At 50.6% G+C, this 70,994-nt stretch overlaps 2 protein-coding genes across 2 annotated transcripts in view; one reads left to right on the top strand and one right to left on the bottom strand.

Annotated features, from left to right (window-relative positions):
- Positions 1–8,223: 8,223 nt before the first annotated feature.
- TMPRSS13 (transmembrane serine protease 13) lies at positions 8,224–35,443 on the bottom strand. The gene is made up of 13 exons (XM_026505949.4): positions 35,359–35,443; positions 24,574–24,808; positions 23,465–23,569; positions 20,969–21,091; positions 19,905–20,034; positions 18,033–18,125; positions 16,985–17,028; positions 15,645–15,807; positions 14,587–14,759; positions 11,817–11,915; positions 10,654–10,796; positions 10,348–10,500; positions 8,224–9,667 (listed from the first exon to the last, which is right to left on the bottom strand). The coding sequence occupies exons 1-13, from the start codon at positions 35,377–35,379 to the stop codon at positions 9,641–9,643; spliced, it is 1,509 nt and encodes a 502-aa protein (XP_026361734.3). The 5' UTR covers positions 35,380–35,443; the 3' UTR covers positions 8,224–9,640.
- A 35,434-nt stretch (positions 35,444–70,877) lies between these two features.
- IL10RA (interleukin 10 receptor subunit alpha) overlaps positions 70,878–70,994 on the top strand; it is a 12,391-nt gene continuing 12,274 nt past the window's right edge. Inside the window, exon 1 of the mRNA XM_057316830.1 lies at positions 70,878–70,994. This exon is cut by the window's right edge and continues 37 nt beyond it. Coding sequence (XP_057172813.1) covers positions 70,965–70,994 — 30 coding nt within the window. The 5' untranslated portion in view covers positions 70,878–70,964.

The following is a 70,994-nucleotide window of genomic DNA, read 5'->3' on the forward strand; positions in this document are numbered from 1 at the left end:
AGCTCATATTGTGGAGAAAATGAAATCAAGATACAAAATAATCTGTAAAATGATTCCATTTACATAAACTTGTAGCCTTCTCTCTATGAATGCATAGAGTTGTAGAAAGATGTTACCAAAATGCTAAGAGTATTTACCTTCAGGTGGTGGGATTTATTTTTTTAAGATTTTATTTATTTGAGAGAGAGAGAGCGAGCACAATAGAGCATGAGTGGGTACAGAGGGAGAGGGAGAAGCAGACTCCCCACTGAGCCAGGAGCCCGACGTGGGCTCGATCCCAGGACCCCGAGACCATGACCTGAGCTGAAGGCAGACGCTTCACTGACCGAGCCACCCAGACGCGCTGGACGGTGGGGTTTCAAGTGACTTTTACTTTCTTCTTTGCAATAGGACCTGCTTCATATTGTTGTCGGAGATTAAATGAGATAAAGTGTGTGACGATGTGGAGTTTATAGCATGAGGCTCGGCGTACATGGTTCTCTTTATATCATTTGTATAGCGTCCAGAATTGCTTTGATTTTTAAAAATTCTCCTGCAGTGAGAGCCAAGTTACAAAATCGCAAAAACAATGAAGCTTTAAAACAGATCCAGCTGGAAAGGGCCAAGGAGGGGACACCAAGATAAATAGTAGGTATGTGTCCTCTACCTCAGACCCCATTCCCAGCATTTAACACCGTCCTCAGTACTAGAAAGTACTTGCAACAATTTGTTGAATTAACTGGATTTGGAGCAGCCATTAGTCCCATGAGAAGGTTTATCAGAGAAGAGCCTGATGGAGTACTTATCCCTAGTCTCACCACGAGGCAGACCCCACCCAGGCCTCATTGCTGATATTGAGGGCATCAGCTATGCTTCCCCAACGAGGTGGAGTGATTGGAGTGTGTATCTCTCTCTCTCTCTCTCTCCCTCCCTCTCTTTTAAAGATTTTATTTATTTATTTATTTATTTATTTATTTATTTATTTATTTATTTGAGAGACAGAGCAGAGCTTGAGAGCATGAGTCAGGGGGGTGCAGGGGTAAGGGGCAGAGGGAGAAGCAGACTCCCCGCTGAACAGGGAGTCCAACTCAGAGCTGGATCCCAGGACCCCAGGATTATGTCCTGAGCCAAAGGCAGATGCTTCACCAACTGAGCCACCCAGGCGCCCCGACTGGAGTGTTTCTAACTAAAATTAGAGCCCTCGCCCGGGACGCGTCACGCCCAGGAAGTTAAGGAAATATAAATCCCCACTCTTCTTTCTCCCACCCACTGAGCTCTTCACTACACTTCAGTTAAATTAACATCTCTCTTCTTCAACAGGACACAGCATCACCGCAGAAAGGTGACTAGCCTTCGGCTTCTTTAGATGAGAGATTGTTCACTTTTTCCTGAAAGTGGGCAGTAGGGGTAAGATAAAGACATGGTTCCAATAGAATTTCCAGGAAGCAACTCTCCAAAGTCGACACCTGCCGATTTCCAGTTTTTGTCTTGTTGTGTGGCCTAATGCAGCAGTCCTCAAAGTGTGGGGGTGCCTGAGACATTGTCAGGGGATCAGAGGGTCGAAACTATTTTCATAATAATAGTGTGATGTCGTTTGCCTCCTTCATGGTGTTGATGTTTGCACCAACAGTACAAAACAATGGTGGGCAAAACCGTTCGCTCCTTCACACGCATCAAGGCGATAGGGCCAAACTGTGCTTCTCATCACTTCACCACCACACGCTTGCCAGCTTCACTTAGGAACATCCTTGGTGAAGCAGTAGAAATTATTAATTATTAAAAGTTATTAATTTATTTAAATCTCAATCCCAAAGACATGTCTTTTTAATATTTAGTGTGAAAAAAAATGGAAGCACTTCTGCTGCATACCAAAATTCTAAGGTTGTTTCGAGAAAAAGCACTTGCATGTTTCAGCTGCTGGCTGAACTAGCCACTTTTTTCATAAACATCATTTTCACTCGAAAGAAGATTGACAAACAATGATTACTCTGACTTAATAGTTGGCAACCATTTTCTCAAAAATGAACAAAATGAGATTGTCACCTCAAAGAAAACATCTGACAGTGTTTGTTACAAGTGACATAATTTAAACTCTCAATTGAAAATTAGAATTTTGGAAAATTTGGATCCTTCACAGGAGCTTCCCAATCCTTAAAGGCTTTTCTGATGAGATCAGTGGTGATGTGAATAGATATAGTTTTTTATATTGCATGATGAAACGTGTCAACATCAGGAAGACGTTCGTAACTCAGAACCAATATTTTCCAAATGATCAATGCATGATGTCACAAAATTAGACATGGGTAAAAACCCATTGAGAGTGCAACATAGACCAAGATTTTAAGACAACCAAGTACAAAAAGTTCATTGACAGAGATCAGATTCCACGTTGCAACTAAAATTTATGAAACAGCCACTTGTCAAGTTTGCGTGCAGTATCAAAGTATCCACAATTACTTGAAAAGTGAAAATACTCTTTCACTTTCCAACTCTGTATCTGTGTGAGATCAGATTTTCTTCATATATTTCAACCCAAACAACATATCACAACAGACTGAAAACTGAAAAAGTATGAGAATCCAGCTGTCTTTTGTTAAGCCAGATATTAAAGAGATTTGCAAAAATGTAAAACAATGCCACCATTCTTATTTTGTTTTGAAAAATATAGTATTTTAATAAAATTATTATTTATGTTAACATGTGATTAAATACTTAGCTATCAAGCTAATGAAATAGGTGCAATATCTGTATGCTGAAAACTATAAAGCTTAAATGAAAGAAATCAAGGAAAATCTAAATAAATGGATAACATGGGGCATCTGGGTGGCTCAGTCATTAAGCATCTGCCTTCAGCTCAGGTCATAATCCCAGGGTCCTGGGATCGAGCCCCACATCGGGTTCCCTGTTCAGTGGAGACTCTGTTTCTCCCTCTCCCTCTGCCCCTCCACCGTGCTCATGCTTTCTCTCTCGCTCTCTTTCCCTCAAATAAATAAATACACGGATAACATACCATGTTCATGGTTTGGAAGACTTAATAGTTAACATGTTAATTCTCTCCAAATGGATTATAGATTTACCACAACCCCAATAAAAATTTCAACAGGATTCTTTGTAGATAAAGACAAGATGGTTCTAAAACTTGAATGGAAAAATAAGGAACCAGAATACTCAAAATAATTTTGAAAAAAAATTTGGAGAACTCACCCTACCCAACTTTAAGACATACTATAAAGCTAGAGTAATTAAGACAGGTGGCACTGGTGAAAGGATAGACACACAGATCAATGGAATATTACAGAGGCGAGAAACATACCCACACAGATATGCTCCACTGACTTTCAACAAAATGAAAGGGCAATTGGATGGGAAACGTGCGGTCTTCAATAAATGGTGCTGGAACAACTGGACATCCATTAACAAACAAATGAACCCCAACCTAGATCGCAACGGTATCCAAAAGTTAACTCTAAACGGATCCTGGTCCAAATGAAAAGCATAAAACAACAAAATTCTTAAGGGAAAACATCAAAAAAGAGTCTTCATGAGCTTAGATTTGGCCAAGAGTTCTTAGCACAATCCAAAAAGGAAAAAATAAATAAATAAAAAGATAAATTGGAATTCAGCAACTCACAACTTTTGCTTTATAAGGGCACAATTAAGAGGATGAAAAGACAAGCCACATAGGGAGAAAATATTTATAAATCACATATCCAACAAAGCCTAGTTTCCAGAATATATAAAGAACTCTCAAAATTCAACAATAAGAAGACTAGTACCTCAGAATTCAACAATAAGAAACAAACAACCCAACAAAGAAACAAGAACTGAACACTTAGCCAAAGAGGATCTACAGACGGCAAAATAACACATAAAAAGATGCTCAACATCATTAGTCGTTAGAGAAATGCAAATTAAAACCATAATGAGATACCACTGCACACCTATTAAAATGGCTGCCTTAAAAAATCCGAGCAATACCAATTACTGGGAGAATGAGGAGCAAGTGAAACTCCTGTATCGCAGGTGGGAATGCAGAATGGTACAGATCCCCTGAAAACAGCCTGGCAGTTTCTTGTAAAGTTAAACATATGATCACTATATGACCCAGCAACCCCACCTGTAGTAATTTATCCTAGAGGAATGAAAACTTCAGTTACATGAAAATCTGTACTCTACCACTGAAATCTACGCTCATCTTAATTTCTGCCATGATCTTATCAAGAAGGAATGGCTTTGACTCAAAAGAAAATTTATAGGCCTTTGTGCGATGTTTATGACAGAGACAGGGCTGAACTGTCTCCAAGGAGAAGGGCTTTGGGGGCTGAGAAGGAGGAAGCTGCTAGAACCTGACCCAGGGAGAGGGGGATTCTTGAAATTAGGGGTACAGAGAGCAGCAGATTCTCAAGCTATTGCCTATACCTGTAAAATCCTCTGAGGGGTGCCTGTGAAGGCTGCAGATGGAGCACCCAGCCTGGAGAGCAGGGTACAGGCTCCCTCAGAGCCTACCATCCTGGGGAAGAACAGGATGAGGAATGCTTTCCAGCCAGGCTGGAACGTTCAGAGTCAGATTTTCATCCACTTTTAAAAAGAAAGGTGACATTTCTTGTACCTTCATGGCATGGAGCAAATTCCTGCTGACTCCACTGGGTGTTCGTTGGAACCCCAGAGAGCTGAAGGTGGCCTCCCGGGGAACACCACTTACGGAGCTTGTGGGAGACAGAGGGAGCAGCCGGAAGGCCGGCAGGGAGAGCTTGATGCCACAGAAGCTATGGCAGGTTCACCAAGTAGGGAGTCCTCAACCTTTCAGTGCTGCAGGGAGTTCCCATAGGATGAAGACTGAAAAGTTTCCGTTGGATTTGACAACATGGTGGCTCATTGATGTGATGGGGCAGGAGCCAGATGGCTCTGGCTTGAGGAGTCCTTGGGGCACGAGGATGTGTGTCCCCTCACAGCCCTGAGCCATCAGTTCCATTGGCTGAGTGGTCAGGTGCTTCCAGGGCAGGGCCAGTGCCAGATACCCATCCTGGTCCCATCAGTGGCAAGACAGAGCAGAGTGAGCTCAACCAAGTGGATCTCCATGACTTAGAGAAACCCCCAGCAGAAGACATCCACCTGCCCCAGGTGGTAGTGTCACCTTAAGGGGCGATCACCCCATTGCTATAAAACTAAGAGGCAGGTTTATACAGAGAAATGGCAAATCTCCTAAGAAACTTGAACCCTTTGAAGATGTATTCAAATTCCCCTCTCCTATCTCATTTGTTTGCTGAAGGGATAGAGACAGAGGGGAAGGATCTGGCCCTTTTGCTGCAAATTCAACATTTGTTTAGAGGGCTCAGTATGCCAATCACTTCGTCCCACGTGTTTACACATAGCCTCCCACTTAATCCCGCAGCAGCACATGGGAGAGCTACGCTTATGCTGCATGAGGGAACAGGGAGGTTGGCTGGCCCAACGTCACATAACTCAGTTAAGTGCTGGAGTCGAATTTGTGCCTCCAGGTACCTCGAGTCCAACTTCACTGCTCTCTCCACTAAAATGTAGTGTAGTTAGGATGAATTCAAAGAAGACTCCCAGCTCTCTCCTTGTATGAAAAGTGAAGAACTTATTCTGACTCAGGCATTGGTCAGAGGAGATATCCTGTTATGTCCACATCCCACATCCCGCCGGCAGGAGCTGAGCCAGGCAGGACCAAAGCCCAGGCCGTGCCCTCCTCTTCTCTGAGGACTCCTCTGAGACAATCTGAGCTGCTTATCTCCGGAGCATGTCCTCCATATTTTGAGAGGACTCATCGCGAGACTAGTATGAGCTTGCTGCCTGGGCTGGGCAGCAGAATTCCAAGAAACAGGAAGCCTGGGTCAGTGCAGAGGAGGTAGAGAACGAGTGGCATGAGCCTCTCAGGGCCACCCACCCACACTGAGGGGACATGGAGGTGTCCTGGGGTGACAGCTTATTATGGCATTGGAGGGCCTCCCAGAAAGCATCCACTTGGGACGTGGGTGCAAGAGGAGTCAGGGGGGCCACCTCCCATTCATAATGCATTTGTCTCAGGTTCTGGAAACTGTATGAGCTAAGCCTCCAGTCGTGTGACACTCTGAGGGGTGTGCCCAGCCCTCTCTGGGGAGCTGTCCCGCCCTGCCCCTCCCACGGCAGAGGCCTGGTGGAGAGTGGAAAGATACACGGAGCCAAGGCAGATCCTATGAGGTCACAGCTAGGAGAGACCTACCTGACTCAAGAAAGCAGCGTTTAAAATCAGACAGCCTGGATTCCAAGCCCAGCTCTACCACTTTAGCAGTCGTGTCTTTCGGGGAAGCTCATTTCGCTTCCCTTGGCCTCTGTGTCCTCATCCGTGAAACAGGGATAATAGTGCCTACTCCGAGCTCTCGGGAGATAAGACACATCAGGTGGTTAGCACAGCCTCTGCTATATAGCACACATTCCGCAGATGCTAGCCCTTATCATCATTATCCTCATCATTATCATTACAGGGAGCGCTCCACGTGCATCTCCCAAGGCCCCCCCCAAGTGCATCAGCACACTGGCTAAGCAATTATGGGAAACAATAGCACTTGGGAAGCTAACCAAACTCCAGAGGCAGCTGGAAGGGCAGCGAGGCTATAACCGGCTCTGCCTCCAAAGAACTAGCCTCTGCCACACACCCAGCACACTCACGTGGCCCTCCCCTCCTTCCCTGGGGTAAATTCAGCTGTCGGTGGAGCTGACAAAGCCAGAGAGTCTGAGTGGTACCTGGAGAGGCCTGGGACCCAGGGACCAGAGGACGGGGTCACCAGTGACCCCCCCATCCCCCGCCAATACATACATGCACATCTTTCTGGAAATTCTGGACCAATTAGGGAAGTCCCATCCCCCCGTTCCATGATTCTTACGGCCTCTATAAATGTCCAGTGTCTAAGGAAAGTGTTTTTCTTTTCCTGCTGAGATACTGCTTTTTCTCTATCTTCTCTCTCCCACGCACACCCCTGCACCCCTGCAAGTCACTTCTGCCCTAGGAAGCCAGAGAGAGAGAAGAAGGGTCTGAAAAATAATGTGGAGGGGCTCCTGGGTGGCTCAGTCATTAAGCGTCTGCCTTTGGCTCAGGGCGTGATCCCAGGGTCCTGGGATCGAGCCCCGCATCAGGCTCCCTGCTCTGCTGAGAGCCTGCTTCTCCCTCCCCCACTCCCCTTGCTTGTGCTCCCTCTCTCGCTGGCTGTCTCTCTCTCTGTCAAATGAATAAATTAAATCTTTAAAAAAAAAGTAATGTGGAAGGGAGCCTCCTCACTGGATGTTCAGATGGATGAGAAATAAGCTTTGGGTTAAGCCGCTGAAGTTGTGGGAAACTGTGGGCTATTATTAGGGTTTCTGTGTTATCCCTACTTGTTAGTATGCTAAACCTGGCACCTGCCCCTCCCCCATACCTTTTTGTTGGGCTGGAGCCAGAAAAGAACTGAAGGAGGGACTTCTCCCTCCCACACTGACATGAGAGAGTTAAGAAAACAAATCTGAGGTGTCTGCAGGCCAGGCCCATGGACACAGGCCTGGAAAATTCTGTATTCATGGCCGGAGGCAGGGGTGTGGACAGTGGGGCGCTGGCCATGCATCAGTGGGAGCATAACGACAGAGGTCAACATATTCAATACAGGAAAAATAAGTGCAGAGCAAGAAGGGATAGATCTTTCAGCAGCCATGGGACCGCCTCTCCAATTCTGTTGGAAATACTTGAGGAAGCTTTGGGGCTTTCTTATAACTGTGCCTCTTGCTAAGCTTGACAAAGGCAGAAGTACAGAAAGAGGACGAAGGGAAAAGGAGAATGGACAAGCACTGGATTATCCTTCACCCACCCCCATCTGGGTTTTTTTTGTGAAGGTTTACTTACTTTTTAAGACTCCTTTCAAGCCTCACCTCCTCTGTGAAGCCCTCCCTGATCTCTCCAGGTACAACTCGTAGCTTCCAAGCTTGGTGTCCATACTCACCATAGTTTCCATCACACTGGGTCACAGTCGTGAGTTCCTGAGGACACTGTCATAGTCTTTATACCCCTGGGCCTGGCATGAGTACCTGGTACAGAGTAGGCACTGATATGGCGGGTAGGTGGCTGGCTGGCTAAATAAATATGCAGAACCCACAGCTGAGGAACCAAAACTAAGAAGCCAGACTGAGGCTGTCTGGGTACCTGGGTGGGCAGGGTATCAGTAGAATATCCAATCACCAATTTTTCAGGTCACACAACTTTTATTGCTGAAGGCCATTGCCGGGGCTGCTGTAGACATGCACGTTGCCCTCCCCCACCCCCAGTCCTGATAACATGCAACTAGCCCCCTCGGACTCTGCCCAGCCTTGCTGCGTGCCTGAGCTGGGCTGGGCTGAGCCGCGTGCACCCTGCCTCTGAGAGTCATAGCACCATGAGGCAGGCCCAAGGGAAGTGAGGAGAATGGGACTGGGCAAGGAACAGGTGGCCCAGAGGAAAGGCTGGGGAAGGCCCAGGCCTCTAGCTGGCATGGAGGCCAGGCATGCTGATAGCTTACAGGAACAGCGCAACTCAGATCCTTCGACATGGCTGTTCGAAGGGCCTGGCACAGTGTCAGCTCTCTCTCCATGGCAGTGTTCATGTCCGTGCCAGGTGTCTGAAACAACGGAGAACTTGAAAGGTGGAGAAGCGGAGAAGAAACTGCAAGGCCCAGGACAGCACTAGGAATGAGGGGGGCCTGTCCATCTGGACTCTCTCAGGCTCCGAGGCCCACGGAGAAGCAGCAGCCATTTCTTCACGTCCTGGTTGTGGCCTTCGGATGAAGCAACGCTTGTGGCTCTCTGTGATGGGTTTGCTGGCCAGCCCGCACGAGGACTCCCTACCCTGAGGACCCCAGAGGGGCTCCTTCATCCGGTCCCTTGAGGTCAGGAACATTCAGCAGGACTCTGGAATGGCACAACTCCCATAAGTCCCTTGGAGTTTTTGGGGTGATGGATGCTAGCACTTCAGGCTCCTGGAATTTTTGGAGAATCTTTAAAAATGCATCTACTTCCATTTCTTGAATATAAAAATAAAATAAAAATCTGGCCCGACTGCCTGTGACTGAACAAGAGCAGCTGTGAGCCTGGACAGCCGCAGCGCAGCCAGACCTCCACATCCGGGCACCAGCAGGAGGTCTGAGAAAGGGCAGGAAGCTCGTAATGCCCAGGGGAGCATCTTCCCGCTAGGGCCAGCCCAGGCCCTCCACCACCTGGACGTCACCTGCACTGATGGTGGCCACTCAATCTGGGCTGGTCTCCGAATCAGTGTCAGAGGAGCAAGAATTCCTGAGGTGCAATTCCAGGCCCTTCTCTGGGGCCCTGTTTGGGCTTCACCTCCTCCAACCATATGGACACCCCCGCAGGAACCTCCACAGTGCCCAAACTATTAACTCCAGGTGCTTTCCAGCCTGGGGGTTTGGGAAGAGCTGACAGCTCCCCTGGTTTCTGAAGACCTTGGGAGAGCAGCAACATATACGCGTGCACACACACACATGCACACGCGTGCACGCACACACATGCACACACGTATGCCCATTCACAGAGGCAGCAGACAGTGGAGGTGGGAGTAACGAAGGTGCCTGGTGGCCTTTAGCCCAGGTGACACTGCAGGTGGCCCAGTCACTTTGGCCAGTGCCGTGAGGTGGGACAGGCCAGCTGCTTAGGATTTCCGGAAGCGCACCTCCCTCTGAGGATGAGAACAGGGAGAACAGGGTGAGGCTGGGTCAGGAATACAGATGTCGAAGGTGGGCTTTCAGAGCCTGAAATTCAGTCCAGCTGTCACTGCCCACTGATCCTCGGAGAGAGGAACCATGGAAACAGAGAGACCCACCAGAATGGATTTCTGGAGCAGTCCCCCAGGCTCTCTGCACTGCTCTGCCCTCGCTCGGGCAGAGGAGGGAAGTTGAGCAGAGCGTCCCTGCTTTATGACTAAGATGGCAGGTGCAGGGAAGGTAGGGCTGCGCTGGGTCAGCAGAGGTGGGGGTGAAGCCTGGCACCCCAGATCTCCATGAGACTAACTTCCTGCCAAAGAGGGAGGCCTCCTGCACACGCCGCTCCAGTGGGCTGTGTGAATTCACACCTTGGCCAACCCTGGGGAGAGGACACGCTACTGGGGCCAGCACCCAGCCTGGGCCCCCTCTTTCTAACCCTTCAGAGAACGAAAACGGAAGGAGAGAAGCAGGCAGCTGGGGTTGGCCCAACATTCGATTCCTGTCCTGTCCCGTCTTCTGCACTTTCTGAACACCCCCAAACATAAGGGGGTGAGGGGACCTCTGCTAAGACCCTGGGGAAAGCCTGGGCCCTCTACCAGGCACCCCACCTTTGGGGAGCTCACCTCAGTGAGCAGTGGCCCGCGCAGCCTCTCACCTCCATCTTGCTGTAAATCCAGGGGAGGACTTCGGTCACTCTGGTGTACACGCCGGGCTTGTTTCTCTGGCCACAGCCCGTGCCCCAGCTGGTGACCCCTGCCAGGTACCAGCGGCTGTTCTGCTCACAGACCAGGGGCCCCCCGCTGTCTCCCTGTGGGGGGAGCACACATCTCAGCAAGGGGGGACAGGTGGTCCTTGAGCAGGAAATGGCAGGCACTTGCTTCTCAGTCCGAACCCACCACCCCAGCCTTCCCCCACGGCCCCTGGCTCCCAGGACCTGAGCCCCGCCCAGAAGCAGCCTCACCTGGCAGGAGTCTCTGCCTCCCCGAAGGTCCCCGGCACACATCATCCTTGGGGTAAGGTAGCTGTCGTACACCAAGAAGTCATTGCATTTCTTAAAGTCAATGAGGTTGACTTGTACCTCCCGGAGAAAGGGGGATGTCTTCTCTTCAGCGAAGCCGAGGCAAGAAAAGGGAAGATGGGAAAGGAGTGAGACCAGATCTGGACCCCTTTGCGACCTTCTAGCTGCTCACCTCATGACCCAGACTCAGAGCTTCCTGGGAGCGGAAGGTACCATGCCCATGGCTAGCCACCCAGAACATAGGGGCACACACACAACCCGTGCCACACACAACCCGCTACACATAACACAGAGACAGACATGAACACACGTGGCACTTAAGAGTTCTCAGGAAATAAATGTATAAGCCCTTATGTACAGACCTGTATATAAACACATTTGGTATATTCTTATAGGATAGCTTTTCTGAACTTATGTAGCTGTATGTGAAAGTAGCGGATATCAGTTAAGCCTGTGTCAACATTTGGTATCTTTTTCACTCGCACATTTGGTATCTTTTTCACTTGCACATTTGACACTTTTTCTTTTGATTGACTAAAGCTACATATACTTAAAAAAAAAAAGGCAAAAGCAAAAACAAAAAAAACCTTTTTTTCATTTTGTTTTCACTTTTTTAAAAAAATTCAATAATTTCAATTTAATGGGGGCTTTTTCAGTGGAAGAGTTAGTCCAAAGTGCAAGAAACAACCAAGTCTCTGAGCAAAGGGAGTATGATACGGATAGCACCAGCTTGGCAGGTTCTACATTATTCTAGACTATCTAGACTTAGTTCTGTCTATCAGAAATTACCAGGGTGACCCTGCACAAGGGACGGAGCCCCAAAGGTGTTCAGTTTCCTCATTTGTAAAATGGGGAGAATGGGTCAAGGGGGGAACTCGGGAGATTAAAAGTTTCTAACAGGTGCTATGAGATGTAATATAAACTGGTCCACTGTGTGTGGAGGCGAGGTGAACACACACATCCACACACAGGCCCATGAATCTCTATGCCCAAACCCTCATCTAGATAGGCCCTCCTCTATACACCCTGACACATCACCCACACACACTCCATACAGACGCACATGTACACACACACAGACACAGTCTAGCATCTCTGCCTCTCACCATCGGTCTCCTTGGTCTTGCCAAAACCTGTGATCCAGCAGTTCTCATTGAGGCTGAAGGTCTGTCCGTGCATAGGGAGGCAGGCAGGGTGGATGTGAGCTACAATAAGACCACAAGACATCAGAGCAGGGACAAGGCTGGAGGCCCCAGCTGGGGTGGTAGTGTGGAGGGACAGGGGTACCCATCCCCTCCTTGCCCCCAGTGTGGTTCTGAGTCTTCCAGGGCCTTGAACAGACCACGCAAGAAACTCAGTCACTCTATCTTGACCCTCCAGCCTTCGGGTTGCTGCTGGAGTTCCATCAAGCATTCTGATCTCAGTGGACGCCATGTGGGCTGAAGCATATCCCTCGGAAGCTCCCCTGTGCCACACAGATCCCCGGGAGGGTTTAAGGCTCTCCCTTCCAGGAGTGGCTTTCCTGGCTAAGCCTCCTCCACGCCCGTCCATCAAGGAAGGAGCAGCATCAGACTAAGTCCCAGGCATTAGCACCACGGTATCTCAGCGGTGTGTCCAGCCTGCTTTGGGGAGAGCACTCACGAGTGGCTCAGGGCCTGAAGCACTTCTCCAGGTCAGACAACCTCCCCAAGTGGGAAGAGTACATCCCTAGAGGCACAGACCACAAAACCACTGCTCACTTGCTCTCATGCTCAGAAACATTTAGAAGGTACTGCTGTATATCACGTCACAGTTCCCTCTGAGGACTGGGATCTTTAGACTAGGGCGTGGACCACCAAACTCCAATTTGCAAGACAAAAATATCAGTTGATAGAGTGTTTGCAGGGTTCTCCATTGTTTGTTATGCTCCCCACAGCTTCCTGCACCTAGAACAGTGCCTGACACATACAAAGTACTCAGCAAACATAGAAAGGAAGAAAGGAAGGAACGACACACAGGAAGGGAGTGTGGGAGAGGGAATGAATGCTAGATTCTTCTCCTATAAATTGGGCTCTACATATCGGGGTCTAACACATTTGTCTGTTAGAGAGTAAACAAACAAAAAAAGATATGAAGGAATGGCATCAATTATTAACCAAAAAATGCAAAACATAATTTCTTAAAATATGCTCATTTTTAAGATGTAGGGTCTTAAAAACATTGAACACGGTTCTATCCTCCACCCGTTTTTATGGGGGAATTAAACTTATCAGTGAGTTTTCACAAGTTTTCTCAGATAGTACTGTGACTTGAAAGGGCTCGGCCCACCAAAGGAGTTTAAGAAAGTCTACCCTGATTTCTAAACCAAAAATCAGGGCACATGGTCTGACCACAGGACTAGATAAATCTAAGCTGTGATTCTCAGACTCGAGGTGTGCTTCCTGCCCAGGGGCCTATCAGAGTCTGGAGAGGGACTGCCACAGTCTGAAAAGCATATGCAATGTAATAATAGCTTTTATTTGGTTTTACAGATTACTTAATTTGATTTAGAATTCCAAATAACATTAAGGGGGGGTTGGGTGGTGGGCGATCTGGATGGTTAGCCAAATGCAGTCTGGGTTTGGCAAGGTTGGAAAGATCTGTTCTGGTCCTGGAGACTGACTGCCCCCTCTTCGGTGGGCATGAGGGGTAAGCCACGCGCAGAGGACGGCTCCTCGGCTCCTCGCCTTGCAGTCCCCAGACTCCGCGAAATAGGCTGGTAGGCGAGAGCGGAGGAGGAGTGGCAGGGAGGCTGGTCTGCTGGTGGGTGTGGCTCTGGGTGGGCGTGGTCCTGGGCCAGCCCCGCCCAACCGAGCTTCCTGCAGTTTCCTCCTCCTCACCCCACTCCGATGACCTAGTGTCTGACTCACGACCGACACCGCCTGTGTAATTAATGTGCCAGGAAAGACCAGCTCACAGGCTCAGAGCACGAGAAAGGCTGGACTAACCTGAGAGCACTCCAAGGCTTCCGGAAAACCCGGTCCACCTTAGCGATCCTTCTTCAGAGAAGCCCCATGTGTGCCACCTCGGCTCCCCCAGCTGTCCCCACCATCGTGTCTTTGGCCTCTCCTGGCTGTCTGCGTGTCAAGCATTGTATTTGCGATCGCAACCGCAGCGCGCGCTGCAGAGCAGCAGACACACAGTCTTATTTGAGAAGTGCGCTTGCATGAGTGAGTGAATTAATGGATGAAACCGTCTTTGATCTCCTGACAACTCCCCTAGCATTTCCGCCCTGTCGCCAACCTCATGGCAGTTCACTGTCTGAACGCGTCCTCGTTCTGTGCTCCCAAGTGCAGTGATCGCAATTTACCAGCAGAGAGCCCCGCGCCAAGAGCTTTTTGCTCGGGAGGCAGACCCACCTGGATCCCATCCTGGAGCTGCCACTTATTACTCCGTGGCCTTGGGTAATTTTCTCTCCCTGAGGCTCCATCTCCTCCAATGTAAAACGAAGCTAATAATAGCACCTGCTCTACAGGATTGGTTGGGAAGAGTAAATGATACCACAGCTGTAAAATGCCGACCACAGCTGTAAAATGCCAACCACAGTGCCCAGCCCCTGTTAAGTGCTCAATAAATATGAGTGAAGCAATTCAATCTATTTATATTGGTTAAGACCAGTATCCAAGCCTTATCTCTGTCACCAACTTGCAACGTAAGATGTGTCATTTGGGACAACCTTATTTCCAGCCTCCGGGCCTCAGTTTCCCCAATAGTAAAGTAGAGGTGTTCCATTAAATGATCCCCAAGAGCCTTTGACTTCCACCGTGCGGAGGCTTTGGGACCCCAAGAGGGGTCTATGGACGTGGCAAGGCTGGGCCCCGAGGGCTGCCTGGAGGAGCTGGTGTGGCTATGACTCACCAGACAGCGTCAGGGGCTTGGAGAGCCGCAAGAGGGCGATGTCGTAGTCGTCTTCCTCATCCGTGTAGTTGCCATTGATGATGATCTGGGAGATGGAGGCTGCCTCAGGCAGCTGGAGCAGGTTGCTGGTGCCCGCATAGACCTTCCAGCCCTCCAGAATCTTCTCCCGGGTCCTGCAAGAGCCACAGGGAGCATGGTCCAGCTCCTCGACCAGCAGAGGCCCCTGGCAGCGTCTGCTACACACAGGGAGCCGCAGCTGCAGCACCAGCTTACAGGCAAGGGGAGGGACAAAATGACCTTGGAAGGGAGCCCTCCATCTTAGCCCAGGGCTCCAAAACCACCCCCTTTCTCCAAAAGCCCATCCTAAACTGGCCACCCAGCACCTCACAACAATAAAGAGGAACGATGGGCATGACCTCTGAGCATTTACCCCCACTGTCTCCTCTGCGCGCCACCAAGCTTCCTGCCAGGTGGACAGGACACATCTCAGAAGTGTTGTCCTCTGCAGAAATAGAGCTTTAGACAGGACAAAATGACCTGCCAAAGACTCACTCACTACTGGGGAAGCCAGTGCCCCTGAGGCCTTGTCCTCAGAGCCTGTTCCTGCCCCCCCCAGCTCAAAGGGAGAAGGCTAGCTGGGGACAGTCAGAAGCTGACAGCAGCACGCTCCCTGTCCCTCCATTCCCTGGGACAGCATTCCTGATTCCTCGGGTTCCTCTCCTGGAAGTTGCTGTTGCAGGAAGCGGTAACAAACCCTAAGCCTCTTTATTTCAGCCCTGTCTTCGGTCTTCAGGGAAAGTCTCCCAAGCCCTTTTTTTTCTGCCTGCCTCACCCTCCCTCCGGGCCATCCAGGTTCTTTTCTCATTGTGGGCGGTGCTCAGTTCAAGTAACTCCAACGCCCAGCCCCAGGACCAAACAGCAACTACTGATTATGTCCCTGACCCCGGGGGCCCGGGCTGGCCACCAAAGGTCTCCTCCGCAGAGAGACAAGTCAGTCTGCCATCCTCCCTCCCTGGTGCTCCCTGGCCCCGGGTGTCACCCGCCCCTCGGGCACTTACACAAAGAAGCAGTGGGCGGCGGTGAGCACCCACTGGGCGTCGATCAGCGTGCCCCCGCAAATGTGAGTGGTGCCGTAGTGCAGGCTGATTTGCCAAGGCCACTTGCTCTCTGGGGCCAGCGCCCCTCCCACGATCCGCCCCGTCATGGCCCTCAGTCCACAGTCTGGGGAGAAGCAAATGAGATGAACCGTGACCTCTGCTGCTCTCCGAGCCGCCCCCATGCTCCCTGGGCCCGGAGCAGGCTCAGGCAACCCCATTCTGACAGCACCCACCCGCCCGTGGGCACAGCTTTGCTCACTTAAGCTGATGTGGCCTGGCTGTTTCCTGCCAAAGCAGAGCTCCCATTTAGTGGGTTAGATTTCTGGGATTACCCAGCGAGAAGTTTTCATCCCAGGCAAGTTCTTCTTTCCTCCCACTCATTCATTCATTCCTTAACTTCGACAAACGCTCACTAAAGGGCCTGAAGTTGGAGGCCCTGTGCCAAGCATCAAGGTCATAAGGGCGAATCCCAGGGCTGCCATGATGTGCAGGTGAGTCTGTGCCCATATGGTTCCCCAGTGGGTCATTTAGTGCAACTGGGGACCCTGTGTGTACCCCCAAAGGAACATTTCCAAGCATGTCCTAGAGTTATCCCCGTAAAATTGTGGATGAGGACAGTACTTGGAGTTTGTTTAGACATGTCCTTTTTTCTTTGAAGGGGGGAGAGTGAAGAACCAGCAGTGGTTTGCGGAGTGGGCACTCTGTCCATAGCCCCATGCCCGCCCGCTCAGGGGAGCACCCCCACCTGGTCATTACTGAGAGCATAGCACTGGCAGGCTGGTAACAGCTTGGGCTTGGGGGTCAGACCCAAGTCAGATACCAGCTCCTCACCTACCAACAGTCTGACCTTAAGTTAGGCAAACATTTCAGTCTCTTATCAGGAAGTGGACAGTAATGGTACCTGCCTCATGAGAACCAAATGCGGTTGTTTATCCAGAGTCAGTAAGAGTAGAATGTACTCAGTAAATGTTGGCCCTGGACCTAGTTCCATATCTGTTGATATGGGAGCTTTAAGCTGATCCAGACCAGCCCTCCCAGCCCTCCCCACCACCCAGAATCCATGAGATTTGAATGGCTTCCCCCATATGAATGAAGTTGCTGGGCTGAGCAGAGTCAGGAGAAGGGGAACCCTGAGACTGTCCCAGGGCCTTACAGGGATCCCAGCCCGGAAGCAGACCTGCTGGTTAAGACCATCTTCCTGGATGGGACCCCCAGGGTCTCCCCCAGAGGGGTCCCACACCTCTGCTCCCTGACTCCCACCCCACACAGGCCACAGTCCAGGAGGAAGAGCATCTCCTTACGGGAACACTGGAGAGAGACATACCGCTGGGAAGGGCATTCAGACCTGCACAAAGGGACACAGAAGATGAGAAAAGGGCACATTAGATACCTCCTCCAGGTAGCCTTCCTTGATTGACTCCTTCTAACTTCCTATCCCATTTTCTTTGCATAAGATAAAGATTCTGATCTCCCTCCCGGAGAGACAGACCCTTCCAGTGCTTTCTCCAGGAATGGGGATGGTTCAGTGCAAACCATCCCCACTCTTGTCCCCACCCCCCAGTTTTCTCATGGTAGACTGCACACATTGGGTAGATCCATGTCCTTTGAACTCATGACTTCACTGTCCCAGCATCTTTCCACAGCTGAACAAGTGGCCTGACCCTCCTGGGCCAATTCCTCAATGCTCCACAAGCAATGTAGCTTGCAAAACACCTAGCACAAAGCAGGCATCCAGGCTACAGCTAATTTCCTTCTCTTCCCTCCCCTCCCTGTCCCTTTTTCTCTGGCAGCCCGCTTCTTCTTTCCCTCCCCAAGTTAAACACTGCTAGGTGGTGGAGATCCCCTCAACCTCCCCCTCAGTGGGATTGGGACAAGGGCAGGGCTGCAGTGCAGAGATGACAGGTGGCGGGGCCCAGGAGCAGGCCAGGGCCCCCCAGCCGGGCTCCCTGTCCCTGACCACATGCACCTGGCCCTCCTTCTGCTGCTGCTTCCCCTCCCCTCCTGCTGACCCCAGTGATGTTTCTCCCTCCCCACCCCAAGCCCACTCCCTGCAGCAGCTCCCTGTCCAAACACCTGGCGGACTGGTGGCCCCAAGGTTTATTCATGGTCTCTGACAACCACATGAATGCTTGGGCCACCCCTGACCTTGAGGTTCTCTCTGCACCAAGCTTCAATAAGAACTTTCAAGTCAGGAGACAAGTGGCAACTGAGGACTGTTCTGGAATGCTCAGGACATTCACAAAGGACTCCTGAAGGCTGGGTCCCAAAAAGGCCAAAGGAGAAGGACTCCCTGACTAAAGCCCTCCACCGTTTCCCTGCCCACAGGCAGCCTGGCCCACAACACCACACCTGTAGAGGCTTTCCTGGAGGGTGGAGTTGTATTTGGAGATTGAGAAGCTGCTGGCAAGATCCCTATGAGCCACCTCAGTTGTCCGGTAAGCACTGTAAGGGAGGGGAGGGAAAGAAGAATGAGCCCCCTTGAGACAGGCTGCCCCCTTCCTGGTGCCCCAGCTGGCATTCGAGTCTTGCTGGCAGAGGCCCGAGGCAGTTAAGGCCCAATACACTCAGCCTGCACCCACGTATTCCATCACTGTCCCCGCTAGCCCTGTGCACGAGCCCAGGAGACAGTAGCATTAATACCCCTGGGAACTTGTTAGAAATGCAAATTCTTGGGTCCTCTTATCCCTAGACCTACTGAATCAGGAACTCTGGTTCTATGTTTTAGCAGGCTTTCTGGGTGATTCTGGAATACACACGCAAGTTCAAGAAACACTAACCGGGCCCTTTTCTAGCCACGCTGTGATCCATGGGCCAGCAGCAGCACCCCGAACCTGCTGAGCCAGACTCTGCATTGTAAAGATCCCCATGGTGTGGCTTTGCCCGTGCAAGTCTGAGAACCTTGTACTCGCTTACTAACCTCAGACCACAGTGTACATAAAAATCACCTTGGGGCATTTGTTCAGCAGGTTTTAAAGCCTAATCCAGAGATTCCGATTTTGGGGTGCATTTTAACAAGCACCCCAGGCGATTCTGATATGGGCGATCCATGGGCCACTATCTGTGTGACATTTCTGCACATTTCTAGAACATGGTGCACCTTGCATGAGAGTGTGCCTTTGGCACATGCTGTTCCTCTCCCCAGGGGCTCCTCTGTTCCCTGCCCTCCACCAGGTGCAGTCAGGTACCCTCTCCGTTGCATACCCATAGTGCTTTGCGCAGGTTCCTGTCATTACACATAGCATTGCTGTGGTTATTGTGTTAAGCCTCTCTCCCCCACACCATACCAGAGGTTCTCTAAGGGCAGGGATCTTGTCAGTGTGCCCATGATCTCTGGCATATATCAAACCGCAATTATGTTTGTTCTTGGAATAAACAACACTATCTACTGAAGCCCAAGGGACGTTCAGATTTGCATAAGGTCGTACAACTCAACAATTAAAGATGTCCGCCTTCTTCCAGTCAGATCCCCCCAGTTCCCCTCTCACAGATTGGAAATCTGAGGCTGAAGTGAGGGCACAGGACAGGCCCTAAGTCCTAGCCTTCGAGCCCTGGTTTTCAAGGTGCTTTTTTCTACAGAGAGTCCACAGTGACAGCCTAAACCTCACACACGTTGGTGAACCCCAACACTCAGACCAAGAGGGGAGATGGAGACGGCTATGTGGCCTGGAAATAGAGGGAAGAATGGGGGACTCCCTCAAGCAGCAAGTCTGTCCTAACCCTACTTCCGGCTCCACCCGCCAGCATCTGCTTTGCTGTGAAATCTTTAGAGCCAAAGACTCTGAAGACTCTACCACACCTGCCCATCTCCTTCCCCCTTTGATGAGTTCCAGCTCAAGCCACAGCTGGTGCAGCTCAGAGCCCGAGCTTCTAGCTCCCGGCCGTGAGGAGAAGACGAGACTGGCTCAAAGCCCACCCCGTTCACAGGGCCACCATGATCGTGAACTGTGAGCAGGGACACGAGGCCACGCTGAGGCAAGAACGTGCAGGAGTGTCTGCTCCTACTGCAGAGCTCAGATCATGACTTTGGCCTCGTGGGAACAACCTGCCCCCAGACATGGGCTCCCAGGGCCTCTGTCCCTCTGAATAACTCAAGCGTCCCGACCTAGAGCCCTCAGCCCTGGTCCTCAAGAGTCCTTTTAATGAGTTGCCCACAGTGAGCCTGAGAGGCCCTTGCAAAGAGCCCGGGCATCCCTGAAGCTGGGACCCCGGGGGGAGGTTTACCTCACGAAACCCAGCTGCTGGCACGTCTTCTCCGAGTAGGAGTCATTCCAGCTGTCACTGCAGATGGGAAGCCACTGATGGGAGGATCCGGAGTAGACTTTAAGCAGAGACGTGTCCCAGTCAAACCTCACTGCCGGGCAGGGAAAGGGCGGAGCAGGCTCTCAGCACCCAGCTCTCCAGGACTGTGCTGAGTTAGGCTCTGAACACTCCTGTCCTGAGGCCCCTCGCTGAGGCCTGGGGAACGTCTGGGAGCCAGACGCGGGAGGTAACGATCCGCAGCCAGGGCGCAGAAGCCCAGGATGCTGCGAAAGGGCAGAGCCAAGGCAGGGGCTGGGGCAGGGCCAAGAGCTCCCTATGCGACAGGACCCAGGGGACCATTGCTAGGAAAAGGGGTGAGCACTGCCAATAGCCTTCACCCCAAGAGGGCAGAGACATGCCCGAACAAGAGAATGGCAAGGGGAATAAGGTCAGTGATGTGACTGCGTGGTCACAGAGTGATGTGATCGTGGGCAATGACACACACAAACGCACAGGGGAAATGCTCCCACGGACACCTACACCAGGGCTGTGCATCGGCAAGGCACCGAAAAACCAGAGGATCAGAGAGCAAAGAGATCTTTGTGCTCATCTAGGCCAGCTGTTTACAAACTGACCTCTATGAAACGGTAGGCGTGCCAAGTCAGAGGTCACCTGCTGGGGCCTGGATGGACGGGGCATGTGGACGGGGCTCTGGACCCCACACCTGCCTCCAGCCAGAGTAGCTCTATTTTATGTGATACTCGGGTGTGGTCAGATTCTGAGAACCACTAATCTTGTCCAGTTTGCTCATTTCACAAATTAGGAAACCGAAGCCCGGGGAAGGTAAGTGACTTGCCTGGGTCACACAGCACTCAAAGCCAGGTTCAGACCCCAGTCTACTATGACTGAACCCAGGTCCTCTGACTCTCTGTGCTTTGCCTCCCATCCGAGCTGATATGCAGTTTGCAGTCACCAGAGTGTACACACACACACACACACACACACACACACACACACACACGTGCACCCACGCCCAGCATCCTTACCACAGCCCAGCTCATCACTCCTCAGCTTACAGTCCACGACCCCATCACAGCGCACAGCATGGGTGGGGCAGCTCTCCACCGGCTCCTTGTACTTGATCCCCGTGTGGCCCCGCCAGAAGTAGACTGGAAAACAACGAAGCAGACAGCCTGGTCACTGCCAGGCCCACGAAGACAAGACACTGAGCAGTCCGAGGCACTGGGGGTTCTGAGACACCGACCTGCAATCCCTCTTGGACTCTGGGGCTCTCTTCCCCCATCTGTATGGAGAGAAAGGCTGCTCAGGAATGCTCCAGAATGCTCCAAAAAGCCCCTGCAAGCAGGGCAGCACCAGGCAGGCTCGGGCAGCCACCCAGAGAGTGAGAAAGAGAGGGAGGGACTACGAGGGAGGGAGGTATGGAGGTGGGTACTGTATTGGGAGCTCCCGCGCCCTACATGGGCCAGAGTGGCGACCAGAGAAAGCCCTCCTCCAGAATCCAGAGACCCCTCTCAGAGCCCCTCTGGCATCCCTTCATCTCTGTTCCCTGTGGGTGATAGCAGAGAAATTTCTGTCTCCACTGTCCAGACGCACAAGCACTACCTGTGCTGTCTTCTCAAAGGCTGTTCTTTCGGTCTTAGAAGCTCCTGGATTTTCCTTCTCCTCCCTCTCCCCTAAACAAGGGATGTCCCCTTTGCTCAGCTCTTGCCCCATTACTTGTCTTTATGCCTTTAGATGTCTTTCCTCTCAACGAGCAAATCTAGGTGGCTGATTCCCAAATGTACAAGCTTTACAAACCACGCGTTCAAGTCAGCCTCGTGACTCTCTGTGTCTAACACTAACCTCTTCTCAAACTAGGGATCCCATCCCTCCTGCCAGAGACACCTTCCCTTGGGTGCCCAAGAAACCTGAGTTCTAACTCCTCATCCTCAGCTTGACACCCCGCTTCTCCCGCCAGCCCTCCCACATGTTCTGTCACCCAGGGCGAAGGTCACCCTTGTGTGTCTGCTCCTCCAGACCCAGACACCAGTGCCTGTGGGGCCACAGGTGGAAGGGCACCCTTGATGGTCAGCGGGCTTCAGGACACATGGTGAAACCACAATGGGACTCTAACTCTATCTGAGGTGCCGCCCTTGGATGCCAACTCATCCCTCCATGGGTCATTCCCAGATGCTCTCCCATGACTGCCAGGGGTCCCCCAGACCAGTGCCCTGCGTGGGAGGGGCAGGAGCAGCAGGGCAGCACTGCGATGAGGATGCCTTTACGTGCACTGTGACAGCAATGTCACCACCATGTCAGGCAGGTGGGGACACTGAGGCTCAGGAAGTTAATTAATTTGCTGCGGCCTCACAGCTGGCAAGTGGCAGAGCCAGGATGCTACGGGGGGCCATGCCCTTAACCAGCACACTACCTCGTTCCGTGCCACCCTCTTCCTGGAGCTCCCGGCCAGCCCGGGTTTCTGCTCCGTCATCCACCTGGCTCCTCCCCACACTGTGCCGCCTCTCAAACAGAGGCCTTACCCCCCAGCCTGGCATTTAAAGCTCTTTACCATGTAGCTCAGCCATGCCCAGCCAAACAGACCGCCCCCCAGGTTCTCAAACACTCTCTTCCTCTCTGGCTAAGTGGGTCCTTCCTCCCCGCCACGCTGACCTTGCCCACCTGCCCCCGAAATTTCCTGCAGCGGCTCATCCTGCTCAGACGCCCTGCCCACGTGCTCTCCCCTCCTCCAGGCTGTCACCTGACCCTTCGTAAGCTGGCCTCGGCTACCCCATCCCACACAGCTGGCACCTCTTAAGGTCGCATTTGGCCTCAATTATTTCCAGCTAGGTCCAGAGAGATTCCAGTCTCTCCGAGAACAGGGTGGCATGAGGTGTGCTCCCCTCCTGCTCCCTCCTAAGGTTCCCCACTGTGCTGGTCTGTGCTGGACGCCGCCGCCCCCCCCCCCCCAAGCAGAGAGCCCTGGGCCATGTCCTGAGTATCTTTGCCAAAGTATGTGTGTGTTTGGAGGTTGGGGGGGGAGGTGAGGAGGCCTGAACCCCGGAACACTTTATCCCATTGTCCAAAAATGCCCAAGAGATTTCCCTAACCAGTGTTTATATGTTTTTTAAAATAATTAGCATATATAGATTGTGTGCCAGGCACTGCCATTATGGCATTTATGGCTCGTAACCCAGTGAAGGCGTTACAAGTGCTGACCGGGCACGGAGTAAGGCAAATGCACCGAAGGAATTGAATCCCACATGGAGATGCAGAAATGGAGCTCAAAGTAGTTAACTCTCCCAAGCAAGATGCACAGGAAGTAGCCAGGATGAGCCCTGAGCCCAGTTCCTCCTAACCCAGCAGCTTCAAAGGGGGCTGGAGGTCCCGTGGTCCACGGCCTTTTGCAGGCGTGTCTGTGGGGCACGGTAGCCAGGTGAGTGTGTGTTCCCCACTCCTATCTTCCTGTGGCGTGCCCCCATCCATGGACCCCATTCTGCTGGGCCATGACCAGAGCCCGTCCCTGCTCCCTGCATTAAACTCACGGAGAATGATGAGCGACACCACGAGGGCGATGAGGAGGAGGACACATCCGATGAGTGGCAGCCGCTTCTGGCCCTCCTGCCAGGTGAACTTGGGCAAGCTGATACCTAGGAGCAGGGCAACAGCAGGTGAGAGTAAGGCTGTCGGAGAGGGGTCCGGTGCAGTGGAGGAGGGGGAAGGAAACAGGCTGGTGCCGGAGGGGGTCTCTGGGGACCCTCCACTCCAGAATATAGCATCACCCCACCTGATACCGACAGCTCCCTCTAACTGAGCACGTACGCCGGGCCAGCCAGGCATTTGCAAGTGTTCTCATATGGAATTCTCACAGCAACCATGTGAGCTGGGCGTTACCGTGCTCATTTTACAGATGGGGAAACTGAGGTTCATGAAAGTGAAAGAACTTGCTCGAGGTCACTTGGCCAGTGAACAGCGGAACATGGGGTCAAATGAAGTGTGTCTCGTTCCAAAGGCCACCACGCCAGAGTGCCTCACCAGCCCCTGAGAGGGCAAGACTGTGAGAGGGGTCCCAAATATGGGCTGGTGGGAATAGTCTGAAGTCTAGGACAAGGGGAGGGCAACGTTGGGATGGGCAGACACCCTGTTTCGTTACGGGCAGAGCCAGGCCCAAGGCCCATTGGCAGCTCTGACTTCCAGCAGCTGAACCAGATTAAGTCAGGTTGGAAAGATGGGGGTCGAGAGTGCCTGCCTGGTCAGAATGTCTCCATTGCCTCCTCACCCCGCAGATGGGCCCATGATCAGGACCCTGCTCCAAGGCAGACCCCCGCCTCCCAGCAGACCCCCGGAAAGGACTCTAACCAGAGTCCTCGCTCAAGAACTCTTCTCTGACCCGCAGCCTCCAAAGTTATAGCTGCTTCGTGGGTCCTGGTTTCTTTTCCCCTACCCCATTGGCCCCAATTTTCCACTCTCTTGGGTTTGCATGTAATGGCTCCTTTCTGCCCCCACCCCCCCAGGTCCCCCACTGCCTGCCCCTGCTTCCCCCACGCGACCATCCAAGGAGGAGGGGGAGAGCAGGGAGTGCCAATTCTGAGATTTCCTCCCCACCCATCATCTGCTTCCCTGCTCCTCTTGCCTTCTGCAGTGTCCCCCTTACCTGGACTCTCTCCGGTGGCCCTGGTGGCTGGCGCTGACCTGACAGGAGATGCCCGGATGGGCACAGCCCCCACTGGTGTCGCTCTAACGAGGTACACTCTCGTCGGAGAGGATGCCGTGGAGGCTGACCTGGCAGATGATGACCTGGAAGGGGATGACCGGGCCCGGGACGCTCGGGCTGGAGATGCCCGGGCCGGGGATGCCCGGGCTGGAGACGTCCTTGCCGGAGAAGCATTCTGAAAGCAGAGTGAAGGGCATCCCTCAGGCTGCTCCCCTGAGAGCCCACCCAGCTTTCAGCCCTGCTGAGCCAGGAGACACATGCGTGGGGCAAGCGGCTAGGTGGGGACCAACCCCCCCATCACTACCACCACCACCTCCCCACCCCTGGCAGGGAAGCATCTAAGAAGACAGTGTCCTGGGATGGAGCACAAGTTCAAAGAGTCTGCACTCCCCAACTCCCTATAGTCTCTCCCCATCACAGGTGCCTGCAGAGGTGGGCAGAGGGCAGTGGGCCACCTGCCTAGTGCTTGGGGGCCCTTCCTTTGGCTACATGTGTCTAGGGACCCTCCCTCTGAGGGTCACTCAAGGAGATGTGGTCCCCGGTGGGGTAAGTGATTGCCCTTTCCACCTTCTTCACTTCCACTCCCCCCACACTCCTGCGCTTTCCTCTTGTGTGCGCCATATAAAACCCCATTCTTACCATGAGCTGTCATCAAAAAGTATGAATAGCATGCTTAAGAAAAGCCCTGCCCTGCCTTGTAGCCCACCATTCTCAGTAACACCAGGCTTGTCCCGCTGGTTCACGCCCCTGCACACGCACGCACATGCTTACACGTACCAATGCCCCAGGGCAACTGGAGAGGCAAAATCAGAAGGTATAGGCTTGGGTAAGAGTCCGCCACTCTTGGACAAGATCCTTAACCCGGCTCAGCTGCTGGTGGAGTGGTTTGCTCATCCAGATTTAGCACTCTAACGGATGGTTACAGAGGACTTCGCATGCTCTAAGAGCTTTATATATATTTACTCACTTAATCCTCAGAACAGAATCACTCCCATTCTGCACAGGGGAAACAGAAGCAGGGCGACTAAGCAATGTGATCGAGCCATTGTAGCTGAAGAGGGGCAGGGCCAGAGCGTGAGCCCAGAAAGCGGGGCCTGGAGGCCCGCTCAACCATGAGGCTTTGCTGCCTCTCTGAGGAGGGACGCAGTTGATAATGAGGCAGCGGCCCTTACTAGGCAATCAGTGAATGCTGGTCCTGTTCCTTCCTGGAAGGTGGAGCCTTTGGGGTGCTCTAAATCTAAGAGAGAGCCGGTGGGCGGTCAGGACAGACAGGAAGTCTGGCAGGGCCCCCACTCATTGTCAGCTCCCTCTGGCCCCTGATACCATCTCCACCTCTTCAGCCCCCTCCGGAAGCCCCGGAGGCAGCAGGGCGCAGCTGGGAACAGATCTGGCCCAGGGGCCACATCCAAACCTTGTCATCACTTCAGCTGAGCACCAACTGGCCCCTCAGGAGGGCACTCCAGGGGCGGGAGCGGCCAGGATGGTGAGGGCCGCGCACCTGTGCTGGGGACGCCGCGCTGGGGGCACAGTCGGCAGGGCCATGTTGGAGGAGACAGGCTCTGGACCCCCAGCACCAGTTTCCATCCCTCCCCTGCCACTGTGCTTAACGCTGGACATCGTTAGTAAGCAGACCGGTTAAGAAAAAGTCCTCCTCGTTAGAACATCGGCCCAAGTCAACACCATCCTCCCTACCAGGCAGGGGGTTCTTGTTTGGTTTTGTTTCAATTGTTTTAAACTCCCTTTTCTAAGAGTCAGAGGTAATGGATTTGGTCACTTCCTCATTGTTCTGGAGGCTGCAGAATGAATTCAAGGAGGAATCTCGAGTCCCGGACCATGCTCAGCTTACCACCAGCCGGGACCAGGAGCCATCATCCCAGGGAGTTGCTGGGGTTCCTTTATGGATGTGGGTAAATACACGTGGATCCAGGTGCCCCAGCCAGCCGAGCAGGGACACCCTTGTGCGTTTTTAGCAACCCGAAGGGCAGCTGCTGCCGCTGCCGACCCAGCTGAACCAGAGCTCGGATCCCCCTCTCCCCGCCATGGTCTAGAGACTACATTTCCATGAAGTGAAGACACGTGAGCCCCTAGATGCTTCCAGGGGAACAGGACTGGGGCTGGGGGCAAGGAGAGGCAGCGAGGATATGTTGAAATGTAGCACGCATCAGCTTCCAGCTTTGGCTTTGGCGTCAGGCAGACCGGGGTCCCCATCCCACACCCAGCAGTGTGACCTCGGGCAAGACACTTAATCTTCCTTTTTCTTTTTCTTAATCTGTAGAATGGGACCAATGACCCTGAGGATTCAATAAGATAAAATAGGAAATGTCTTGCCTATGTCTGGCACACCGCAGCTGGGCGGGAAACGATCATCTCCCTTCGCCTTTCCACTGGCCCACACAGCGCACGCCTGAGATTTAACAGCCGTGGGGCGTGACCAAAGGACTGAAAGGTGGTGGGAGCTCATCTTAGGGAGAAAAGAGGGTGCTGGACAAAGGCCAGACTAAGGTCCTTCAATGACAGAGACAAACCCAGGCTGTGTAGACCCTGTGCTTCTAACGGTGGCCAGAGGCTTGGCACCTGCCCGGGACCCTGGCACTGGGCACCTCAACTGGCCTGCCAGCCTTCCCTCCCTGCTCTGCTCACACTCTAAGCCTTCCCCACCCTTGGGGGCACATTCTCACCGCAGGATGCAATAAAATGATAATAGTTCACCGTGTACGTTACTTTAAAATTTACAGTAAACTTCCACATCTGTGGTCTCATAAGGTCCTCACTCCAACCCTGAGAGTTAGGTGTTTTTAGAAGCCTATTTTACAGATGAGGAAACCAAGGCTCAGGGCTCAGATTGCCCAGAATCACACAGTTGGGATGCTGCCCCAAGCCTGTGTGTGTCTGAGTCCCCTGCCCTCTCCAGTCGGCAGCAAGGGCCCCCAGAACAGTCTTCTCCAGGCCCCTGTACACAGGATGCTTGTTCCACAGTTGTGACGTGGTCTGAGAAAGGGGACCTGGGGTCTTGTGGGCTGGGAGCGCCATGGGGAGCCTGGCAGTGGGGACAGTGGTCCTGCAGTGATCTTGGTCTTATGGAACTTTCTGGTGGGAATCACAGGTGGGGTCCTGGGGCCTGCCAGGACCTGGTGGAGCCCGGGGACAGGAGAGGCAGCATGCCAGGCATCGCACACTCTACACCAGCAAGGGACTCTGGGCCGGTGACCCCACCTCATTATACCTCCATTTTCTTATCTGTACGGTGAGCCAATCACCCTGCTTCATAGCATTGTAGTGCTAGATGGTGTGTGTACAGTAAGGACTCGGTGACCGTGAGCTGTGACAGTGGGTGTTTATCTGTTAAAGACACTAGACTTGAAGTAGAAGAATCTGTGTTCAAATACGACTGCATCCATCCTGAATGGGCTGTCCTGGGCAAGTGAGGGAACACGCCAGTCTATCCCCACGCGTGTAAGGTGGGAACGACCTTGCCTCCTTCCCCCGATAACTGCAAGATACACACAGAAGAGCCTGGGCTGTAAACGTGTGTCGCACCGTAACAAAGGCAGCAGCCGCTAGGCACTCAGCTTGAACCTGTTTCAGCCTCATCACAGCTCTCTACGGCTGGTTTTGTTAGCCCCATTTTATAGATTTTCAAACTGAGGTCCTGGGAGGTTAAGAACATGCCCCAAACTCACCTCTCAGGGCTGAGTGACAGGGCTCAGACCCAGACCAGGCCTACTAGGAGCAAGGAGAGTCTGGACCTACAGTAACAAGAGTGTCCCCGGTCACTTCCTTCATTTCCTTGAGGCTGAGAGCACGCGAAGAGCTTCCACGCCCATTATTTCCTGTGATTCTCATGGGGCCTCGTTAGCAAGCTGGGCAGGGACTATGACCCCTAGCTTATCCTTAAGGAACCCAGGTTGCAGGGGACTAAAGAGCATGCCCAGAGCCCCTGATCTGATTGGCAGGCTTGTACGGACTTATCACAACCTTCTGATTCACATTCAAGAGCTCAGGCTGTTCCCACCAGAGCAGGACCCCATTGCCCTGGTCCTGGGACCACATCACCGTAGCAGGAGCAAAGGGGCCCACAGTTGGCGGAGGCCCCAAGGGAGACAGTGCGAAGGCTAGGGGATGCAGGTGCAGTGGGAGGGAGTTAGACCAGAGGGGTAGCTGGGGGGGCAGGCACAGTGGGAAGCCTGGGGCAACCAGAAAGATGAGGGGGCCTCCTGAGCCTTGCTCAGCCCTCTCCCCAGTCCTGGTTCCACCCCACCCGCACGTAGGACCCAACATGCCCACCCAAGGCCTCCGCCCATAGGAAGCAGGGAGGAGAGGCCCTGGGGAGGTGAGTTGGGGCCAGGCAGGAGACCCCCACTCTGGGTCTCTCTTCTCTGAGTCTAGAGGGAGCCGGGGCAATGTAAAATGGGACTCATCTTGGGCTTGGTACCCAAGGGGCAGGAAGGGGGTGAAGAGGCCCCAGCCCTACAGCTGCTGCCTCTAAGCCTCAGCAGCGGTGTCAGGTCTTCCCAGGGCTGGGGCGTGGGGGAGAGCACATGGAGGGGAAGCGGGGCCTTGCGGGTAGACAGGGCAAATCCAAGAAAGAGCTGGAGGCTGTGGAGGGCCTGGGCTCAGTAGAGCGAGCACCCTGGTGTCAGAGCCAGTGGGAGGCACATGCAGAGATCTGGGCCCCAAAGACCAGGGCAAGAGAAGAGGCTTAACCTCAAGATCCACATGACAGCTGCTGTGTGGGGAACCATGGACCCCAGCAGGATGGACGGGCAGCCCCAAGACCAGAGGAAGGCAGCCTCCACAGTGAGGCTGTCTGCCCCATCCCGCTGACTGAACCTCAACCTGAACCATCACAGAATGCTGAAAAGAGCCCCCTTTTTCAGGGGCCACTAGAATAGATTCCACAGCCATTCTTTATCCATTTCAAGGCCAGCCACCCCCACCTCCTGGAGGTTCTTCCTGATGTCTGACCTACTACAGCAGTAACTCATTTCCTCTCCTCAGTTCTTGGAGAGCAACTGCTGAGATTCCAGCCTCCCTCGTGGTGGCCTGGCCTCCCCCTCAGAGCAGATGCCTTGAGTAGGTGGGAAAGAGGGCAGGAGGAGACATCTTGCCCAGAGCCCCAAGATGCAAGGGGCTGAGCCCAGACCAGAACCAGACCAAATCCAGGCCTTTGCTAGCGAGCAGAAGACCCTGCAATGGAACTCAGATGACCAACTCCAGGCTCCCCACGACCTGCCTGTGGGTGAGAGGCCCCTCTGCCCATCTGGGGGCAGGTGGGCAGGGCAGAGTCAGAGGGTGGGTGACTGGGCCATTTCCCCGGCTAAGCACAGCCAATCATTCTTTCCTGGTCCTTCCTCTCCTCCCTGCCAGCCCCTAGGGTGGTCTCTGGGGTTCACCTGTGGGGTAACACGTTCCTGAGCCCTCACTGCATCGCAGACCAGGCCTATATGCTGGGCTGCCATGACTCCCACCTGCCTGTGCCTTTGCATTCCCCAGGGGCCGCCACTCACAACAGGCCCCCCGGAGGTGTTCTGGGGCAGGAGGTGGCCTGGCTGGAGGGCAGACTGAGCAGGGCTCTGCAGGGAGGCAGGGAGGCAGTGAGCAATGAGCCAGAGAGGGGGCTGAAAAGAGCAATCCCTTGTTCTGGGGTGCCTTCCAAGCACTTCCCTAAACAGGAGTCGATCAGAATTATTATTCCCATTTTACAGTCAAGGAAGTAGAGGCCTAAAACATTCGTGTGCTTTCCTCAGAGTCACTTCAGTACATCTTACACAGCAGAATAGAGACTAAAACCCCAAGCTCCTTGCACGTAGGCCATGGCCCTCTATGCCACAGCTGCCAGGGTAGATACCCCACCCCAGGCTGAATAGGACATCTTTATGGCTTCCTGTGGCAGACCCTGTCCCGTGGGCCTTTACCTGGTGGGGGATGGCAGTGAGTGAGCAAGGACCCCAGGGGTCCTGCCCTTGGCCTCTCTACATCTCCTGCAGGCCCAGCCAGCCATGCCAGGAAGATAGGGGTCCTCTGCCATGCTGAGCCATGTGGCAGCCACCTCACAGATTGGTTTTGTGCCTGCTACCAAGAATTGAGCTCCAGGCATTGCTTAGAGACTGTTCTCCAACCATAGGAGGCGGCCTGAACTCCAGGGTAGAAGCACTATGCGCCGCTCAGAGCCCACGCAGGCAGGGAGAAGAACCTAGCAAAAGGGTCCTGCAGGAATGTCCACCTGGGCAGCAGCTGTGGTAACATGACTTCAGGACCCAAGGGCAGGTCCACCACAGCCCGTTCGAGACCAGTCAAAGCTGGCAGGGCCTCCCTCCTGTGCCTAGGCCATCCCTTCTCGCAGTCTGCACCCCAGAGCAGGCTAGGCAGATCACAGGCTGTCAGAGCTACAAGGAGCTTGAAAACCCTCTAGTTCTAGTTCCTTTATCCTACTAACAAGGTGATTAAGGCCCAGAAAGGCAATGCAACCTGTCTAAGGGCACACAGCCAGTTGGGGGCAGTGCCCAGACCCAAAATGTCAATCTTCTGGCTCCTGTCCTTAGGCTCCTGCCCATCACTGTGCTCTCCCAGTGCCCCTTACCAGGCTCCAATGGGGAAGGACTCCTCACCAGACTGAGGCCCCTTGGCAGCTTCTCTCTCCCAGCGACCCTGAGTATCAAGGATGTTCAGAGTTGGGGGGCATAGGCAGGACTCCAGCCTGGCCCCCCAGCATTCTGGGCTAGGCAGGAAGAGATGCCCCCAGGCCTCAGTGGAAGCACCAGAGGGTACCAAGAAAAATCAGGAGCTCCCATTCGTAGGACCTAAATGGCCGCCACGCCTGTCAGGATGCTGGGGAGCCCCTGGACCATGGCAGGGGAAGCCTGAACCCATTCTGCTACGGACCGGACTGGACTGAACTGGGCTCCAAGGAACTGGTCTGAACTGGGATGGAGTGGATCATGCTTGTTTCCCCTCCTTACTGCTCAACCCAGGCATCATTCTACCTCCAGGTACACAGGGTTCCCTCCTACTCCCCCCTCCCCGAACCCATTGAAATTCCACAAGTGCAGGCTCCCCCTCAGAGCACAGGCAGATTCCCCAGCACCTCCTTCCACCCTCCTTCCAAACTGGGGAAACCCTGGAATCCAAGTGGGCCCCGGACTAAGAAGCCGAGCGGAGGCCTCTCTTGCCGCAGGCTCGGGAGCCACAGGGGAATCTTGCTTCTGCTCCTCACCGTGCAGGACCTTGGGTACAGTTGCAGCCCTCTCTGGGCCTCAGTTCCCTGAGTTATAAAACGAAGGGAGCGGACAATCGGCTGTCTTCAAGTGGGGTTCCCGGAGCACAAGAGGTTCCATGGAAATGCCTCCGGGACCATTGTAGCAGGGAAAGGGTGTGGAGTGCTTCACCCCACTTCAAACAGAGAAGATCTACTTGGCAGTGGTGGACAGTGGGCTCCACACACTGTTTCATTTGAACAAAAGAAGCTGCTGCTACAAAGAACTTGGAAATTACTGGCCTGGGCAACCACTGAAGTTCCTCCTGGTTTACGATGCCTCCTGAAAAAGCCTCGGGGAATCCCCGTTAGACCAGCGTCAAAACACCTCCTTGTCCATTCATTCGTGTATTCATTCATTCATTTGTTCAGTCATCAAAGAGTTTGAAGAACACTGAGGACCTACTGCTGCCAAGCAAATAATCTTTGATCACCCAGGGTCTTGTTGCCTCAGTTTCCCCCATGTGTCTTCTATGCCAACTCCGGGGTGGCGACACAATTCAGGGCTGGTGCCTCATGGAGGTGCCCTGGACAGTCCTATCAGAGGAGCCACACTCCACGTGGTCCTGCTGGGTCCTGACAAAGCCCTGGGTCCCCCGTGCTGGCTTCCCTTGTGCCTCCCCCCCAGCACCCTGGCAGCCTGGCTGGGCACAGTCCACCCCGCTATTGCTGTACCAAGAGGAAGCTGTTTTGCCAAAACAAGACACTTAAGCTAAGTGGCTATTGTTACATCAGCCGGCCTTCCCTCCCAGCAGCCCAGCCTGGAGCCCCGCATACACACTCCCACACATTCTCGTCCACATTTGCCAAGTCACAGGGACAATTCAGGGGGAGGCAGGGCAGGATCGGCCAGGTGGAAGGTTGCTTAGCACCGATGACAACACGGAACAGAGAGGTCTCAGGGCACGGCAGCATGCCTGTAGGGCCAGAGGGCAGGTGCCAAGGGTCCTGAGGGAGTCTGCGCTATGGGGTCGATGGCACGGTGACCTGAGCCTACCGATCTGCTATCTTAGGAACCTGCCCAGCCCCCTCAGGGGAGGGCACCTCACCCTGAACCAGCTCTGGGACCGCCAGCCACTCTCAGATCCACGACATCTGTGGTGTTGGACTGATTGAGAACCGGCTCTGTTATAAGAAGACCTGGTCTACAATGGATTGCTGCTTTAGCAGTGGGTCTGTTCAGTCTTTCCTTAGTAAACATGGCACTTCTGGAAGCATTAAGAATGTGATATCTTTTGAAAAAAACACAAAACACACACTATTGTTCAAGAGCAAAAGCACATATCCAGTGTGGCACACCTGTAATTCCATTCCGTATAATTCCAAAGACCGTCGTGGAACCAGAAAGGGGCCTGGGGGCAGGGGAAGCAATTTGTCCAGCCCTCATCTTTGGTAGGTGGAAACACTGAGGCACGGAGAGATTTGTCCACAGTGTTAGAGGAGCCAGAACTAGATCCTAGACGATGCTGATAGGAGGAGGAGGAGGGTAATCTGAATACTCTATGAGTGTATCTCTTTCTCTCTGCCAAATGCTATTTAAAAAGTCCTGTTATGTGAAAGTCACTATTCTAAGACTCCTTGAAGTAGACACTATCTTTATTCCATTTTACAGATGAAGAAACTGAGGTACAAAAAGGCTGATTTGCCCAAAGTCACAGCTGACCTGGAACTTGGTCAGGGCTCTGTCCACATCATGCACCTTCTTTTGAAGACTGAGAAGCTGAGAACTTTCTGCACCTCCCATCCAAGGTCCCACCTGAAAACCCAACCAGCTCGCACAGGAGCTTCATCGGGCCTACGTCCCTTGGCCACCATCTTCCTCACTACTTTATGGAGCCGAAGGACCAAAACCACAGTGTGCATCTCTCTGCCTGGGAGAGAAGGCATGGCCATAGACAACCAGTTTCTCCCAACGTGCTCCTCTTCAGTCTAACTGACCTGAAGAAATCTGCTGCAGGTAAAATTCAGAGCCCCAGGCAGCTCTCCCTGCCCCCACCCTAGGCTCACTATCTTAGAGGTTCTACCTTAAACAAGGGGGTGAATTTAAGAACGTTAAATAAGGAAGTGGTGGTTCAGTTCTTCACTCCAAAGCAAGTTAGGACGGCCTCCAGAACGAACATGGCACCTAGCACACCACTGAACACTTCTTCCATCAGGAATGAAAAGTCTGCTCTCCACTCTGCCCCTCCAGTGACCTTCCATGTTGGTCCCTAACTCTGGAAAGATAACCATCATAGGCAGGTGTCACCTCCATCACCCTGACCAGGGACTGGGCCTACCATCCTTCAAGACAAATCAGCCCTTCGTGCTATTTATATCATCAAGTTTAGGTTCCCAGAAAGTCACCAACAAACACACCAGATGGCTGTGACTGTGGGTTTACCTTCCACACCACAGACAAAACTCCATTCTGCCCCATGCATTGCCCTTACTGCTCACCAGAGGCTCCAATGAGCCCAGGGGCCTAGGATCAAATGACCCTGGGGAGGAGGAGACAGGAACCGAGGAGAACAGTGCAGAGGTCAGGAGGGAAGCCTGAGAAAGAAAAGTCAAGAGGGGGCTTGAAGAATGGCGGGAAAGATGATGGTAAAAGTGGCAGAAACGTATCTGGGGTTCAGAATGGACCATAAGCCTCCTATAAGCCAGAACATAGGCTGAGCTGATCCTTCTCAAACCCAGAGCTGCCCCCTCCTTCCCAGAGTCTCTGATTCTACTACTTCAGTAAAGAATAAAAGAAGGTAGAGAGAAGTAGAAAGCAAGACCTAAGAAGTTAGAGCACAAGAAGAATGTCCCTCAAGAAAAGAAAGCTGAGGCACAATTGAACAAAATCTTTGAAGCCTTCACATGTATAATTGGCTTTTCCACAGAGGACATTCTAGCTGCTCTCTGCCACCACCAAGAACAGAAGAGGAGGAAAGAAAGAGGAGGGGGAAAAACCCGAGTTATGGCAGAAGGAATTATGGTTAGACATAAGGAAGAACTTTCCAAGCATGAATATTATAAAGCCTGAAAATAAGTGACCAAAGGAGATGGAAAAATCCCCTTGAAGATCTTAAATACATATAGAAAGTCACATTTTCTAAGATGGTTTATGAGTCTAGGGGGTTAGCCAAGATAACCTTGAAGGCCAGTTGGAATGCCAAGTTTCAGTGATTTCTCAAGCCAGCAGAAGTGATGATCTAACAGCCAGGGTGCTCACAGGCCACAGAGCAGGCACCCAAAACTCAGGCACAGCCCTGTGGTGCTTCCTGACCAGATCCCAAATCCCATCAGCTCCTCCCAGACGCCCCTCTTAGAAACTGGGATAAAAGTAGGCCGAGCAATCTCAATCCCAAAGAGCTTCAAATGAGAAAAGGCATATTCAATTTCCCCCAAAACCTGAGGCATACAGGTGGCCGTGCCCCACCTCTCTCCCAGCCCTAACCCTGCTTCCCCGGCACTGGGAATCTGGCCCGAGGCCCATGGCCACTCACCCGGCTGCTGTCCCTTTCCATGGTCTCCTGAGGGGTGAAGCTTCCAGGCTCAGCTGATGTCCACAGGAAGATCCATGTTGGCCCCTGTCTTCCCTGGCATGTGGGGAAAAAGGGGCTGGAAGGCTGAGGGCCAGCCCCCACCAGATGGGGCGGGGAAGCAGGTTGGGACGTGTGAGGTAATCTCAAGTATAAACAACACCACAGAACTAGCCAGACCTGTCCCTCTTCCCTCCTCCGAGGCCATCCCTGTTACTCAGCGAATACCAAATACCAAATACCGGGAGTGTGAAGCCACCTTTACTCCTGAAACTGCCCCCACAGAGTCAGCTATGAGGAAATGAGGGGTTCCGGAATGCTTCATTCAGAGGGGCATTCTGAGAGAAGAGTGCAGGCCCTGTGAAGACAGTTATGGCCTGTCAACCTGAACGCCTAAAACAGAAGTTCCCGGGCGCCCTGAGGCAAGACCCTGTTCCTAAAAGGAACGTCCAAGGCCAGGGACCAGAGCCCCACCCAGGGCAGGACGGTGTCAACCTTCATCTCCAAAGACCACGTGTCCAAATCCCAAATCAAGGCACACGGCAAAATTTCCATTTTCTGAACTCTATTTCTATGAAAACTCTTACCAAAGAAATTAAAATCAAACAACCTCTAATTATACCCATAATGAATTTCCTCTACAGAAAACAATAAAACATTATGAAACAACACATCAAAAGCCAATTAAAATAAAACATAGAAGTATCTGAATGGAAAACATTCTAAGAAATTGTGAGCTGATTCATAGTCCCCTAGCTATGCCCCATTCTGATCCTCAGAGTCGAAAGAAACAGAGGAAGAGCCACCTGTCACGGGGTGCTTAGCACCCCCAAACCCAGCAGAGCCTCTACGGAGGCATTTCAGGTGAGCTTCGGGATGAATTTGCGTGACTGAGCATTTGGGGGCATGTAGGCCATAGAACGGTGTATTTTTTACAGGTTGAAGGAAGCCCAGAGACCATCTAGTGCTTCGGTCCTCTCATTTTATGGATGGAGAGCCAGCCCGAGAGCCTGAGCAATCGCACACGTCACAGGAAACAAGCAGCAGCAGCAGCAGCGATAAGGTGCTGGGTCTCCTGCCAAATGCTTTACACACAGCACTGCGTGTAATCTCCACAACGATGCTGTTCCTCTGTCCTTCACTCATTCACCAACAAACACTCCAGTGCTTCTGATGTGCCCAGCGCTGCTCTAGGTGCTGAGGACACGGGCAACAGAGCAGGCAGATACCCTGCCCCATGGCACTAGCATTGGGACAGAGTCAGAGCAGACAAAAATAAACAGGTAAGTGATGATAGATAAATAGATGATAGATAGATAGATATGATAGAACAGTATATAAGAAAGCAAGAAGTGATATCGAGAAAAAGCAGGCAAGGGGAGCAAGAGGGCTGGGAGCAGACATACAGTCTGAAACAAGGAGGTCAAGCAGCACTTCACTGGGGTGACCTTTGAGCAAAGACTTAAAGGAAGTGACCACTATTCTCCCCATTTATATGCGAGAAAACAGAAACTTTTAGCTCAGAATGGAAGCCGTCAGCTCCAGTTTCAGGTGTCTTGAGGGAAAACTAATCCCGAGGCAGAGGGATGGAGGAGAGAACTTTCAGAGGGCCCAGGTAACTCCAATCTTGAGTTATTTTCGGTGTCACGTTCCTGGCTCTCCAAGAGAGCAGAACTTAGCTGCAGGCCCCATCTCCTTCCTGCTGTCTTGACCAGCCTGCCACGGCAGAGGGACCACTCCCACATGGTCATCCAGTCCTGAGGAGATGTCTCCTCTTCGCTTTCTCTGAGGGAGCACCCAGCCCCCACCCCGGGCACCGGAGAGAGCTATGAGGCTGTTGCTCAGCCTTGGCATTTGTCACTCCATCCCCCAGGCAGACCACTGGCCTCCCAGGATCACCCTCCAATTTTTTCCCCCGAAGGTCCCAACAGCCCTGGGAAGAACTCAGACTTGGGGCTCTGGGCCAATAGAAGCAGATGAAAACCCCGACTCGGAGGTGAAGGCCAGCTCCATGAACTTGGAGGTCTTCAGATTGAACATCTGGGAAGAGGCGATGACACATCAGACCAGAGAATATGTCCAGCACCAGGTAGGCCCTGAAGAAATGTCAGTTTTCTTTCTTGGTGTTTCATCAGAGACACAAGTTGGCCTGTCCCAGCGTCCTTGCTGCTCGAGCCACTGACCCATATGGAATCCCGCCATCCTTGGTTCAGTTCAGCAAGCATTGGCTGCTCGGCACCAGGCCCCATAGCAGCTACTGGGCGAGGGGCAGCAAGGAACAGAAAGGCAGGGAGCCTGCATTAGAAGAACTCAGCATATGTGTTCAGGCTGGGGCAGGGGTGAAACACTGAGGAATCAAGTTCTCTGCTGATAGTTTTACTTCTGGAGGGAAGGGGCAAGAGTGGTGTAAGACCTGGACTCTTCCCCCAACAGAGCTGGCCTTGGAGGCCTGCCCTTACCCTTGACTTTGGCACCCGAACTTGGCCAGGCTCCGCCCTCTCCTGCCTCCTCGGAAGGAAGGAGACCCCTGTCCACACCATCCCTGCCCCTTCCCTCTAGCTCACTGGCCCACGACTACCCCCAACCCAGAGGCTAGCAGCAGCACCCTAGGCCCAGGAGTCCATTTACCCTGTCTTTTCCCGATTCCCAGTGTGGACCTCAGGCGGGCCACCAGGCCCATTCATACCCATTCACTTCCCACCTCCTGCTTATTTCCATCTGAGGTGGAATTTTACATAAAAAATACATTTGCCATGCAAACTAGCACAGGCCTCAAGGCAGCCAGAGGAAGAGAGCCAGGAGTGACAGAAACCTCACTCCTATTTTGAGACTGAAGTCCCGACTCTCTGCTGTCATGACTGCTCCAGCTGCCACCACCAAACTCCTTCCTGGGGCTCCAGATGGAAATGGGGTTCTTGCACATTCCATTCCCACCACCTTGTCATCAAAGCTTCTCATTCCTGAGTCCTCCTTCATCTGCTCCGCTCCCAGATCACCTCCTGAGCTCCCTCCATGGAATCCCTGAGGACCCTTTCCCCCCTTTGCGCTCCACTTCCAAGCTGCCCCATCACTCAGAGCACACCAGAGGGCCTTCCCTCTGGGCCTGAGGGGGCCAGACACAGACCCCATGCTCAGAGGCCAGGCAGGGCAGAGAGGAGACACTGAACCCACCCTCAAGGAGGAGTCAGCAGGAGAAAGGCCCTGAGCCAGATCCTGTTCCCCCGCCCCCCAGCCCCTTGGCATCGTGCCCCTCTCTGAGCTCAGAGTAGTCCAGCCACTGGCCCGGACCCACACCAGACCTCTGTCAACGTGCTCCTGGAGACTGTATAGGGAGGCCAGGCAAGGGGGAGGTATTTTTTTTCAAGCCAAGAGAAACAGCCCTTAAGACTAAACCAAGTCCCTGGTCCCCAGCTGGCCTCCCAGCCAACCCTAAGGAAGGCTTACAGGGGCCTCTGCTGGTGAAGCAACTCTGTGGCTCCCTATTTGTAGCAGATATGGGCCTCTCGTCTGGGTGATGGGGACAGGAGATGGAGGGAGGACAGGCACAGCCAGGAGGGAAGCCAGAAAATAAACACGGGTGGGAAGACTGAGGTTGGCCAGAGGACCCCCTGATGACCTCGCAGTGGGTCTGCACCTCAGAGAGTCTAGAACCAGAAACCCAGGAGCCAGTGTTTCTCTTAGTTGTGGGCTTTACTGCCCCTTTGTGTCTTGTTGGGAAGCAGCAAGGGACAGAGAGGAACGAAGCCCTGCCCTTCTCCCTGTAATTGTCATTGTGCTCCTGGCATCACCAAAAATCCATGACTAGTTGGGATAAACTAGGTTAGAAGTCTCTGGCAGAACCACCGGCACCCTCAGCACACGCTAGTCCCCCCCCTTCCCCACCGCCGAACAGTGGGCAGTGGGCACTGGACCCTGCCCCCCAGGTCTCCCAGGCCAGTGCTGTGGCCGAGTCCTCCTGGGTGACCCCTCTGGGACACCCCGACCAGGTAGCTGCCCAGCTGTACCCAGATGGCTCCCAGGAGTGGGAAATACCACCATCTGGGGACAGCTCTGACTATTTAGATGCCACCTGTTTCCAAAGAAGAATTTGACACAGCTGGTCTTCCTCGTGATTCGCCCACACCCATTTCTCTGTAGTTCCCAGTTCCCCTCCTTGGGGAACGTCTGCAAACGTCAAATCCCACTTCCTCGTGACTGCCCTCTCTCACTTGAGGGCGACAGTTTGGTGAGCCGGAGAGTCTACTCTCTTCCACCTGAACACACCCCCTTCTTCACTTGATCCTGGCGTGAGGTGATTTCAAGTCCCCTCACCCCCGTGGATTTCTCCACGACCAGCCCCACAGACACGGGGGGCCCTCTGAAGTGTGGGCTCAGAGCCAGGGCCCCATAGCCATATTTACATGGGCTCCTCCTTCAGATAAAACCAACCGGTCGTTCACTGGAACTACCCATTGGGTTGCTCCTATTTCCACAGAACTGGAGCTGCTGTAGACAGACCAGCAATCCCGACAGCCATGTGGGGCTTGAGCCCCGCAGAGGCAAACACGAGCCCACCTGCACACAGCTGGAGTCAAACATTCAGAGTGAGGATGAACCAGAAGCATACTACAGGGAGCAGGACTCCCACATTCAGACAGGAATGTTTTCACTCCCCTCCAATCCATCTGAGAAGGCTTTCTGCAGGAGGGGGTGAGCTTCCAGAAGGTTCTAGAGAGACAGGCAGTAAGACAGCCTGGCATTCTGGGGCTGTCACGGCGAGCTTGATAGGCCTGGAAGGAAAGGAACATTCAGAGCAGTGAGTGTGCAGTGGTCTGTGAAGTGGACTTTGAGATCAGATAGTCATGGACTCACAGCTCTTCCAGGTACATACCTTAGGATATGTCTTTGGGCAAGTTACTGTCTCAGCACCCCAGCTTCCTCATCCATAAAATGGGGATAATTGTTCCTCTCAAATAAAGTATTTATGTCCATTCAGTGTAATCGTTTGTTTAAAACATTTGGCACAGCACCTGGTACATAGTGCCCACCGATAAATAAGTCCCCATTATGACATGACTATAATTTCTAAGTTTGGTTGAACAACAAATAGTGCTCTGAGCAGGTGTGGAGAGGATTAAGATGTGTACTTTGAATCCAAAGCCCAAACAGAAGGGTCCTTCCCTGGGAGTTTGGAGGAGAAAGCCCGGGGCTAAGACTCAGAGCTGAGCTTCTGTTGCAGCTCTCTGACTTCTAAGCAACTTCTTCCCCAGGCCCCCAGAGCTCTGCTTTCTCATCTTTAAAAAGTGAGGTCCCTTTCAAGTCCAAGGAGCCTAGTAATCTCTAAGTAGAGGGATCTGGCACAAGAAAAGAAAGCCAAGACAGGTAATCAGGTGGTTTAGATCTCCTGGCCGAAGAGCAGAAAAACCGAGGATCTGACAGAAACAGGGTCACAGTTTGAGGAGGAAGAAAATACCCTCAAATGTTGTCCAGACCAACAGGAGCAGAAAAACAATCAGAAACCAAGCAGAAAGCAAAAACACCTGCAGTGGGCAATAAATGAGAATTTTGAGTAGAAATTATATACATATATTCATGGTGAAAAATAACAAAGGCACCAGGAAATGAAAATTCACATTTTGCAAAGCACTTGAAACAGACAGGTATTATTTTACTTTATTCTCAGAACACCGTTAGCACGCAGTTAGTATTACTCTTCCTTTTTGCAACAAAGAAGCAAAGACTCAAAGAAATAAGCTCCCCGGGGTCAACAGCTTATGAGGGATAGAACGAATGCTCAAAGCCCCGCTTTCAGCCACCACCTTTCTCTGCTGTTACCATTATACTTTTAAATGTTCTTGAATATCAACACACTGTTTTAATAATAAAGTGGAACATGTTAAGTTTGTGCATTCTTGTTAGAACCTTCACATTCTTTACAACCCAGGGTATTTTTTAAAACATATTTTGATGCAATTCTTTTCCTAGCTTAATTTTTTTTCAGCTGTTCCAGATGTGTTTTATCAGAGCAGATGAAAAGTGGGAAGTCACTGAAGGTAAACGCCCGCAGGTCCCCAGATGAATCACATTGTGTTTTGCCAACTGTCACCGAGAGATAGACGTTTATATTGTCTGCTCAGTGAAAGGGAAATTTATGCATTTTGAATTTTTTTGCTTTTCAAACGTGAATCATTAAAAAAGATACAAAGTTATCCAGACTTTAAACCTAGTTAACGTGAGAAACTTCAGCTCTCTGAGCAGGTGGCTGCATTATTCCATTTCTCCTACAGGCGATTCAAAGTTTGGAAAGAAAACATGAGCTTTTCTGCTTTTTGGCTCTCAAAAGACTTCTCAGTTTAGAGCAAATTAATCTAAAGGAATATGGGGGTTTTCCTATGCACACGGATGTTAAGACTTTGAATAATCACATTTGCAAAGTGCTTTCTCTTTATCTCATCTAGCCCTTGGGATATCCAAGGTAGGAGGAATAGGTCAACAGTCTCAGGAAAGCCCAGAAAGGCTCCAAGTCCCAGTGGTGGCCTGGCGGAGACTGGCTGCGGCTGAAGGGTCTCCAAGACCCCACTTCAGAACATCCCGAACAGCCTGAGAGGCCCTTAGTAACTATGAGCAACATATAATTTGTCCTGATGTTCCTGGTAGTTCTTGTTAATGCCCCCCTAATCACAGAAACACTGAGGTAGGGCAGGATAAGGTTTCCAGAGGATCTCCAGAATCATCTCTGAAAACATCCAGATTCCACTAGCCTTTGGGCTGTGACTGCCCTTTGGACCACCCACGAGAAAACTGCATTCCAAACTGGAGTAACTCCTAGATCCCTTTCTCGAGTAAAAAAGAAGACTCAGGCCCACCACTTAAGGTTAGTGCATGGATCATTTTGCTGGGATGTGTTCCCTTCCATTTGACAAATCAAAGCCCACTCACTCAGCCCCTAAAATCCTGCTTCATTTTTATAATGTGTAAGCAATTATTTACTGTGCACCTGTCATGTTCCAAGGATTGCTAAGGCCACTAAAATAGAGCAGGAGAAGCTCAACATTGTACTGTCCTCGTGGACCTTCCCCTCTACCCTCACCCTCCTCATCTTAGGGCTTTGCTACCGGAAAAGAACAGCTAATGTATATTGAAACTTCTTTACGTGCAGCGTCTTTGTTAATTGCCACACCAACCTTACGAATAGATATTTTTATTCCCATTTTACAGAGGAGGAAGCAATTGGGTCTCAAAAAGGATAATTTGCCTAAGACCACATAGCTAGTAAGTGCTGGAAATGGGGTTTGAATCCAACCTGTCTGACCTTCTGGAACTAGTTTTAATGCTACTCGGTGCTCCCCCATAGAGTCTCCCCATTCAGTGCCAACTTCATGGAAGTCTTAGTGGTCATTCAGTCTTCCAGAAAATTCATGAAGTTTTAATTAGGTCTGTTCTCTAAGAGATTCTTAGAGAGTGTTACTTGACAATTCTTTGTATAAACAAGTTTGCAATGTCCTCTGTGGTTGGTTTTCTGTTCTAAGCTAGCTCCTTGTCTATAAAGCAATATAACATCATGTTAAGAATGCAGAGTAGAATGGCGCGCCTGGGTGTTACACTTGGTTAAGTGTCCAATTCTCAGTTTAGGGTCAGGTTGTGATCTCAGGGTCGTGAGATTGAGCCCCACATTGGGCTCCACACTCAGCGTGGAGTCTGCTTGGGATTCTCTCTCTCTCTCCCTCTCCTCTTACCCCCGCCCCTGCTCCGTTCTCACTTTCTCTCTCTCAAATAAATAAATAAATCTGTTAAAAAGAAAAAAAAGAATGTAGACTATGGTTAAGAAAAAAGATAACAGACTAGGTTGGAAATCTGATGATATTACTTACAAATTTACTATCTGAATCTGTTCCTTCATCTGTAAAAGAGAGGGAATAATAATACCCATCGCACAGGTTGTAATATACCGTTACTGTCCCATGGAGTTTTAATCCTTATAACTTATAACCACCACACTCATAACCCTTCTGACATCAGATGTGTGGGTTTCTCCCCCCACACACACACAACAAGCAATTCTGTGACACCAGCTGGGTGTGCTACAATTTAACTCGATTCTGACGCTAGCTACCTGGAGGTAGCAGCAAATCCCACAGGTTGAAGGCTCGGTCCCACCAGAAGCCCCCACCCCCAGCTTCAGCTGCTGATCAGAAGTAGTGGGTCTCTAGGTTACTCACAGCTTCTGTCCAACGTGGCTGCATATTGGAGGTTCCTGTGACCTCCTTCCCCTCAGATTCAATTATTTGCTAGAATGGCTCATAGAACTCAGGGAAACACTTACGTTTGCCAGTTTATGAAAGGATGTGAAAATGGATAGAGATGAACAGCCAGATGAAGAGATACATAGGGCGAGGTCTAGGAGGGGGAAACTAAGCATAGAAGCTTCCGTCCTTGTGGAGTTGGGGCACCTCAGCCTCCCAGCATGTGGATGTGCTCACCAAGCTAGAAGTTCCCTGAACCCCATACAATTGGGATTTTAGGCGCAATCAATTAATACCTCCATTTCCAGCCTCTCCCTAGAGAACAGCAGACGTGTTCTAATCATAGCTTGGCCTTTCTGGCAACCAGCCCCCATCCAGGAGCCCATCCAGAATTGCCTCATTAGAACAAAAGACATTCTTATCACCCAGGAAATTCCAAGGGTCTGAGAAGCCCTGTGTCAGGAACCAGGGTCAAAGACTAAGTATCAGAACAAAAGATTCTCCTAGCACCCCTATTTACAAGGGTTTCAGGAGCCCTATGTCAGAAACTGGGGGCAGAGACCAAGATACATATTTCTTATTATTTCCCAATGTATTTCATTCAATCTGCACAGTATGACTTTTATCTGAACTCATTGCCAACATCTAGAAATCCAAAAAAGTCTGGTCTCCCTTCCAAGATTGGCCAATACTTTGTCCGTAACGTGCACTCAGTAAATACTCACTAATCAGTTGATATAACTTTTCTGCATCCCCCTCACAACGTCTAATACAAATCCAAGCAATCAGGTAGTCAGTCAACAAGCCTTTATCAAATCTCTACGCTGTGCCAGTCAGGAATTACTGAATAACTGAATTGCTTCCACCGATATCCCCATCACAAAAAAACATCGCTGTGAGGAGCATCCACCCACAGGGCCAGCGGAGGATGAACCAGGATGACGTGTGCAGAGCCACTGCATGGGCTCAGAGCTCAGTAGATGTTCACCATCAGACTTACAGAACATCAGAGCTAGAAAGAACCTCAGAAAGCCTCTTTTCTGAATCATTCATTTGAACTTCTGAGTCTGGGGTAACCCTCTAACACCTTGTGGTAGAGTCTTTGAGAAGCCAGGACTCAAAAGACCTGCTTCCTGCACCTGGCCTTCCCTCCCAGGCCTCAGCCCACACCTTGGAGTCTGCAGACTGCCCAAGGCTGCTTTGGTTCAACACCAAACCACAGGCCCTGGTACACCAAGATTAAAGCTTCAAGGCAAACCACAAGGTTAACCAGTCAGCTAGCCTCAGCCCTGGCTGGAACCAGCATGGCCCCATCTGCTCTGGGTCCCAGTTTTGGCGTGAGGAGTGTGGAAGGCCAGAGAGCCCTCCTGTGCAGCCGCCACCCCCTCCTCCCAGTGCTAGCTGCCCTGGCTTTCCACTCACCCCAGGCGTCTGGAAGATCTAGTTCTCCCAGTCTGCACTGAGGCCAAGGCCAATGTGACGCAACGCAGCCCCAGTCATCAGCCCCAAGTTCAGTTTAATTATCCACATGGGCAGATGACACAGAGGGGCTAACGAGGGTAATTACCCGGGTGCGGTGACAGAGCCCAGGTGACTAAGAGAATGCTTTGCTCTAGCTGCAGAGAGCTGCAGAGAAAATTGCCAGGAGCCCCTCCTGGGCCTGCACCCTGTCTGGCCCTCCAGGACACCGTTCCCGTGAGGTCTCCCACATGACCCCGGGGCCTCCATGGGAATAGGATCCCCAAGGGGGCAGGGCCTGCACACAAATGTATGAGTTGCCTGCATCACTTGTGCCTTTCCAAAATAGAGTTCAGTCCAGACACACCAGCCCAGAGACCAGCCCATGGGTGTGTCTTCCCTGATTTGTCTTCCTTAAGATCCAGGACATGGTAAGAAGGAGCATATTCATTCATTCGTCACACACACACACACACACACACACACACACACACACACACACATACACACACACACTGTAACTACTTTATTGAGATAGAATTCAAATTCCATACAATTCACCCACTTCAAGTGCACAACCCAACGCCGTTTGGTATATTCACAGTTATGCAACCATTACCACAATCAATTTTAGAACATTTCCTCACCCCAAAAAGAAACACCCTACTCATTAGCGGTACTCTCCATTTCTCCCCAACTTCCTTCTCTCAGTCATAGGCAACCATCAGTCTTTCTGTCTCAGTCGATTTGTCTATTCTGGACATTTCCTATAAATGGAAACATACAATATGTGGCCTTGTGTGACTGGCTTCTTTCACTCATCATAGTATTTTCAAGACTCATTCATGCTATAGCTTGTATCAATACTTCTTCATTCCTGGGGCACCTGGCTGGCTCAGTCAGTAGAGTGTGGGACTCTTGATCTCAGGGCTGTGAGTTCAAGGCCCATGTTGGGTGTAAAGATCACTTAGAAATAAAACCTTTAAAAAATACTTCATTTCTTTTTATTGCGGAATAATATTCCCTTGTATGATTATACCACCCCTGGTTGGTCTACTTGTCAATTGATGGGCATTTGGGTTGTAGTTATTGGGTTATTGTCGGTTGATGGGCACTTCTTGGCTATTACAAGTCATGCTGCTGTGCACATTTATATACAAGCATTTGTGTGGACTTATGCTTTCAGTTTTGTTGGGCACATACCCAGGAGTGGAATTGCTGGGGCATATGATAATTCCACATTTAACCTTTTATGAAACTTTTCCACAAAAGATTTTGAAGGACAATTTACCACTGTATTTGCAATGAAGGTCACACCCAGGTGGAAGTAAGTTGTATTTGAAGAGCATATTGTATGATGGATAATTTTGCTTTGTCTAACCTGGAGTAGTTAGGTAGGGTCTACTCAATTCCTTCATTTAAAATCTATCTAGAAATCTTTCACTTAAGACATTGTGGAAATGCCATTAAAAAAATGAGCTAAGGATTACTGAATCCACCATATGGAGTGAAAATGGTAACACAGAACCAACTCCAAGAAACCAGAAAACAGGAGTTAATATAAACAAGAAGTTCATCTTTCTCCAGGATTCCAGTTTGGATGCTCCATATCCCATAGTGGTCCCTTCCCTGGGGGCCCCTTTCGAGTGTCTCAAGCTACACGTCTCTTAGTTAGACTTCACTATGCAATCACTTACTTGTGTCTAGACTTTATTTTGCTAATCAATGTACATGCTTGATAAAAATCCAGATTTTATAAGAAAATCCATGTCATTTGTTTTGCTAAGGACTTGTTTCTAATCAATCCCTTCTCCAAAAATATTCGGAGCAATCAGTATTATCCCTGGGATACCTCTGCTAGGGTAAATTGGTGTGCAAGTAACAGAAAACTCACTAGCTTAGGGAAAAAAAAAAAACCAACTCCGTAGCATGAAAAAAAATTAAATGATTGAAGCTAGGTGCATGGAGATTGAGAGGTGTCCATGCTTCTATTTCTTGAACAGCATGGTAGTTGCAAGGATGTTCACCCTGGAATAGCTTATTAAGCTAAGTATTAGGTTTGTGAGGTTTCTCTGTATCTGTGTTTTATTCTATTTTTTCTGAAAAAAAGGAATAAAAATAAAATTTATTACCTTACATCAAAGGAAGTCCTCAGTGAGCATAGGCTCCAGAGCTGGTGGGTTCAGTTCAACAATGCCGTCCTCAGAGTGCATACCTTTCAGCCAATTCGCCCGGCCAACATCTCAGCCAGCCCAACAGCATTCTGGGAAACAGAAAGCATGGGCTCCTAAAGCTTGCTTTTAAGCCATCCAATTTGATTCTTCAGAATAGCAGCATGTTGAATAGCACCTCAGAACTTGTTAACAAAAATATAGATTGTCTGGACTTATCCCAGACCTGCTGGACCAGGAACTCTGGCAATGGGACCTAAGATCCTCTATTTTTCCAAGCTCCATAACTGATTCTGATGGGCTCAGGTTGGAGAACCATGGCGGAGAGCTGGGAGACACTTCCAGGTTCCGAGACCGCCCAACCACTCAGCTTTCACATCACCAGAGTTTTTCTCTGTCCCATTAGCCATAATTTGGTCATACATCTACTCCTGGACCCAATCCCAGTCAAGGGTGGCGGAATTACATTGACTGGCTTTAGACTAATAATCTGGTATGGAGTAAGAGAATAATTGACTATGTTTCTTCTCTCTTCTCTCTCTCTCTCCTCTCTCTCTCTCTCTCACTGTATCTCCTACCATTTTGATGGGTTATACTGCTCATCTTCCAGTCAAAGGAGTAACTTCCTAATGAGTTGAACTGATGCCAGAGTTCATTTTTGGAACGCAAAAAATGAAGCTTTTGAAGTAACAAACACACTTGTATTAAGAAAAAAAAAAAAAGATTATGAAGGGCTCCTATGTGCCAGGCCCAGGCTGAGTGCTGGGTATTCTGACCAAATCTGGTGAAAATACCTGGTCAGACTCTAGTGAACAAAACAGACGTGATTCTTGTCTTCACGAAGTTCAAATTCTAAAAGGAAGACAGGCAGTAAGCAGGTAAAAGTAAGTAAGCAGAATCATTACACATCAGTGGAAGGAAAACCAATGAATCAGGGCGGAAGGAGGGAGTTGCTTTGGATAGAGCAGTCAGGCAGGGTCCCCGAGGAAGAGCCAGTCAGGCAAACTGAAGGCTTGTTCTAGGTAGAGGGAAGAGCTCAGTGAGTTTGAGGAACCAAAACAAGAGCATCATGGTGGGAGTGGAATGAGCAAGGACAAGAGTGGTTCTAGGGCCCTACAGATCACAGGCAGCGGTCTGAATTTTATTCTGCGTGCAATGAAAATCCATTGTGTCCTTTTCAGTAAGTGGTAGTGGGCAGCGCTAGTAGCATGAGCTGATTCTTTTTTTTCTTTTTTAATTTATTTTTATTTTTATTTATTTTTTAAATAAACTCTACACCCAACAACTCACAACCGTGAGATCAAGCGTCACATGCTCTACTGACTGAGCCAGCCAGGCGCCTGCTTTTTTTTTAAAAATCAGATTTAGTGAACTATAATTTACACACAATAAACTTCACTTTTCTAGAGCGTGAAGTTTGATGAGCTTTGACAATACACCGCTGTGTAGCTACAACTGCAATCAAAATACACAGCAGTTCCATCTCCCCACAAGTTTCTCTAATTGCTTTTTTCCAATCAGTCCTCTGTCCACACCCCAGCCCCTGACAACCCCAGGTTCATTTTTTTGTGCTTTTCTCAAATGTCATATAAACGTAATCATAAATATACACTACTTCGTGTGTGGCTTCATTCACTTGGCCTGATGTTTTTGAGATTAATCCGTGTTGGTAGATGGAAACAGTTTGTTTCTTGATTGCTGGTGGTATTCCATTATACGGACATGCCACAACTTGTCCCTTGACTAGCTGATTGACATTTGGATCACTTTTAGTGGCTAACATGAATAAAACATCTATGAATATTCATGAACATCTTTGTATGAACAGGTTTTCTTTTCTCTTGAGTAAATACCTAGGAGTAGAATTACTAGGTCAGATGGCAAGTTTATGTTTAAATTTATTAAAAAAATACTAAACTGGGGCGCCTGGGTGGCTCAGTCGTTAAGTGTCCAACTCTTGATCTGGGCTCAGGTCATGAGCTCAGGGTCGTGGGATTGAGCCCCACACTGGGTTACATGCTCAGCGCAGAGTCTGCTTGGGATGCTTTCTCTCCCTCTGCCCCTCCCCCCACCCATGCCTTCTCTAAATAAATAAATAAATGCAAAATCTTTTTAAAAAATACCAAACTGTTCTCTACAATGATTTTACCACTTTGCAGCCCCACCGGCAATGGATGAGAATTCCAGTTCTTCTGCATGCTCACCAACACCTGGTGAGGTCCGTCTTTTAATTCAGCTATTCTAGCGGGTGTGTGGTTGTATTTCAATGTGGTTTCAATTTGCATTTCTCTAATATCTGATGATGTTGAGCATCTTTTCATGTGCTGATTGGCATTTCCAAGTTTTCTGTGGTGACGTGTGTGTTCAAATCTTTTTGTTCCCCCTTCCTATTTTTATCGAGTTGTTTCTTTCTTCATTATTGAGCTGCAAGAGTTCTCTTACAGTCTGAATACAGGTTGCACGCTCTGGATATATGTTTTCAAGTGTTTTCTCCAATCTGTGGCTTATTTTTTCATTTTCTTGACAGTGTATTTTAAAGAGCAGTTTGTTTTTTTATTAAATCCAATATATGAATTTTTTCCTTTATGGTTTGTGTTTTGCATTACTTATCTAAAAATCTTTGCCTGACCCAAGAGATTTTTCCCCTATTTTCCTCTAGAATTTTTATAGTTTTAGCTTTCACGTTTAGATCTATGATCCATTTCAAGTTAATGTTTGTGTATGGTGTGAAGTAAGGGTCAAGGTCCATTTGACTTTCACTGTGGATGTCCAATTGTCCTAGTCCCCTTTGTTGAGAAGATTATCTTTTACCCATTGAATTACCTTAGCATCTTTGTCAAAAACTCGATCGACCATCTGAACCTAGAGATCTCTTTCAGCTTCTCTGGTGAGGAGTGAGAGAGGCTGGGAAAGAGAAAGGCCAGGACAGAGGTGGACAGAGGAAAGGATACCATTGACTGAATCCACACCTAGTGGGTATGCCTGGATGGAATCAATTAGGAGCCCAGGGAGCCAGAGGTAGAAAGACCAGGAGAGCATCAAGGGAGAGAAAAGAGGAGAAAGGTACCCTTCTGTCATCGATAGGAACAACGATAGCGACACAGAACAGTGCTTGGAGCTTGGGGATAATTAATTAATGAGTCCAGGTAACTCACCACAGATGAGAATCAGAGCACAGAAAAGACTTTAGATTACCTACACCAATGGTTCTCAATCTTGGTCTCATACCAGCATCACTGATACTTAGGTCTCCCCCCAAATGAATCTCTGGAAGTGAATTCTGGGCATTGGTATTTTCAAAGCACTCCCTTGGTTTTAATTAGTGTCCAGGCCTGAGATCCCCTGTTCTAGTCCCACTTCATCTTACAGAGGAGGAAGTTGAGAAGCAAGAGTGGGGCAGAGGCTAGGACAGGGGTTCCTGGGACTCAGGGGGTTCCCAGGATGCAGGATGTTCGGTTCTAAAGCCAGGGGAGTCCCAGCACATGGGACTTTTGGTGCCAAAACTGGGAAAGTCCTGGGTAAACCAGGAGAGTTGGTCATTCTACCTAAAATGTTCATCTCCCTATCTTCAGTAGCTCTTTCCACTTAAAATGATAGAATAGGTAATCAGCGAATCCTGGACAACCAACTAGGTATCTTGCTATTTGATCAAACCCATAATGTGGTAGAGCTTTTGTTTCTAGCTGCCCCTCAGGTCATGACATCTCCCTGATTCAAATACACACAGTCGGTCAATTAGCCTCTGAGCGGCCAGAAGTCAGTGTGGAAGTAGCTGGTCTCAGGAGAGGCCACACCTAGCTTTGCTCAGATGTGTTTCCAAACTGGCTTCCTGCCTCTGTGTGGGGAAGGAGGGGCTTCCCTCCCATCCTCCTAAGACAAGCTTTCACATTGCCATGTACCTCTCCTCTGAGGCACTTAACACAAACGTAAGCGCATATTTGTGTGATGACCTGTTTGATGTCTGTGGAGATGTTAGACTTGGTGAGGATGGGGCCATGTCCATTTCAGCTCATCACTGCCTCTCACTACTTAGCACACTATCTGGCACGTAGTAGGTGCTCAACAAATGGGTAAATGCAGCCATGCATGCATGAATGCATAATGAATAGCATGACCTATTATTATGCCCAAGGAACAACACTGACATGTACCTGTGTATCACCAGGAAATTTCAAACCAGTAGGGGCTAAGTGTTAAGTCCTTGCCCAGTGGGGCCCACACTGTTATGATAAATGTAATCCACATTCATCTGAAATACAGAGGAACAGGAATGATAATGAGGGTGGTGATGCTTCTCTTTGCTACCTGCTTCCTGAGACATGGCTGCTTCTGCTCAATCCATATTCAGCCCCTACACCTCCCTAACTCTGTGACCTCTGACATCTTTATTAGTATCTGTGACATTCAGGGCTTGCCAGGCAGGGTCACATTCCTAGTACCTCATTGCAGATGGCACACGGACTTATCATCATTATCATCAGATCTTCAGCGAACATCCCAGTGTTCTAGTCACTGTGCTGAAAGACCGAGAAGCAGGGGCTGTGCTGGGGGCCCTTGAGATAACAGTGACAAATAAGGCCAATTCCTGACTGAGCATGTTTTACCATTCTGCTGGTCGGAGAGATAAGATATGTACTTAGAAAAAGCTTATCAGGGGAGCCTGGGTGGCACAGGGGTTAAGCGTCTGCCTTCGGCTCAGGGCGTGATCCCGGCGTTGTGGGATCGAGCCCCACGTCAGGCTCCTCTGCTGTGAGCCTGCTTCTCCCTCTCCCACTCCCCCTGCTTGTGTTCCCTCTCTCGCTGGCTATCTCTATCTCTGTTGAATAAATAAATAAAATCTTTAAAAAAAAAAAAAAGAAAAGAAAAAGCTTATCAGACAGTGGGGTAGTTTATAATAAATGCCAGAGACATGGTACAGTTGATAAGTGGTGCCCAGTTTAGAGGAGAGAGGGTAGAAGATAAAACTTTGGTTTGGGGGGAGGGCTGGGGTAGTCTCCATCGTGTCTCCCCGATTCTCCGTGCTCAGACACCAGTCCTTGGCCCTCATTCCCATCCTCCACTACATTGCCAACTCAAAGGGGACAGGAAAGCGGTATCTTGGAGGAAATGCTTGCCATGTCCCACTGGATCAGATGCAACGCCTTGTGCCTTATAGGCATTCATTAGAATGAGTGAATGAGTCAAGACCACCCCAACTGCACCCATCACCTCAGATATAATGAGGTGATGCAGTCCCCCTGGAGCTCACCCTCCTGAACCTAGTGAGGAACACCCAGGGGATGACTCATCCGCAGTGAGTCATTTCCTGGGAAGTAGCCTGGAGAGCAATCTCCCACGGTGCTTGCTCAGACTTCCAGTACTTGGCTTAGGGCGCCACCTGGTGACACCTCTAGGTAAAGTGCTCCTGCTCATGCCACCTCCTTCCCCAACGCTGGCCAGCCTTCGAATCCTCCAGGCTGAGAACCATCAGAGACCAGGACCCCAAGGTCCCAGTTACGCAAAAAAGCAGAATCAACCATCTTCCAACCTCCCCTCCTATATTCCTGCTGTGTGTCCTTGGCCCTGAGCATCTTCTTAAAGGAAAATGACACCTGTATGTCAGGTTCTTAAATGTCCCTGAAGCATCCAGCTGTCTGGGGTTACCCTCTGCTTCCCAAGCCATGTATAGGGGGGTCCAGGATCACTTGCCACATTTCCAAGGATTCTGGAGGAGGACTTACATTTCCCAGCATGACCTCCAGATCTGCACTTTCTTCTGCTGGTGTCAGAACTCACACTCCCTGCTCTGGGTATTACGTGCTGCTCCTTTTCTGTACCATGAACCCCAGTCCCTTTGCTCCCCAAAGTGCCACCTACCTAAGGCTGTGCATGGAGCACATTTTACAGAAGGTTTAGAGTCAGAAAGGGGGAATCAAGCAGGAAGTTACATTGGCAAATAACTCAACGCTAAGCAAGGGGAGGGGAGGGCTAAGGTCCACATGATGCCATACACAGACCTAACCTTGTCGTGGGAAGACAGACTCCAAGGCAGCCCAGGACCTTTCTGGACAAGAGTGCTGCATGGACAGGACACCCTGCCCCCATGATGCTTCTAGTCTAGCAGAAGGAGATGGGCGATAAACAACTAGCTGGTGAATAATTACTTCTGTGGCCATAAATGTTAAAAAGAAAATAAAGTAATAGGGAGTGGCTAGTGGGCAAGGGGAAAGGCCTATATAAAATGACGTCAGGGATGACTTCTCCAAGAAGGTGACATGTGAGCCAAGAGCCAAACAGTGTCAAGGAGACAGGGAGGAGGACACTGAACAGTGAGGAAGATCAGAGAAAGGACTCAGAGAAATGGCCCTTCCCCGCTGAGGTGAAGCATCAAAAAGAGACCCCGAATGCAAGGTAACCAAGGTGACTCGAAAGGACGAGAAAGTCAATGTTCCGTTTTCAGCCGGGAGTGCGATGAGGGATACAGTGTGGTCCCTCATTTTTAGTAAATTGATCATACAAATGATTTTTGCAAGGGGTTTTTTACTTTTTACTTTTGTTTCCATTCTGGTTTTGGTGGAAACCAAGGGAAGAACGGAGATTGCCACCCATGGAGCAGAACAGAAAACACACGTCTGAAAAGAGAAGCTCAGAGCTGAAGGCAGGTGTGAGTGAGCTCACAGGCCCCTGGCGATTCCACCCGAGCAGGGCTCCAGACCACACCAGGGCCCGGGGTGTGGGGCACGAGCTCATCTTAGCGAGGCCCCAGGGAGCAAGCAGGCACGGCTGATGTTTAGGATATAATTCCCACGTTTAATGTATATTTACAAGCACTTTACTCCCAACATCGCATTCCATCTTTGCCCCGAGACACACTGTTATTTCCACATTAGAGATGAGGAAGCCAAGGCCGGGAGAGGCTAAGTAACTTGCTGGTAAGTGGGGGAGGTAGGATTTGAATTCAGGTCTGACTCTAACCCCATACTCCGAGCTCCGCTCTCTATATGCCATACAGGAATTTGTCTAAAAGTGAATGCTCCAGTCTGCTCGCCCCAACATACAGAGACACACAGAGAAACAAGAAATTCCTCACTCCTTTGAATCCATCCAAGCAGTTGGTCTGGTGAAATCTCAAAGAAACCCAACTACATAGAGCAGTGGTTCTCACCCAGGCCACAACTGGCGATGTCTGGAGGCATTTTTGGTTGTCACAACTGGTGGGGAGGCCAAACACCGCCACGCATCTAGTGGGAAGATGCCAGGGTGTTTCTGAGCACCCTACAGTGCATGGGATAGGCCCCACCACCAAGAATTATCCAGATCAAAATGTCACTAGTGTGGAGGTTGAGAACTCTTACATAGAACATGTCATCAAGGAAAGGAGCTAGCTGCCCAGCATGACATTATGTTGATGGTTTAACCTCAGTCTGTTTCTCAGCTTGTAGAACGTGGAAACGAGATTGTGTCTGAGATTCTGTGAGATGATGAGGTCCTGAAGAAATGATGCACATCAGCACCACCTGCCCAGGGCTGCTGGGGTGGCACCCAGGGACAGATATCAGAAGCAGCCCTTCTAGAAAGATCCAGACCTGGAGATAGTCCAAGAGCCACAGGGACAAAGCCAAAAGGAAAGAGCCCAGGAGGGAGGCCAAACACCACCAGGGGAGACCACTGAATTCTCCAGAGCTGCACTCTTTAATTAACCAGAGAGAAACCCAGTCTAGAATTTTCTCATCGGCATAGAAGTGAATTCTCTCCCCAGAAGCAAACCCTCAGAAAACCAACTCTCATTCAATGTGGAGGGAATCTCCGCAGGGGAATGGACATAATAGGCTCTTCAGCCTTTAAAAGTGCATCCCTCTTCCCAGGACTGATCATGCCAGACCCTTCTAGAAAGATTCTACTACTGACTCTACGCTTACCTTCATGATCTGCTTCTCAGTCCCAGGGAGACCTGGATTCCACACTGCCGACCTCCCTCGTCACCGACACGTTCCTCCCCCTGTTGGCACACTGACGCTCCTTCAGCCTGAAGTGAACAGGTCTCTTGATTTAACCTGAGATGTGCAGATTTTCTGGTTTAGCCCGCAGAAGGCCCTCTCGTTTGCTTTGCTTAACAGCGCTAGTTCATGGGGGCGCCCCTCTCCCAGGCTCTGGCCCTGTGCCACTTTCTACACCCTGAGTGTGTATGGTGACTTCGCCACTAAGTCTAGGGTTCATGGCAAGTCAGGACTCACGGCACAAACTTCCAGTTTGGGCAAAGTCGAGGTGGAGTTACACAGCCCGTGCAGATTTAACCTCATCAAGCCTCAGGCCCCTCGTGGGTAATCAGGGCTACTCATCACAGCCTTGTGCGTGGGTGTGAAGATTAAAGGAGGTGATGCATGGCAGGTGCCCAGCACGGCACCTGGCTGGCGGTGAGTACTCAGCACGTGTGACCACCACCATCGCTGTCACTTTGAACGGAGCCTAGCAAGGGCAGTTGGTAGCTTACACCACACTTCCCACATCATACGTGCCCAGCACGTGTTTGAGACCCAGGGCATCGGCACGGAGCGCCTTGGCACGACTTGTTTCATGCACACGTGCTGGTCTGACCAGTGTGGACTCGAGATTGGAGGGCAGGAAGGAAAGCTGTGTGGTGAGGTGGAGCCTGAGGCCCGGGTGTCCGTGCTGCCCCTGCCGCCTCCCAGCTGCACACCCCGCAGGCTACCTAACACCCGCCTTTCAGTTTCTTCCTCTGAAAAGTGAGGAGGTGAGACAGAGTGATCCTCGTGTCTTCTATTGAACCCAAGATATCCCAAAGCTTATCATTCCAGTGGGTAACCAATTCAAAAAATCGAAGGGGATGTTTTATATTCTTTTCTTGTAATACTAAGTCTTGGAAATCCCATGTGCATTTCATACGTACAGCACATCTCAATTCAGACTAGCCAGACGTCAGCGCTCAGTAGGTGCAGGTGGGGAGAAGCTACCACCGTGGATGGTGTAGCTGTAAAAATTCAGTGAGCTGATGGAGATAAATTGGTCGCTTCCAAGTGAGTGCGTGGTAAATGTTGGTGTTAGCGCTTTATTTGAAATGGACAGCACATGGGTGCTATTTGAATAATTGTGTCAAAGTATTTTTTAATCTTCATTTTTGGACATGAGGGCATAATACGCAGTACAGTACAGAGGCTAGCCAACACACAGCCCGTGAGTCATACTGCCCGGGCTGGATCCTGTCCCACCGACTAGCTGTGTAGCCATGGGCAAATTACTGAACATGGCTATGCCTCAGTTTATCCCTCTGTAAAGGGGGTTAGAATAGGACTTGCATCACAGGGCAGTAGCAGAGATGAGATGAGGTCGATGAAGTGCTTAGAAGACTGTCTGCCACTCGACAACATAATGGGAGGTACGAGCATTCATGTTTGATGAAGAAAATCAGAGGACAGAGGAAAGTTGGAGGAAAAATGAATCTGTTGACCCCATAGAGTCTTTTCCACCCAAACAACCACAGTTGAAACTTTTCTACAGTGGTTTCTTGATAACACATGGGGCCCCACCTAGTTCCTCTCTTGGTAAGATATAAAGTACATCTCCCATCCCCCCCAACTCCCCAGTTCACCCTCCTCTTCTGCCCTTGAAGTCTCTGCCCCCAAAAGCCAAGTGAAGATCAAAGAACATTCCCGTGAATGTGAAGAAAAAAGTGAAGAAATAGACTTAATGCTTCACCGCAACACTTCTCCAGTCTGCTGTCCAGTGACAGTCTTATGGGTGAGTGACAGCTTGCTTCCACCAAATGTCAATGGAGACGGGACCGTAGCCCCACAGGGTGGCTCTGTGTGTCCGAGATGGGACACCGCCACCCGTGCTAGACCCTGGGCCCTCTCTCACCACACTGGATGGTCCAAGTGCACCTGGGTGACCCAAATATGAACAGAGAATACGTGTCCCTGATTACAACCCCTCCTGCCTGGCCCGCCGCTCCCACCATGGGCTCTCTCTTGTAAGGCAGTGGTTCTCACACTCGAGAGTGTGCTTATGAGAATCACCCGGTAAAAGTGCTAAAATGCGGGTTCAACTGGGTTGACTCTGAAAGTCCAACTTAATAGCTCTGGGGTTACCCAGGAATCTGCATTTTTATACATGCTGCCGAGGATCCTGATGCTGGTGGCTGCAGCCCACTCTTTGAGAAACCCCGTAGTGTGAGGACGATAATTCTCTTTGCAGCTCACTGGCACTGCAGACACAAACACCGAGCTAGATACAGTGATAGTGACAGCCACCGTGAGAGAGCGGGGGAGTAAGGGGGAGACAGCCCTGACCCTCTAAGTGTGTCACCCATAGTCCCCTCCTTCAAGGCTCAATGTCTGCCTTCAACCCCAGCATAGACCGCACCATTCAGTCTTTTTAAAATGATGTGACTTGGGGCATCTGGGGGGCTCAGTCAGTTCAACATCCAACTCTTGGTTTCAGCTCAGGTCATGATCTCAGGATCGTGAGATTGGGCCCTGCGTGGAGCTCTGTGCTAGACATGGAGCTTCCGTAAGATTCTCTTTCTCCATATCCCTCTGCCCCTTCCATTTCCCCGCGCTCTCTCTGTCTCTCTCTCTCTCCCCTCTCTAAAAACATAAAATGAAAATAAAAAAATAAAATGATGTGACTAACACATTACATTCCGATGATAATGGAAAGAAATATTGTATCTGGAGTCAAATCTTGACTTGGCAACTTATTGGCCGTGTGACTTCAGGCAAGTGTCTTCCCTCTTTGAGTCTCAATTTATTCATCCATAAAGCAGAGATAATGAAGCCATTGTCTCTCAGGGTTGCTATGGCTATTACATTTGATCATGCATGTGACCAAACTTAGAGCAACACCTCCTGCATCGTCGATGCTCCTTTTAGTTATTCAACAACTATTTATTGGGTACCAGGCTCTGGGCCAGCTTTGGGGCACAAAGAGAACTGGAGGAGATGTCCTTCTGCAAGGTGTCCTCCAGGTGCCAGGGAAGGAGAGCAATGGCTCCTCCATGAAAGAAAAGAAAAACCAGAGGTAATTTGCTACTCATCCACAAGTTGGGGAGTGGCCCTTTGAGACCCAGTTGTCCCCTCTCTGGGGTTGGCCATGGAAGGGACACGGTCATAACCCTCAGCCGCTGTCCCAACTAAAGCTAGTCTTCAGCAAAACTCAAATCTGCTAAGTGAGCCAGGGGTTAAGAGAAGCCTGGTCAGGGTGCAAAACTCTTGCCTTAATGCACAGCAGAGACCTTTAGTATGTTTACATGCTAATCTCCCAGTTCTTGAAATTTCCTCTAAGGAAATGATGTTAAAAAGAGGAAAACTACGCATGAAAATGATACACCACCGATTCCCAGAAAAGTTATTTAACCGTTCTATGCCTCAACTTCCTGCCCATAAAGCGGGGATAATGATAGCTTTCACCTCATAGTTTTGCTGAGAAATTAAGCAGGATAATTAGTGAAAAAAACATTAACACAATGCTCTACACTTAGTGTTAGCTATTAATGTTAGCTATCATTTGATAATATGGAAAATACATATAACATATATCATATCATGTAGGATATATATACATATCACTTATCCACCTCATCATGTACAATGTATCATATGTATCTCACATATACATGTATGTATACATATACACATAATCATATACAAACAGATATCACATATATATATATATACATATACATATACATATATATATATATATATAGACACACACACACGGGATATTATATGAACTATAAAAGCCAAATACAAATTAAATCTGTGGCACAGATAAAACCATATGTATTTTTTAAAACAGTTCCTGCCAGCAGTGCCCACCCACGGCTTCGCTCATCTGCAGAGCTGAGACAGTGGCACAGTCTGACCAGGAGACTTGGCAGGGTCCCGGTCTGCCTGACTAGGAAGCTCGAAGAGCCTTGCTGGCCCTGGAACCTGCTCTGCCACTGCCCCTGGGCAGGAGAGCTGACTCAGAGTTCTGCCCGCTGTTGAAGCCAGCCTGCAACCCTGCCAGGCAGAAAACCCAATCAGAACTCCTGGGAATCTCGGCAGTCTGCCCTGCAGCCCGATCACAGTGGCACTGGAGTGGAGAACCAGCCAGAGGCTCTCTCCATCCACAGAGCCAAACCAGTGGCCCCATGTGGCCAGGGAGCTCAGTGCACAGTCTTCCTGATGTGGCTTCCTAAGCAACAAGCCGTACAGGTCTTGGGGCCATTCTGCCGCGTGGCCAGGACAGGGCAGCTCGTTCGCAGCCCCAGCTGCTGCTGAGCACAGCGCCCAGTGCCACGGGGCTAGGAAGCCTGACCAGAGAACCCACACAACCACAGAACCCATCCTACAGCCTCACATGGGCAGGGACCCAAACCAGTAGTCTTACCCACCTGTTCTCAACCGGGCACACTCCCCCCATTGGAATTTGTTTAATGTTTTCCTCACGGCTATGCTGGGATTGTAGGTTTGGGGGAGGAAGACCACAGAGGTTAAGTGCTATTCTCATCACTCACATCAAGAGTAGGTATTACCAGTATGACTCACCACTATTGATACTAACTTTGATCACCTGGCTGAGGTAGTGTTTGTCAGGTTTCTCCTCTGCAAAGTTACTCCTTCTCGCCCTTTCCATACTGTCCCTTTCGGAAGGAAGTCATCATGTGCAGCCCATACTCATGGAGTGGGGAGTGATGCCCGCCCTTCAGCAAGGGTGAAGTGTTACATAAATGATTTGGAAATCTCCTCCATGGGATTTCTCCTCCTCCTGGTTGGGATTTCTCACATTTTCTTCAGTGTTATCATTGTTACCAGCCAGAGGGTTACTCCCACACAAGCTAGTCCACCATGGCCTGCACTGGATCTTCCCACAGCGAACACCTGTTGCACACTTACTCTGTACCAGGCACTACGCTGGACATCTTCTGCATACCCTATTTCACTTCATCCCTGCAATACCCTTATGCAATGACTACTATTACACCCACTTCACAGACAAAGACACGGAGACTCAGAGAGTTTCTCTACTTGTGAAACCTGTTGTATTCCTATGTATGCTTTGCACACCATACCCTAAAAATTGGAGTGAATTTCCATACCTCCTTCTTTGCCCGCCCAGGTTCTGGGCTGCTAGCTGAGTCCTGGTCTGAATCCTCTCCTTCACACATTGCTCAGCCTCTCTCAGGTGACCTACCCTCTCTTCCCTGCTGGGCCTGGTTATGTAGTAAGTGGGTGCTCACGTCAGCTTGCCCCAGAGCCCACCCCAGAATCCAGTCCCACGATTCCCCATGGTTGCCTGAGCTCTGGAGCACAGATGGCAAGACCCTGACCATGAGAGCTCAGCCCCAGGGCATGAGGGGTCACGGTCCGACACCGTTGCTCACATGGAAAGTTCCCTCCCTGCCAAAGGACAAAAACAACACCTCACACCCATGAAGACCTGAGAGATCTAGAAGCCTGTTTCACACTCTGAACAAAATCCCCCACCCAGAGCAGGGAGGGAGTTGAACACGTAAAGGCCGCTATGGTTGGAAAAGAAACCAAACAAGACATTTGAGCGGTTAACCCACCTGCCGCCATGACAGCCCCCGGAGGACGGCATCGCTCAATGCCAGACTCGGCCAGTTTGGGAGAGTTCACCCACTCAGTGCTCAAGACTTTACTTCTCCTCATCCTCACCCCTAGGTCTCAAATTGGGCACTACAATGGGGTAAAAAGAGGACTTGGGGGCAGAATCTTTTTTTTTTTAAGATTTTATGTATTTGAGGAGGGGTGAGAGAGAGAGAGAGAACATGAGCAGGGAAGGGGGCAGAGGGAGGAGAAGCAGACTTCCCACTGAGCAGGGAGTCCCACGTGGGGCTCCATCCCAGGACCCTAGGTTCATGACCTAAGCGAAAGACGCGTAACCACCTAAACCACCCGAGCGCCCCAGGACTTGGGGGCAGGATCTCATCCAATTTTTACAGAAGCCCTCGAAGGATGGCGAGACAGGAATTCATATCCTCACTTTACCATAGGAATTGAGACTTAAAGATGGAAATTGATTTGCCAAACACAGTACAGTGAATTGGCAAGTTGTCTGACCCCACCTTGGGCTTTTCCACACAATTGGTTTGATCAAAGAGACCAGGATCACTGCCATTAGCAAAAATCCAGTAGAGGCAGCTGGTAATAGTGGCTGATAAAGATGTGGGTGAAAATTGTTAGCAAAAACAGTACACAAAGTTGGGGGTCGTTCAGGAAGACTAGAATGCCCCTCTGCAGGAGGGAAGAGGAGGCAGACAGAAGGCCAAATGGGTCCCCACTCCCAGGACACACATCTCCTCGTACTGCCATCATCTGGAGCTCTGTGCCTGGTGTGGGGCCCCGCAGAGGAACAAGTTGGTGGCATGTGCCTGAGAACCCGTTTGGATCAAGCACCACAGACAGCGGGAATAGAGCCGGAGTCCCAGGAGAGGAAACCAGAAAGCTCAGTGGTCCACTTCCAGGCAGACATGTCTCTGAGGGTTGGGAGCACTTGGCCTATCACCTAGCACAGAGCTGGAGCCACAGGAAATGTTTCTTGATTTGAGTTAGGTGCTCCTGAAAGGGACGGAGACAGAGAGGTGTCATTCTCCCAAGATCACACAGCCTGTAAGTGGCAGACGTGAGATTGAACCCAGGTCCACAGAGGATTCAGCGCTTAAGCCCTAGTGGGCTTGCCCCTCTAGCCTACAGTCTCTTGCCTCAAGGACCGGAATAAGGTCATTTTCTCATCCTATTCCCCGTAACTTCTGACACAATGTCGGCCACACAGTAGGCTTGATCAAAGCTTAGAGGTCTGCCCCAACACTGAGCTCAGGGGGTTTCCTTGCTAAACCACATGCCACACTGGGCAGGAAATGGAAGGATGGGGCCTGAGAGGGGAGCAGTGAGGAAGGGCCCCTGGATGCTGAGCGTGGCCATGGTCTAGGATTTGGGTAAAGTGTGGGGAGATGGCACATAATATGGACCCCTACACAGCCCCCGAAACCCAGACCCCTCTCCTCATGGGCTCAGCCCCAAGCCCAGCACATGCCACCCGTGCTGGTCATACCCAGTTCTGCCATCTGTCCCCTCTGCTAGGACACTCTAGAACCCTCCCCTCTTTACCAGTTCCCCCAACTTGCCCCTCAGATTCCAATGCAAGCAGCACCTCCTCGTGGACGTTTTCTTGGACCTTCCTCACCAGGTCAAGTCCCAATTACAGACCCTCCTAGCACTAACTGTGGTGGCAATTTTGCATTTTATTTGGGTGATTACTGGATTAACGTCGGTCTCCCCTTCTAATCTGTAAACTCCAGGTGGGCTCTGTTTTGCTCACAGTACATTTCCCGCATCCTGCAGTGGTCATGAGTAAATGCTCAATAATCGTATGTTGAGTGAAGGAATGATTGAATGAGTACAGAAATTGACCGCTCTCTGTGGTAGAATGAGAAATGGCTCCCCAGAAGATACCCAGGTCCAAACCCCTGGAACCCGTGAATGTTACCTTCTGTGGAAACAGGGTCTTTGCAGATGTGATTGAAAAAAGGATCTTAAGGTGAGAAAAGTATTCTGGATTATCAAGGCGAGTCCTAAATGCCACCACATTTAGGTTCCTAAGAAATTTTTGTTATAAACTATAGGCAGAGGGAGATGTGGCCACAAGCCAAGGAATCCGGCCACCACCAAGAGCTGGAAGAGACAAGGAAGGATTCTCTCCTAGAGCCTTGAGAGGGAGGAAGGCCCCGACAGCACCTTGATTTCAACCTAGGGAACGTGATTTCAGGCTTCTGGTCTCCAGAACTGTGAGAGCGTAAATTTCTGTTGTCATAAGCCACCAAACGTGTGGTCATTTGTTACAGCAGCCCCCAGAAACTGATACACCTCCCAGGCTTGACCTGCCTCCTCACTCTGATCCCCAACCCTCCTGTACCAACCTTCTCCATGACCAGACCCTTCTGATTCGGGGGGAGGGAGAGGAAAAAAGAAAGGGGGGAATCAAGAAGAAGGAGAGGAGAGGGGAGGACAAAAGGCTGGAGTGTGAGAGGGTAGGGGAGTGTATTTTACTCAGATGCTAGAGTCAGGGCCACGAACTGCAGTAAGAGGAGCCTCATGTTCATGCCTCCCCTCCCCCTCCCCAGTGAATATTCTCAAGAGGAAGTGGAAGAGGATGAAAGTTCTCAAGTCCTTTGTTTGCCTGTTGGTCACTGGCCATGATCCCCCTAGAAGAGCCAACCTATAGCCAGGTGAACCTCACTCACTGGCTTCCAGCCCCACACTGGTCTTGCTAATTCCAAACATGCCAGGTATGCTCCTACCCCAGGGCCTTTGCACTTGCTGTCCTTCTGCCCAGAATGTTCTTCAACCACATATCCACATGGCTCATTCCCCACCTCTTTCGGGTCCTTGTTCAAGTTGTGAAACCTACCAAGTGAGGCCTTCCCTGACCCCCTCCCCCCCTATTTAAACTGCAGCACGTTGGGGCACCTGGGTGGCTCAGTCAGTTAAGTGTCTGCCTCAGCTAAGGTCATGATCCCAGGGTCCTGGGATCCAGCCCCACGTCAGGGTCTCTGCTCAGTGGGGAGCCTGCTTCTTCCTCTCCCTCTACCTGCTGTTCCCCCTGCTTGTATTCTCTCTCTCTCTCTCTCTGTCAAATAAATAAATAAATCTTTAAATAAAAAACAAATAAAAAATAAATTGCAACACATTACCCCATTCCCTGTACCCCTTCCTTACTTAATTGTTCCCTGTAGCACTTATCACCATCTGACAAACTACATATGTATCTAACTTATTGCTTATTCACATGTCTCCTCCCAGCAGCACGAACCCTCTGTGTGGCAGGAGTTTGGGCTACTTTGCCTAAAATGAAGCCTGGTACATGGCAGGCAGTCAATAACCATTTGCCGAATGAATAAACATTCTCAGAGGGCCTTTCTCTGGGGGAAATGGAGCTGGGAGCTAGATGAGACAGCCTTTGCTTTGGAAGCCGCCAGCCCAGCCCCTCTTCCATAGGTCTCAGGGCCAAACATAGACCCCATTGGGGTCTTTCTCACCATTCCTATTCATTTTCATACCGAGGGGGCCAAGAGGCAGCGCAGAATCATCACGGACCCAGCCCTGGCTGCTCCAGGTTCCAGGTCTCCCCCAGGGGCCACAGTTGCACCCAGACTCCTGCCAGCAGCCTCCACCCTAGCTCTTGGCCTGGCAGCCCTCCAACTGGCCCATATAGCCCGAATCGTCCTACCTGCTTCTTTTTGTCTGTGGCTGGCGGGGGAGGGGGTGGTGCTGGGGAGGAGGAACCTGGTGTAGCAGAGTCAGACAGAACCAGACCACACCATTTGCTGAGTAACCTTGGGGAAGTCACATAACCTCTTGAGATTCAGTTTTCTCCTTGGTAAAATGGGAAAGGCTACCCCATCTAGGACCAGATGATGTAATAGCATATTACCCAACACAATCATGAATGCCAGGTTTCCTTTCCTCCTTCCTTTCCAGCTAAACATCTTCCATGGCGAACAAGTATCTTTTCCATCTTTGTACCCTGGTGCTTAGCACGGTGGCTGACACATAGCAAGTACTTGATGGATGTTAGCAGATTGACCCAAGAGGGAGAAGGGACGAGAGGATGATGTGGCAATTACGGACTCTGTCTCATTCAAATGGGATGTCAGCAGATCTGAGTTACTGACTTAGGTTTTAAAGTTGTTGGGTTTTTTTAAGATTTTATTTATTTATTTGACACAGAGAGAGAGAGACAGAAAGAGAGAGAGCACAAGCAGGGGGAGATGCAGAGGGAGGGGGAGAAGCAGGCCCCCCGCCAAGCACGGAGCCCGACGTGGGGTTCCATCCCAGGACGCTGGGATCATGACCCAAGCCAAAGGCAGACACTCAACCAACTGAGCCACCCAGGCGTTAGGCTTTAATATGCGGTGACCAGAGTTGGTCCGGGGAGGAGAAGGGGAAAAAATGAGGTGTCCTGAGGTCAAGAACACAGTATAATAGAAAGGGACTACTGGATTGAAAGCCAGAAGAAGTATCTCATTAGGTGGTTGGACAGGGAGCATCTCCTGGGACCAGTGGGTAGGCAAGCATCCAGCACTCGCATGGAAACCCTTCTGTTAATTTATAAATGTGGACTGAAGTAGTGACCACCGATAAGACCGTCATGAACCTCAGAGCATTTGTTTACTCCAGCTTTCTAAAATTAGGCTTAGAATTTCTAAAATTTGCAACGTTAAACGTGAGTCACCCATTTGGAACTTCATACTGTGCCTCAAAGTGTCGATAAAAATGGTATATATTTCTGAACATCTGTTACTTAATCAAAGGATTCTTCTGTGTTAAAAATTGATTTACCAAAGTTCTACGAAGTGTAAAAAAATAGCTTCGCCATAGACAAGAACCAAAAAAGCTGCAGAAGAAATGCCAATTTTCCCCTCATGGGTCCTGAGAACTTTCCATGTGGGTTCCTTTGGCGTCCTGGGAGTTGGGGCCAGGGCAGGAGGGAAGGGTTGGGTAGTGAAGGCAGGGAGGATGCTAGCTGCTGGACACCCAAGAGACCAGCAGGACCTCACGGCATCAGTTGCCCACTGTCGGCTTATGAAAAATAGTTTGGAAGAAGGTATAAAGAGCATGAACTCTCTTGTTCTTATGTCCTCAAAGGTCAAATGGCCACAGAATGATTCTGAGGGTGAGGTGTGAATCTGCCGTTGTCAAAATGGGCTCTTCCTCTCTGACTTTCATTTTCTCATAAATTATAAGAACCTCAACTCCAGCCTAGGAATGGAGCTTCCCTCTTCTGTGACCCCCTCCCACACACCCGGCGCCAGACACACGTGCACACTCAGCACTCGGCATCCCAGGCTGACCTCCAGTTACTGTTTCTTGTACTTTTTGTGAATTCTGTGAAAGGGAAAGGCCTTGTTTCCTGGGACAGAAGCAGGAGGACAGATGAACTGAGCTCCACACAAGGAGTCCAGGATTCTATGGGGCCATCAGAGTCTCGTAAAGGGACAGGAGAAGCCGGTTTGGGGTTGTGAGCTGGTCAACGTATGCTTGGCCTGGCAGTGAACGAACAGGAGATCCAATCCAAAAAATACAAATAACGAGGGTACCAACATCCTGCATGTGTATTGTACCTTGGAGTTGCCAGAACGCTTTCTATCTGAGCTGGTCCTTCTGATATTCTATCGGAGTTATTTATTACAGGTTTAAATCCCCTGAAAGTCCGTGCACCCGATAAGGACAAGTGACTAACTTTTGTACCCCACAGTGCTTAGTTGAGGGTACTTCACAAACACTTGCTTATATTATTCCTACTGGCAACTTGATGAAGAGGTGTCATCCTCATCTCACAGCTAAGAAACCTGAGACCCGAAACCCAGTCGCAGATGACAACAGCCAACTGGGACTTTGAGTGCCCGACGTAGGTCTTCCCAGCCAGCACTGGCTCCCAGCAGAGCTACAGTGAAACCTCAACTCGAAACTACAAACTGAAGTTTGCCGGAGGGGCGGTGGGCAGGCAGATGGGAGAAGGACGGCACTTGTGGTGAGCGCACCAGGTGATACATGGAAGTGACGAATCACAGTCCTACCCCTGAAACTATATTACACTGTAGGCTAGCTAACTGGAACTTAAAGAAAAACGTGGAGGAAAAAAAAGTAAAATAAATACTTGAAGCTACCTGTAATGCAAGAGATGACGAGCAGTTTCTACAACACGAAGTAGTAATTAAGATTTGTCTCTAGGTGGGAGCCTCCCTCTGTCCTGGGTGGCCCTCCTTAGTCATGTCAAAATAAAGTAAGTGCGTGGCCCTTGTCTTGGGCAAAGCCCTGGACATTCGTGCTGGTCCAACTCTGCTGACTCAAGGGAATTAGCCAGGGAGGACCCTCACCTGGGCTCAATATTTCTTCCTCTTTCCTCTAGGCGGATGGGCAAGACACCCTCCCATACTCTTCATAGTTTCACAAGTTTTGCTGCTGTGGAATGTTAGGCAAAGAGAGTCGAACTTCAATCTAGAGACCAGGGTTTGGATTCTGCCATTAACTAGCAAATCTCGCCTCAGCTCGTCACCTCCACGCCCTGAGTTTCCTCTTCTGCTTAAAACACAAATCTGCCATGTCCCTCTCCTGTCCCAAACCCTCCAGGGAAGCCTATCGCCTGCCCAGTGGAAATCCAAACAAATCCCTCTTCCCGTCTGCGTCACCGTCTAACCGTATGAGAGAGGGGGCATTCAGAGAAGGGGGTTCTGTCCCTTCTGAGCTCTTTAACGTTCAGCCAGGAGTGAGTCAGGCAGACAATGAATGGAGGTGGACACTAATTAGGTTCCGTACAGAACAGGCAGAAGGCTCCTCCTGGAGCTGGGGCTGGCCTCTGGTGGCCCCCTCATCTTCCATCTATGGTTCTCCTTGATCCAATGACTGCCAAGTACCCTCAGGCCGTCTCCTTCTCTCTGCCTCCTTCTCGAGGTCAGTTCCGTCTAGGGCTCTTTCCCTGTTATGTGTAGCTCTGACACAGTGATCACAAGGCCTGGAAGTTCCCCAATCACCAGTTCAGGGACAGAAACTACAAGTGTGCCTATTACCACAATTGAGCACGGACTTCCTACCCTCCCAGATGTCCACCCTACCCCCCAGGGATGCCTGTTTAGAAGCCTCATCCTGAAGACCAAGATGAAGTAAAGTGAAAATGAGACAATGCAACCATCCAGAACTCAAAATTTGCCCTAAAAATTTCCGTGTGGCCATGGGGACAAAGCTGTCTACCCAGCTCCACCCACAGGTTCCCTGGGGTTCACCACATTCCCTCCACCCACCACACTCAGCCCTGAGCTGTTCTTCCTCTCTCTCTCTCTCTCTCTCTCTCTCCCTCTCACTCTCTCAATTCACTACACATTTGTCTTTTCCAGGCGCTCTTCCAAGATGGGAAAGGGCCTTGTTTATATGGTAGTGACAGCATGAGTTCTGGAGTCAGAGACCTGGGCTGGAATCTTCGCTCTGCCAGTCACCGGCTGAGTGATGCGGACAAGCGACTTAGTCTCTGACCTCACTACTCCATCTGTAAAACACTGGTAACAAAGCCAATCTCGTGGTGGCAGCAGCGGCGGGGGAGGGGTGTAATAGGATTAAATGAGACAACATCTGGGTGGCTCAGTCAGTTGAGTGCCTGCCTTGGGCTTGGGTCATGATCCCAGCGTCCTGGGATCAAGTCCCGCAGCCGGTGCCTTGCTCAGTGAGGAGTCTGCTTCTCCCTCTGCCTGCGGCACCCCCTGCTTGTGCTCTCTCTCTCTCTCTCTCTGAGACAAATAAATAAATAAATAAATAAATAAAATCTTTAAAAAAAAATGAGACAATGTTTGCACCTTCATCAGGATACCTAATGCTAGCTGGTATAACAAAACTTCCCAAATCTCGGTAACTAGATACAACAAGATAACTAGATACAACTCCTCTCTCAAGCCACAGGTGCACACAGATTGGGTGTCTTTACGGAATAGCTCCCCTCCAAGAGGTGATTCGGGGACCCAGGCTCCTTCCATCCCCTTGGAGTCCTTCACTGGATCCCCTCCACCTAGCTCACAGAATAACAAAGACAGAGTTAGAGGACAGGCCAGGAAGTAGCACCCATCGATTCACCTTTACATTGGTTAAAAGCCAGTCACATATTCCACCTAACTGCAAGGGAAGCAGGAAACGTAGTTGTTATGAACACCAGAAATCACAGAACCTTAGCGTGGACTTTTTAGAACATGGAGAATACATAACTGAATTCAAACCAAAGCAAACATATGAATTTCTTTTTCACAAAAGGTATGGTAATCATGTGTTGGACATAATTCCTGTTCTGAGTGCTTTCAGTGAAGCAGCAGGCTACGCGAGGATAGCCTACATTCAAACGCAGGCTCTGCCTGAACAAAACGTTAACCTAGGTCAGCCATGGTGACGTTCTCGTCTTAAAACAGGAAGGCTTAATTATGCACTTGACAAGGTTCTTCAAAAGTGCCATGTTCCCTCATCTTTAAGGACATACTTCTGTCTGGAACACCTTCCCTATCTGCTCGTCGCCCCACTACCTCCTACTCATCCCTCACTATCAGCTTCGATGTCACCTCCTCCAAGAAGTCTTTTCTATCTTCTACCCCCACTGGGGTCGAGTGCCTGTTTCCTGTGTCCCCACGCTAGTCTGTACTTCCCTTCCCAGCACACTTCTCACAGCAAATTAAAATCTCTCTTTATGTTCTGTCTCTAGCTAAATTGTCAATTTCTTGGGGGAAGGGACCTTGTTCTGGTCACCGTTTTATCCTCTGGTTTAACACAGTATCTGGCCCAAACAGAGTGTGCAGAAAATGTTTGTCATATGAGTGAATTAACAAATCTGACCCTCCTTCAAAATGGCAATGGAGTAAGAATTTTAAACTCTTTTAACTCAACAACAAAAAAAAGAAAGTAAAGTATAGAGGCAAGTTCAGCAAGAAACTGCACAGTGTCCTCCTCCTTCAAAAGGTCAGTGGGAACTGAGAAGTCATTTCAAAAGGCAGCCCCACCCCTTGGGTCATGCCTGGATACCTCTGAGCAATTGGCCACACTCTTCGTCTTCAGTTGAGCAACAGAGAGTGCAGAAAACATTCTCATACATTAAAAACCCTGGAACTCTTTCTCCAAGCTGATTGGAGGGTGTGGCAACAAGAGCTGTCCCCTTAGGGTGGCTCCACTGACCCTGTGTCTTATTGGGCCTGCGTATACCACTCTCCACTATCCACGTAGCTGGGGCATCCCTGCCCTTCACTCATCATCATCAAAAAGTGAGGTCTTCCTAGTCCTAAAGTAGACCCTTGGATCCCAAATAGGAACCCATCCTCAATACAGGCACATACTCTGTGGCAGGCATCACCGCGCAACCAAAGTGTGGTGGACAGAGTTTGTCTCCCACGCTCCCACATCTTTGGTGCACCTGGAGTGAAATCTCAGATGAGTCAAGTGATATCGAAGCGCGAGTAACCGATGATCTGCTACCAGGTTCTCTAAGAATGCTATTACCCACCAGAGGAAAATAGCTCTGAACGTGAGATTTCAGGCAAGCGAGGGAAACCAAAAGGAGCTGAAGGAGGTTGTGGGCACCCATCCAAAACTATTACGTCAGGGAGGGGACTGTCTATTCCACCGTTGGTTTGGCTCAGAGCCCTACACCGAGGTACTAAGGCAACAGCAAGAGTCACGCACGTGTCCTAGCAATGTTTCCTGAGCGCCTGAAACAATCTCCTTCCCCAAGCGGCAGGCCTTGGCCACAGCTCCAATCCCAACCCTATTCGTCCGGCAAAATCGGCTCTGACACCCTCAGCGCACCCTTTGCACCACCGCCACTCCCTCCCAGGCTGCCCAGGCCTCATTGACAAGATCGCGGCGGGGGGCCTGGGAAGCCAGGAGGGAAGGGCTGGTCAGAGCCCGCCCCCGGCCCGGGACAGCCCAGCGCCCGCCGGGCCGCAGCATCCTCCCCATCCGCGGGGGTGGCCAGCGCTCCGCTGTGGGAAAGCGGCCCCGCACCGGCATCCGGACGTTCGGTCTCGGGGGCGGGGCGTCCAGGGGCCCGCCCCCTCTGACATCAGCCTCGCGGGGCGTGGGCGGGACTGCCCGAGAGCCCCAGCTTTCAGAGGCAGAGCCGCGGAGTCGCGGCTGGAGGCGCGCAGCTTGGGTCTTGCGCTGGCTTCGACCCCAGAGGATGCGGCGTGCCCAGGATGCTGCCGCGCCTGGTAGTGCTGCTGGTG

This window comes from Ursus arctos, unplaced genomic scaffold (assembly GCF_023065955.2).
Source record: "Ursus arctos isolate Adak ecotype North America unplaced genomic scaffold, UrsArc2.0 scaffold_22, whole genome shotgun sequence".
Taxonomy (NCBI): domain Eukaryota; kingdom Metazoa; phylum Chordata; class Mammalia; order Carnivora; family Ursidae; genus Ursus; species Ursus arctos.

What these genes read in the sequence shown, in the direction of transcription:
- TMPRSS13 (XM_026505949.4), bottom strand. Translation starts at nt 35,379, where the DNA reads ATGGAAAGGGACAGCAGCCGG. An exon ending in GCCGCCCACTGCTTCTTTGT is followed by an intron (nt 14,760 to 15,644) that starts GTAAGTGCCCGA and finishes TGGCTCTTGCAG; the next exon opens with GACCCGGGAGAAGATTCTGG. An exon ending in CAAGCCCCTGACGCTGTCTG is followed by an intron (nt 11,916 to 14,586) that starts GTGAGTCATAGC and finishes GTCTTATTGTAG; the next exon opens with CTCACATCCACCCTGCCTGC.